At 32.9% G+C, this 71,461-nt stretch overlaps 7 protein-coding genes and 4 long non-coding RNA genes across 12 annotated transcripts in view; 6 read left to right on the top strand and 5 right to left on the bottom strand.

Annotated features, from left to right (window-relative positions):
• Nucleotides 1-1,101, bottom strand: part of LOC112698116 (uncharacterized) — a 2,980-nt gene extending 1,879 nt beyond the window's left edge. The window contains exons 1-2 of the long non-coding RNA XR_003151384.3: nt 934-1,101; nt 785-838 (exon numbers count right to left, since the gene is read on the bottom strand). This is a non-coding gene — a long non-coding RNA (uncharacterized lncRNA). The remainder of the gene's footprint in view (nt 1-784; nt 839-933) is intronic.
• A 1,508-nt stretch (nt 1,102-2,609) lies between these two features.
• On the top strand, nt 2,610-4,864 carry LOC112696209 (uncharacterized). The gene is made up of 3 exons (XR_003150681.2): nt 2,610-3,141; nt 4,165-4,243; nt 4,553-4,864. It is a non-coding gene; the product is annotated as an uncharacterized lncRNA (long non-coding RNA).
• Nucleotides 4,865-16,295: 11,431 nt separating this feature from the next.
• Nucleotides 16,296-19,365, top strand: LOC112698115 (uncharacterized). The gene is made up of 2 exons (XR_003151383.2): nt 16,296-16,513; nt 19,006-19,365. It is a non-coding gene; the product is annotated as an uncharacterized lncRNA (long non-coding RNA).
• A 1,200-nt stretch (nt 19,366-20,565) lies between these two features.
• LOC112696208 (ARM REPEAT PROTEIN INTERACTING WITH ABF2) lies at nt 20,566-25,513 on the top strand. Its single transcript, XM_025748840.3, has 18 exons — nt 20,566-20,897; nt 21,000-21,151; nt 21,255-21,551; nt 21,636-21,710; nt 21,813-21,907; nt 22,438-22,513; nt 22,607-22,714; nt 23,010-23,138; nt 23,234-23,302; nt 23,472-23,531; nt 23,615-23,738; nt 23,831-23,970; nt 24,133-24,196; nt 24,299-24,375; nt 24,567-24,631; nt 24,748-24,865; nt 24,947-25,071; nt 25,176-25,513. The coding sequence occupies exons 1-18, from the start codon at nt 20,660-20,662 to the stop codon at nt 25,261-25,263; spliced, it is 2,100 nt and encodes a 699-aa protein (XP_025604625.1). The 5' UTR covers nt 20,566-20,659; the 3' UTR covers nt 25,264-25,513.
• Nucleotides 25,514-26,356: 843 nt separating this feature from the next.
• On the top strand, nt 26,357-28,465 carry LOC112696207 (uncharacterized). Its single transcript, XR_003810960.2, has 4 exons — nt 26,357-27,159; nt 27,322-27,379; nt 27,669-27,809; nt 28,112-28,465. It is a non-coding gene; the product is annotated as an uncharacterized lncRNA (long non-coding RNA).
• Nucleotides 28,466-29,054: 589 nt separating this feature from the next.
• LOC112696206 (cyclin-P3-1) lies at nt 29,055-31,834 on the bottom strand. Its single transcript, XM_025748837.3, has 3 exons — nt 31,128-31,834; nt 29,874-30,278; nt 29,055-29,636 (listed from the first exon to the last, which is right to left on the bottom strand). Exons 2-3 carry the CDS (start codon nt 30,269-30,271, stop codon nt 29,384-29,386), a joined length of 651 nt encoding a protein of 216 aa, XP_025604622.1. The 5' UTR covers nt 30,272-30,278; nt 31,128-31,834; the 3' UTR covers nt 29,055-29,383.
• Nucleotides 31,835-34,693: 2,859 nt separating this feature from the next.
• Nucleotides 34,694-36,331, top strand: LOC112696204 (uncharacterized). Its single transcript, XM_025748834.2, has 5 exons — nt 34,694-34,948; nt 35,033-35,143; nt 35,286-35,504; nt 35,601-35,765; nt 35,867-36,331. The coding sequence occupies exons 1-5, from the start codon at nt 34,784-34,786 to the stop codon at nt 36,164-36,166; spliced, it is 960 nt and encodes a 319-aa protein (XP_025604619.1). The 5' UTR covers nt 34,694-34,783; the 3' UTR covers nt 36,167-36,331.
• Nucleotides 36,332-36,549: 218 nt separating this feature from the next.
• LOC112696205 (uncharacterized) lies at nt 36,550-39,210 on the bottom strand. 2 transcript variants are annotated; one of them, XM_025748835.3, is made up of 5 exons: nt 39,038-39,210; nt 37,918-38,442; nt 37,748-37,831; nt 37,606-37,656; nt 36,550-36,975 (listed from the first exon to the last, which is right to left on the bottom strand). In XM_025748835.3, exons 1-5 carry the CDS (start codon nt 39,095-39,097, stop codon nt 36,802-36,804), a joined length of 894 nt encoding a protein of 297 aa, XP_025604620.1. In that variant the 5' UTR covers nt 39,098-39,210; the 3' UTR covers nt 36,550-36,801. The 2 variants fall into 2 exon arrangements, with proteins under 2 accessions (XP_025604620.1, XP_025604621.1); XM_025748836.3 differs by having other exon boundaries at nt 37,918-38,430.
• A 1,535-nt stretch (nt 39,211-40,745) lies between these two features.
• Nucleotides 40,746-41,312, bottom strand: LOC140173617 (uncharacterized). The gene has a single exon (XM_072198109.1). It carries the CDS (start codon nt 41,310-41,312, stop codon nt 40,746-40,748), a length of 567 nt encoding a protein of 188 aa, XP_072054210.1.
• Nucleotides 41,313-61,078: 19,766 nt separating this feature from the next.
• Nucleotides 61,079-61,606, bottom strand: LOC140173616 (uncharacterized mitochondrial protein AtMg00310-like). The gene has a single exon (XM_072198108.1). It carries the CDS (start codon nt 61,604-61,606, stop codon nt 61,079-61,081), a length of 528 nt encoding a protein of 175 aa, XP_072054209.1.
• A 4,049-nt stretch (nt 61,607-65,655) lies between these two features.
• LOC112696203 (protein FANTASTIC FOUR 2-like) lies at nt 65,656-66,936 on the top strand. Its single transcript, XM_025748833.3, has one exon. The coding sequence runs from the start codon at nt 65,923-65,925 to the stop codon at nt 66,745-66,747; it is 825 nt and encodes a 274-aa protein (XP_025604618.1). The 5' UTR covers nt 65,656-65,922; the 3' UTR covers nt 66,748-66,936.
• Nucleotides 66,937-71,461: the final 4,525 nt, after the last annotated feature.

Raw genomic sequence — 71,461 nt, 5'->3', positions numbered from 1 at the left:
CTCTTAAAATTCTGAATTTTGATAGAAATAAATCAAGTTAACCAAATTTATAATAAAATTGGTTTCGCTCCAAAACTCAACTCGTAGAAGTCGCAGCAAGACAAACAAGTTGCTGCCCTGTTTGACCTTTTCTGCTGCTGGACAGATTTAACAACCTAACTTTAAAAAATTGCCATAAATTGTATATTTAACAAAAAGGTCCCAAATTTTTCAGTTTAGTTCCTTATATTCCCAAGTTTATCCCAAACTTGGTCTCATGCAATTACAATCATTACATAATTAGTTACAGCATATGCAATACCACCACAACACAACTCTACATCCTTATTAACAAACACCAATCCTAATCCATCTTAAATAAATATAAGAGCACACCATTAATAACTTCCACACCTCATAATTCCAATATATATCCACCAATAAATCTATTCCAACAATATTACAAGGATAATCATTAAATACAACAAACAATTCAACTTATCCTATGGTTCCTCTAACCTAAGTTTACACAACACCGTAAATATTAAACGTGCGAAACTTAAACCATACCTTGACCGATCACTTAATTCACCCAAGAAAGCCTCTCAACACAAAATTACAGCCCCTCCAAGCTCAAGTAAAATAACCACAAACTAAGCTTTGATCACCAACAAGCTTCCAAATATTCCCAATTAAATTCCAATGCATATATACCCACTTAGTCTACACCTAATACATATACATATTCTAATTTCAGTTTTTCCATAATAAATATAAGATTAAGCTAGGGTTAGGGTATCCTTACCATACCCATATCCTCAATAGCTTGAACCCATAAGTCCCGGAAGCTAACTTGAACCTAGAACACAAGAATTGAACAATTTTTAACTTAATTGTTCATGAATTTCCAAAATTAGGGGAAGCTGGCTGAGAAGGAAATAATGAGTTACCTACCAAATTGTTCCATGGGTTTCGTAGAGCTCGTCGCGGTGAACGTGTAGTCGTAAACGGTTCGTCAATCGGAACTCTGGATCAAAAGTTATTGAGAGGTGAAGTTTGAGTGAGGGTTAGGGAGCTTTCTTCCTCCCCCAACCTGTTTGGCGTGTTTGATGCAAAATGGGGAAGAAGAGTTTTTGTCCCCTTTTTAAGTATGGGTCCGGTTAGACCCATAGGTCCGATTTGGACTCCGGTTCAACTGGTTCAGTCTTTTCGGTCTGATTTTGGGCCAAATTTTTAAAATTGGTATAAAAAATTCTCGTTTCAACAAGCTCTATCCTATTTTGATATTAGTTTTGTATTTTTAACTTTCCTAATTAAAATGCAATTTATTAACTAATTATTTACTATTTTTAGCGGGGTTTACACATATATACACATATATAAATTGAAGTCATACAATCACTACAAGAAAATGGAGCATTTGTAACAAAATATTTGTATCAAATTTAAAATTATTACAAAAAAATAGTATTTTGTAATAATAATTTGTGATTGTTACAAAACATGATAATATTTTGTAACAACTTGTTTTATTTTGTTACAAATTATGTTAGTTTTTGTAACGAGATGGTGTTTTGTTATAAAATATTGTAATATTTTGTAACAAAAAAAAGTCGTTGCAAAAATTTAAAATATTTTGTAACAAAATATTTTTTTTGTTTCAAAACCTTCAATTGTTTTGTAACAAAAAATTAATTTGTCACAAAATTCAACATTGTTTGTAACAAGTTATTTAGTTTGTCACAAAATGTAAGTATATTTTATAATAAAAAATTATTTCAAAATGTTAAACACTTTGAGAGTAAAAAAAAATGTTTATATAATTCTTTTTAGAATAATTTTATTTTGTTTCAAAAATTAAAATATTTTACATATTGTTTATATTTATTAATTTTTAAAATTGTAAATATTAATTTTATATTCTTTTAAAAAATTAATATATAATTTTTATTAATAATCAAAATTTTAATGTTAACTAAAAATTAATTTGTGAAAGTTTAAACAATTTAATTAAACTATAAATATAAAATTAATAATTAAATATAAAAGAAAAAAAACTAAGATACACACATGTAATTTAAGTAATTAAGATTCTTGTGTAATTTTTTATAATTGGTTATTTCATATGATTTGAAATTAAAATTTAGTAATGAAAACATTATATAATTTAATCTAAATAATTTTTATTATAAATAAATTATAGTTTATTTTATTAAATTGAGCTCTGAGAGATTAATTTATTTGAAATGATTAAATTAATTTTTATAAATTCTTTAATTTTAAGTTAATTAATGTTTATGTATAATTTTTATTATAATTAGTTATTTTATATAAATTGAAATTAAAATTTTAATAATAAAAAAATAATAAAAATTATATCAATAATCTGAATAATTAATATTTTTGGATTTAAAATTATATTTTATAAAATGTGATTGATACATTTATTTTATAATTTAAATTTAAAATAATTATTTAAACTCATTGATATATTAATGAATAAAATTTTATGTATTTTAAAAATAATCTTTACAGTATTAAATTAAAATTTTAAATTATTATTTTATTTTAAATATTTTATATTATTATTATATTATTTATATATATTTTATCCTAAATTTAGAATTCCTAAATTAAAACCCAAGTTCTAACCTAATTTCATAAACGCATATCAGAAAAGAAAGAAGGCGGGAACTGAATCAGAAAATGAGGGGAGCCGCGAGGGAAGAAGGAGGGGGAAGAGGGAGACGGTGCAGTGGGCGTCACTGCCACCAGAGCCGCCGTCGAATCACCATGGGAGGGAAGGAGAGAGAAGTAGAACCGCGAAGAGAGAGAGAGATCGACGGAGACGTTCACGCCGTTCGTCCTCGTCGCTGCCATGCGTTGCCGCCGCCGCCGCTAGTTTCGCTACCGTTGAGCTCAAAGGAGAAAGGGAGAGTGACGCTGATAGAGAGATTGACGGAAGCCAGTGAAGCGCATGAGACAAGGGAAGATGATTATGTGACCGCCGCCACACCCAGTTGCCGTCGGTCGAGCTCGCTGTTGCTGGATGTGAACCGGTGTCACGTCTTTGCGGCCAGAGCCACCAGCGCCACTACTACTACAATAGAGATGGAAAAGCTAATTTGCTGAACTTATTGTTCACTGGTGGTTAATCACGAGGTATGATTTAAAAACTGTTACGATTGTCCTATATCTATAGCTTTATAATTATGGAAAGTGATATGCAAGTAATTATCCAACAAGAAATAAAAAAAAAGAACAAAAAATCCAAATAGTATTGTTCTACTCAATGAATAAATGTTCATGTGAGTGAAAACAATTTAGAGAAAAGGATTCCATTTTTATATTTTGATTTTGATTTGATATAAAATTTGGTACTTTTAATGTTGCTTGTGATTTTCAATTTTTTATTGATTCTTAATATGAGAGCTCATGCTTTATATCTTATTATGTGGTGGATTGTTTTATTAAAAGCTTTAAATTTTGTTTGCTTTAGAATTCATTTTTATTTTCCTAACACACAACCTGCTCAATGAAATGCTTCAACTAAATATAAAACAACTTGACAATATCAATCATTAAATTAACAAACATATTGGCTGTGAAAAATTTGAATGAGTTGTTTTTAAACTAATGTTAGCTTAGCTCAAGTGGTTCTGCATTGGTTAATTGGTATAATATGCCTATAAGTTGAAACTATTTAATTTGGTTAATGTCTAGTTCTAGTATGCCTAATTAATTGTTATTATTTAATTAGGAGTTTTGATGGACATTATCTTGACTGCATATTTAATTAAGGCATTCGAATGCAATCCCATGGATAAGACTTTGTTCATTATGTGGTGCTATGGCTCATGTATTTTGTATATCTGAGAGCTCATGCTTGTGATATTCAATTTTTCATTGATTCTTCATCTGAGAGCTCATGCTTTGTATCTTATTATGTAGTGGATTGTTTTTTGGAAGCTTTAAATTGTGTTTGTTTTAAAATTTATTTCGATTTTACTTGCACACAATGTGCTCGGTGAAATGTTTCAACTAGAATTATGGTTAATTTGATGCATTTCTAATTAGAATGATAAGATTTGTTGTCTTTTGCCTGCTGGCACACTGGCTTATCAACTTGTAACCGTTTCTTACCCTTCCATCTCTTTCCATTTTTTACTTTTAATTTTTAATCAGATCCGTCTGGTGTTTGAAGGGCATGGGACTATTGTTGAGGTTGTTCTTTTAAAAGATAAGAGAACTAGTGGACGACAAGGTATAAGTGATTTTTTATCATTAGTTTATGTAATTTGGTTTCCAATGGTTGCAAGGATTAATGACTTTCATTTGACATTGCCAGTAATTACATACCATATCTAAAAGAAATCACACTAAATTGTTGGTAATGGTCAATCAATTCCAGTTTATAGCTACAGTCACACTAAATTTTCTTCCCCGTGTCCTCCTTTACAATTACATTATGTCCTTCATGCCCCTCACCTTGTTAAAAATTTGGTGTCCGTAAAAAAATTTACAGCTGACAACTCTGTCTGTTGAATTTGATCCCTTTGGGTTTTCTGTGAAGGATCTTCAGACAGGGAGGCCGGTAGTGCGGTGTGAAAGTTGGGGTGAGCTTTATCCCATCACAAATCCAGTCCCTTCTCAATCCACTTTTGCTGCTTTAGCACTATCTCTTTGGCATGACCGTTTGGGTCACCCGAGAGCATATGTTTTGAGCTGTCTTCGGAAGAATAAATTTATTGAATGTCATCCAATTAAAGATACTCATATTTGTCATTCTTGTCCTCTTGGAAAACATATTAAGTTGCCATTTTATGCTTCAAATTCTAGCACTATTATGCCATTTGATATTATACATAGTGATATTTGGACGTCATAGATATTATGTCTTGTTTGTGGATGATTATTCAAAATTTTTGTGGACATTTCTTTTATTGCAAAAATCACAAACTTTTTCCACATTTTTGAATTTCAAAACTTTTATTCGAACCCAATTTTGAACGGGATATAAAGAATATACAATGTGATAATGGCACAGAATTTGATAATGGCCCCTTTTGGGACAAAGCAACTGGGCTTTTGTTTCGTCTTTCATATCCTCATACATCCCCTCAAAATGGAAAAGCCGAAAGACAAATTCATACAATTAACAATATTGTTCAAACCTTATTGGCCCATGCTTCCCTTCCTCCTTCCTTTTGGCATCATGCTTTGCAAATGGCAACTTATCTTCTCAATATTCTTTCTTATAAACTATTACACTATCAATCTCCTCTTCGCATTCTTTATCAAAAAGATCCGTCTTATTCCCATCTTCGGGTGTTTGGGTATTTATGTTATCCTCTTATTCCCTCTACAACCATAAATAAACTTCAACCCCGGTCAACTTCTTGTGTTTTTTTTGGGGTATCCTTCACATCGTCGTGGGTATTAATGCCTTGATTTGTCATCTAAAAAAATCATTATTAGCTGTCACCTCTTATTTGATGAGACGCAATTTTCCTTTTCAAAGGTACATACTCCTCAAAATCATACTTATTGATTTTTGAAAGATGGGCCATCTCCCTATGTGGTTTATCATCTCACTACTCCAACAAACTCCCTGGTCGCACACCTTTCTACCTCTCCTGAGCCCATCTTACCGAGCCCAACTTCTACTCTCCTACCTATCCTCTTCCTCGCCCAGTCACCCAACTCCAACTCTCAATCTAGTCTACCCACAGGACCTGTTACTAGGAGTCAACATGAAATTTCTAAGCCAAAGAAGTCTTTCAACTTTCTTGCATCAGTGTCTAAATCCCCTTTACCCCGTAACCCTGTGTCTGCTCTTCGTGACCCGAATTAAAAATTGGCTATGGATGATGAATATAATGCTCTTATTGAGAATAAGACATGGGAGTTAGTACCTCATCCTCCAAATGTTAATGTCATTCGGTCTATGTGAATTTTTGCTGATAAAGAAAAATCTTATGGTTCTTTTGAGAGACATAAAGCTCCTCTTGTAGGTAACGGTAAAACTCAACAGGTGAGCGTGGATTATGGTGAGACGTTTAATCCGGTAGTCAAACCTGCGGCTATTCGCACGGTTCTCAATTTGGCTCTTTCTAAGACTTAGCCGATTCATCAACTTGATGTCAAAAATGATTTCTTACATGGTGAACTCAAGGAGACAGTTTACATGTATCAACCTTTAGGGTATCGGGATCCTGATAAACCTGATCATGTGAGTTTACAAAAGAAATCTCTTTATGGGCTGAAACAGGCTCCGAGAGCTTGGTACAAGAGATTTGCTGACTATATCCATACTCTTGGGTTTTCTCACAGTACTTCAGATAATTCTTTGTTCATTTATCGCCGCGGTACTTCTCTGGCTTATCTTTTATTATATGTCGATGATATTATTTTGACTACTTCCTCGGATAAGCTCCATCAATCTATCATATCTCTTCTTAGCTCGAAATTTGCTATGAAAGACTTGGGCAAGTTGAGCTATTTCCTGGACATTGCAGTCACTCATCATACAAGTGGTTTTTTTTTTATCTCAAAAGAAATATGCTACTGAAATAATTGATCGAGCCGGCATGTTATCATGTAAGCTATCTCCTACTCCGGTTTATTAGGTCAGGCGAATCAAGGCCTTGGTGAAGGGCTAATTCTTTAAATTGCCAGTAACAACAATCTAAACTCATTCACATCCAATGACGGAAGTGACGCTTGTCTCGCTATCATATTAGAAGGCTAGGTTTAGAACCCTCTAGAAACTGAATCGCTAGAAAGATTTCTTTTTTGTTTAAACCAAATGGGCCCTAAAACAGCAAATCTTAAGAATTCTCGAACAAATGAAATGGAATTCTAGCCTTAAAGGTCGAGATTTCAGACTCGATCTGGAATTAGATCACCGTAAAATCGAAGCTCGGTGCTACTACGAGCGAACCTTTTGAGGATCCATCTCTTTATAGGAGTCTTGCAGGGGCACTTCAGTATCTTACATTCACAAGGCCTGATATTACTTATGCAGTGCAACAAATATGCTTATTCATGCATGACCCACGGGAGGAAAACATGCACGCTCTTAAGCGCATTTTGCACTACATTTAGGGTACTCTGAACTTTGGTCTTCATCTTTATCCATCTTTCACATCCACTCTTATTTCATATACCGATGCTGATTGGGGTGGGTGTCCCAATACACGACATTCAACATCGGGTTATTGTGTCTTTCTGGGTGATAACTTGATATCTTGATCCGCTAAACATCAAGCTACTTTATCCCGTTCTAGTGTAGATGCCGAATACTGAGGGGTTACCAATGTGTTTCTGGGTCATGTTGGTTGTGAAACTTGCTGTTACTTCATTGTCCTATTCAAAAGGTTACACCGGTGTATTGCGACAATGTTAGTGCCATATTCTTGCTGGTAATCCTGTTCAGCATCAACACACTAAGCATATTGAGATGGATATATATTTTATACAGGAAAAGGTGGCTTGTGGCCAGGTTCATGTGTTACATGTCCCCTCGCGCTATCAGATTGCAGATATATTCACCAAGGGTCTTCCGTTAGTGTTATTTGAAGATTTTCGGGACAATCTCAACATTCAGCAGCCTCTTGTTTCGACTGTGGAGGTGTGTTAGAATATATGATAAATATATTCTGACAAATTCTGTATATCATCTTTGTTAAGTGTATATTTAGTTTCCTGATTTATAGCCTAATTAGGTTCCCTAATTATAGCCTAATTATACTCTTCTATGTGGTGCATATAAATAAATTATTCTAATGAAATAGGCAAGGGATTAATCTCTTTTACTATAATTATGTTTTACTATATGTATTTATATTTTATGTATTATTTTATTAAAAACGGATTTTCAGTTGAACTACGGTCGAACTAATTGAACCATGAATCAGTATTTAGAGTGGTTCGATGACCAGTTCAGTTTCAGAACCTTGCTATAATGACACATGTATTGTAGGTACAACAGTTTTCAGTTTTTGTTTTTAATCAGGAAGTAGCTTTGTAGTGTGGAATTTATAACCCACAAACTAACTGGCAAGTGCACCGGGTCGTACCAAGTAATACCTCAGGTGAGTGAGGGTCGATCCCACAAAGATTGATGGACTAAGCAACAATGGTTGATTAATTTACTTAGTTAGGCAAGAAGAAAATGGTGTTTGAAGGTTCAAAAGCATTAAGAGTAATTCAGAATATCATAAAGCAAGCAGTAAATTGATGTGAATAATATATGGAGAAACAGTTAAGGCTTTAGAATTATCTATTTTCTAGATTGACTTTTTTTACTAACTATTTTAATCATGCAAGATTTAATTTATGACAAACTATATGTGACTAAACTCTAATTCCTAAGACCTTTTTTGTCTCCTCTAAAATTCATCAACCGCCAATTTCTTGGTCACTTAATTCCAATTAGAGGATGAAGTTTAATTCTAGTTTATATGCCACAGAAATCTTAATTACCCAAATATAAGAGGATTATATGTCACGTATCCCGTTAAGTCCAAATAATTAAAAATTTAGGAGAATATGTTTTCAAGCTGTTGTTCAAGTAAAGAACTTTTCCAAGTTATATAAGAACTCAATTAGAACAAGGATCATACTTCCCTTCCACCCAAATTCATAATATAAAGAACAAAAACAATTTTTGAAATATAAATTAGTACATGAATTAAAATAGAAAAATAATAGTATCAATCCATACAATAGACAGAGCTCCTAACCTTAACAGTGGAGGTTTAGTTTGTAAACCCCGCTGAAATCGGGAAATAATTAGTCAATAAATCAAATTTTAAATAAGAAAATTAAAAATACAAAACTAATATCAAAATAAGATAGAGCTCGTCAAAACGAGAATTTTAATACCAATTTCAAAAATTTGGTCCAAAATCGGGCCGAAAGGACCAAACCGGTTGAACCGGGCCCGTGGGTCCAACCAGACCCAAACACTTAAAGAAGACAGCAGCTCCTTCTTTCCCCATTTGCATGCAACGCAGCAAAATAGATTTGGGGAGGAAGAAGAGCCCCCAAACCCTTAACCTCCTTTAATCCGCCATAACTCTTCCGTCCGGGCTCCGATTGTCGCACCGTTTGCGGCCACCAGCGCGTCGAGCTCTACATTTATATCGGATCAATTTCACCGGTAAGCTTCATTTCTATTCCAGAATCTCTACCCCTCTTTCTGTTCTTGAAATTGAAATCCTATGGTGAGATTTTGCCAATTTTGATGTTCTTGGTTCGATTTAGCTTGCGGAGCTTACTGGGTTTGAGTTGCTACGCGTGTGGGAGCGGTAAGGTTTTCCTAAAATTTAATTTGGTTTTAATTCTATTAGGTAAAATCTGATTTGGAACATATATGTGTATTAGATGAGAGTTAAGTTCGTATATATATGCATTGGAAGTAAAAAGTGAGTATTTGGAGGTTTATTGGTGATTGAGGCTTGGTTTGTGGCTGTTTCTTTGAGCTTGGAGGGTTGTGTTCTTGCTTGTGAGGCTTCTTTGGGTTAAATAAAGTGATCGGCCAAGATATGGTTTAAGTTTCGCACGTTTAATATTTACGATATTGTGAAAACTTAGGTTAGAGGACCCATAGGATAAGTTGAATTATTTGTTGTATTTAATGATTAGCCTTGTAATGTTGTTGGAATAGATTTGTTGGTAGATATATATTGGAATTATGAGGTGTGGAAGTTATTAATGGTGTGCTCTTATATTTATTTATGATGGATTAGGATTGGTGTTTGTTAATAAAGATGTAGAGTTGTGTTGTGGTGGTATTGCATATGCTGTAACTAATTATGTAATGATCGGAATTACATGAGACCAAGTTTGGGCTAAACTTGGGAATATAATAAACTAAACTGGAAAATTTGGGACATTTTTGTTAAATATACAATTTATGGCAAATTTTTAAAGTTGGGTTGTTAAATCTGTCCAGCAGCAGAAAAGGTCAAATAGGGCAGCAACTTGTTTGTCTGGCTGTGACTTCTACGAGTTGAGTTTTGAAGCAAAACTAATTTTGTTATAAAATTTGATTAACTTGATTTATTGCTCTAAAACTTCAGAATTTTAAGAGTTGAGGATTGGGAGTTGTGAATTTTTTAATATTGGTGGTCAAAGCTGAAAAGAAACAGATTTCAGCAAGTTATGCACCAACTTTCAATGCTTGTAACTCTTATAATTGAATAGCAATTGGGTTGCAACTAAGACACACTTATTTTTGGATGAGCTAGGAGTTCCCAAACCAAAATTTAGCTTAATTGGATTTTTGTAATAAAAGTTATTCAAATTGAAAGGTACTAAGCTTGTTAGTTTCTAAAACAGATTTTGACTCATTTTTACTTAACTTTCATGTAATGTAACTTCTTCATTAAAAATGGCATTAACTCAAAACCAATTGAGAAAGAAACCTGGATGAGTAAAGTTTAACTACATTAATTTTTAAAGTCATTAGATTTAACTTGGATTTTATATTGAATTTTGAATATCACATGATGCTGCTGTTTTTCTGGTTTTATGCACTGCAGAGTAGTCACGATTTTTCCTTTATTCCTGAGGCTAGAGAAGTCAGAAAATTATGATCTTTAATTTATTAGAAATCTTATTTCAAGATGAACTCCTAGACATAAAGTTGGTGTAATTCCGAGTTCATTTATTATATTAAAAACAAAAAAGAAAATAGAGTGTCGAGGATGTCTTAGTGATAGTCATGGGTTCGAGAAGTTAAAGTTTAATCTTCGTGTGATGTGATTGATTTAATATTAGAGTTGAGTTGATTTTAAGATTATTCGATATTAAAGAGGTTGATAAATGGTTTGGTCGAGACCTGGAAAGGGTAAACGTGATGAATTATAAGAGAACGATGTGAAAGCTAAATGAATACATGTTGTTATGGCTATAAAGAGCAAATGTAAGGAAATGATAATGATAAATGATGAGATTTGGGAATGATTGTGTGTGGCCGAAATGGTCGATATGGCAAGTTGAGAATGGAAGTTCCCTCTCTTGTCGTGATGCAGATGTGTGGAAAGTGGAAAGGCACTCTCCTTCGTATTATTTTTCCCACATTTTTCTCTGGTTGCAAGGTGGAAAGGTACACTCCTTCAATGTGGAAATGCACTCTCCTTCGTATATCCTCCAGGAGAATGTGGAAAGGCACACTCCTTCGATGTGGAAAGGCACTCTCCTTCGTTTATGATCCTCCTGGAGATGCGCAGCCTAGAGACCAATGTCTGGGTTAGCTACCAGATGTGTCGGGTTCTGGCAAAATAACCGACATGTGAGCTCACGGCCAGTAGGATAGACATTCATCATATGCATATATGTGCTTTGTTTGCTATACCTAATTGATATATATCACCTGCTACTTGTATATTTGCTACTTGTATTATCTGTTCATTACTTGTGCTTGAACTTGTTTGGTTGTTTGTTCTTGTTGCATTATGGATGATGGAGGGATGGAAAAGATGGAAAAATAGTTTTGGTGATAGGTGTGGATTGAAATTGAGTAAGTTAAGTGGATTTAGAATATCTACCCCTGTTTATGGTTTTTGTTTAGTAATTAAGTTGGATAATTAAATAATGAAGTTTTAGGATTGACTATGGTATTCTCAGGACCTTATTTATTACAAGCATGACACTTTTACCATTCCATATTGTATTATTATTTTTCAGATGCCGGTTGAGAGGCTCCTCGCTAGGCGTCTGGATCCTGGAAAGCGAAGTAGTCCTTGGGTGTATTTTGGCTTCTGGCTGTATATATGTATATATATGTTTAGCTTACTCTCCAAGTAACTTATGTATGCTGCTCCTCTTAGAGGTTGAGGGAGAGATAGGAGTTATTTTGATATTATAGTGTATTTTGGGATATTTTGAGAACACTTATGTATGTTTATATATATATATATATGTTTATATATATATATATATATATATATATATATATATATATATATATATATATATATACCCTCTGGCCAGCCTTAGCTTCACAGGATGAGTCAGGGGCTAGTTATGCTGCTTCCTTGGTTGTGCTTTATTCTTTTGCTTATCTTTATCATGTACCTATTAGGTTTCTTAGCACGCAAGTAATCCTTTCCTGAGCGTTGCGCCTTTTTATTTTGCGATTCTGTTTACCCGTTTTTCAAGACTCATAATTAAATATCTTTTTCTTTATTATTATTATTATTATTATTATTATTATTATTATTATTATTATTATTATTATTCTTAGAGGTCGTAATACTTTACTATCTCAATCTTATGACTTAAGCATAATACTAAGTATGGTAGGGTGTCACATAGTTGCTCATGATTCAGAGAGAAAAACTAGGATTCTGAAAAATTGTAAATTACGGAATGAGGTCTAAGAGAGGAGAAGAGAAGAACCCTAAGGGCTGATTCTTTTCCCTTTTATATCTAATCCTAATTAATGTAAAATAAAATTTCTAAAACTAAATAATATATTTTTCTAATTATAAATAATATCAAAGTTTAAATCAAAATTATTTAGGATTGATCCGTGCAGCCTTTAGACAAATTGGGGACCACTTGGTTCATTAAGATCCACGCTGAACTTGGAAATTCCCAAATTCAGCGTGGAGGAGGCAGTGTTTCTTTTGGCATTCTTCTTGAGTCCACGCTGAACTTGAGAATTTCCAAGTTCAGCCTGGAGGAGGCAGAATCAAATGGAAGAAAAGTGTATAATATTATATATCGTTGGAAAGCTTTGGAAGTTAGCTTTTCAATGATTCTAGAGTCACGTCAATTGGATCTCTGTAGCTCAAGTTATTTCTGTTTGAGTGCAAGGAGGTCGAGGTTGACAACATCATTTGCTTTCTTCCTTTTCTGTTACAAAATTCTGTCAAATCCATCTGAATGCTACCTGAAATAAATAGAAATTTCAAACAACTCAAAGTAGCATTAATAGTGGTTAAAAGTAATTAAATCTTGATTAAACTCAACAATTTAAATGTAAATTCACTAGAAAAAGACAGAGAAGATACTCACGCATCACTTTGCATGAGTGATTATGGCTAATTGACTAACTTAGAGTGAATTGTGCAAATTTTTAGGAATAATTTTCATTATACCTTTATGCGATGAAAATGGACATTATTGAGTTTGTTTGAGATGCAATTGGGTTAAAATTCTTTTTTTTTTCTTAAGTAAAAAACATTTAGATGAATAAAATATAGTTTATCAAAAGGCATGAAAAAAAATTAATTTAAAACATAACTTCATTTTTTAAACTAAAAATATATAAATTTGTCTCTTAATCAACTATAAAAAATTTTGGATAATCAAAATATAGTATATAATATATTGCAAAAAATTATAAACAAATTAGTCTATCTAATAAAAGCAAACTATCTCACCAAGAAGTAGAAAAATAAAAAAATAAATTACTAAAAATATTTTTAAGAATCTAAGTGCCAACAAAAATAATTTTAAATGACAAAAATAATAAAAATATCACCAACAATTTTAAAGTCATGATGAAAATGATCAAATGTGAATAAATTTGTCCCTATTAAAAACATAATTTTGATAAAAAAAAAAATAACAAGACACATGTGTAACCTGTATGTGAAAATAGCATATTATTTGAATCTTTAGGTATAATTATACTTTAATTTTTCAAAAGGATTAAAGACTTTTTTTATATTATTAAAAGTTAGTACTCTAGAATCTTTAGGTATAATTATACTTTAATTTTTCAAAAGGATTAAAGACCTTTTTTTATATTATTAAAAGTTAGTACTCTAGAGTTAATATTAAACGGACTAAAATGCTTGTTTATGTTTAAGTTTGTTTACTATATTACAAATTAAAATTTGAATTTAATTGCAGGAAGACTAAATACCCACTAAATTCATTTAAAAAATAATTACTTTTTTATTATTAATTTCAAAAATACTGAAATATGCTTTTAAAATAAAATTTATTTAATTGTATAAGACATAGTAAATGTAAACTTTAAAAACTAAAATTTTCTCATAATAATTTTAAAAAGAATAAAGCAATTGTTCATACATACACCCATTAAATATGGGTCCAGTCTACACTCTGAGTAAAGAATGGATAAACCACAAAATAAACTACATCTAAGTCGACTCAATAACGACAAGTTTAATCTACATGGCGTCGCCTACATGGGTCGGAAATAACTACCGTCTCGACAAACAAGTTAGAACTCTTAATTTTAAGTGTTTTAACTTTACGTCCAGGTTTAAAATCCACCTTAATTTCAGATTACAACTCGGAATAACAAATTTTTACCGTTAATTTTTAAAAAATTAATCTAAAAATGATGTCATTATAAAATTAATTCATCTTGTTTGATTGTATTTGAAATTAAAAATTCAAATTTGATTTAAAAAAAATCTTAATTACACTTTTATTAGTTCATTTAAAAAAACTAAAATACCTTTTTTATAACACAAATAAAGTTAAACTTCAAGAAAAATTTAAAGTCCTTTTCGTAGATTCTATTTTAAAAGGCTAAAAAATCTTTGTAGGATTAGTTTAAAAACAAAAAATGCCCTTATAGTTCATATTTAAAGTATGAGTAAATGGTCAAATTAGACCCTAAAAGATCATTCGTTTTTTAAATTGGTCCTCAAAAATTTTTTATTAATCAAACTCGTTATTTAAAGATTTTAAATTATTCATGGTAGTTCTTTCGTCATTTTCTTTGTTGATAGGTCAAAATTTGCTAATGTGATATGTTAAGTGACACTACAACATACACCTAAGGGTGCATTTGTTTACAGCGATGAGGCACTGAGACAGAAACACAGATACACAAAATTGTGTTTGACAGATGAGACATGAACATAAATATTGTGTCAAGAGATACCGAATTAGTGTATTTTGTGTTCATCCAATCAGAAAAGACATAGAGATACTAATAAGAGGCACAACTTATTTTTTATTTCTTCTTTCATTATTCTTGTTAATTTTTAATAATTATAACTCTTATTATTATATTTTTCTTCCTACATTTTTTGAATGAGAAAATTGATAATAAATTAGACATTCATAATTTATTCTAGTTTATCACAAAAAAAAAACAAGAACATTAATTTGTGTGTTTCTGTCCTTTCTGTCTAGTTCTCAATGTCATGTCTTGTCCTGTTTTCAAAACCAAATACAACCTAAGAGTCTTAATTGACTATTAACATTATAAATTTATGAAATTTGATCAAATCAAAGTTTAATTGAGAGAAGAACTTGTGCTATTGGAATTCCTCAATTTGGGGTTCATTTGATCTAATTTCATTAACTAATAATGTTAATAGTCAATTAGAACTACTAGGTGTGTGTTGTTATGTTATTTAACGTACTACATCAACAAACTCTGACGCCGTTAACAATAGAAGTGGCGAAATGACTAATATGATTAATTTAAAATCTTTAAATAACGAATTTGATTAAAAAATATTTCAAAAACCAAATTAAAGAACGAATAATCTTTTAAGAATTAATTTGACTATTTACTCATTAAAATACAAAAATATATTTTACACATTAATTTTAAAATACTAAATTACACTTATAGAATTATTTGAAATTCTTTGATTGCATTAAAAATTTAAAATATTAATTTAATATTAAAATAGAATAAATTTTAAAAAAATTAAAATATCCTTTTAGAATAAAGATTAAAATACTCTTTGAGAATAAATATTTTTTAATTATATTAAAAATTATAAATTTAAACTTTAAACAAAAACTAAAATGCCCTTATAATTAATTTTTATAAGAACACAATACTAAAATAATTTTAAAAGAACCAATTCATATTATTTAATTGTATTAGGAATTAAAAAATTAAAATAATATTAAAAACATTAAAATACTCTTATGTTTAATTTTTAAGATATTAAAATAGTGTTTTAAGATTAATCTTGGAAATAATAAAATACTACTTTAAAAGTAAGGTTGTTTAATTATGTTTAAAATTTTATATTATAATTTTGAAATATTAAAATATCCTTTTAAAAAAAATATATTTAACTATTTTTTTTGTTTCAGTCTTTATATATATCTTAAATAAAAAAATATTGAAACATAACTTGTAAACTCCAAAAAATTAGCGAGTAATTAATTAATAAATTAATTTTTTATAAAAAAATTAACAATATTAACTTTATAGTAAATTAGGATAGAACTAATTAAAACAATAATTTTGACACTAATTTAAAAGAATTTGGTCCAAAATTAAGTCGAATAGACCGAATCGATTAGACCGGATCCATATTTGACCCAAGGCCCAACCCAAATCCACTAAATGAAAAGAGCTCCAGCTCTTGTCTCTTCTCTCAGAGAGAAACACGCTGCAATTGGCAAGAAAATGAGGGAAGGGTTAGGGTGAGAAGAAGAGAAGGAAACCTAATCACCTCCACCTTCAATTGCTTATATCTTTCAATCCGGAGCTCCGATTGACGAGCTGTTTGTGGCCACGCATTCGTCTTGGAGTCCTCTTCGTTTCTATTCAAACCAAGTGGTAAGAACCTTTGTGATTTGCGCCCATTTTCCTTTCCCCTTTCTGTTTCGTATTTTGTTGTGTATCTAGAGTGATTTGATGATTTTGGTAGTTTAAGTGCAATCTAACATTGGATAATTATTGAATTATACTTCAATCATCAATGGGTAAGTTAAGAAAATTCTAAGCCCTTGTGGGTTATCCAATTTTGTGTACCTAGTGCTAGTTTAGTGAATTGTGTAAATTAGATTGAAATTATGTTAGATTGAAGTTTGGATTTGTGAATTGGAGCTTTTGGAACAACTTTGGTGGCTGGATTTTTGGAAGTGGAACTCGTGAGCCTGCTTTGTGTGGGTTGTCTCGGGTAATACGTGAAAATCGGCCAAGGTATAGTCTAGGTTTCTCGTATTTAATATATAATGTTATGTGAAAACTTAGGCTAGATGACCATATGTTAGGAATTGAATTGTATTGTTGTTGATTGGTTATAGTAAATGGTATGAATTATGTTGCCATTGATTTTGAGGGTGAAATTGATGTCTTTGTTAATGAATCATGAAAGTTGCATGTGATGATATTGAATTATAATTATTGGTGATTAATGAGATTGAGTTATTCTATAGACAATTGGTTAGAAGTGGCGGATTGATGAATTGTGGATTAAATAAGAAAGTTGAGAATGCTTGGTACTGAATTGGTAAGTTTTGGATTGAGTATGTATTGATGATTAATGATTTGATGACACGAATGTATATGTTTAAGATGGGTGAATTATGATTTTGTTGATGTATTTGAGAGATTGATGCATGACATTGTTGATTTGAGATATGGTAAGATATGGTGGTTATTGTGGTGTCGAGGAAAATGTGTTGTGTTAGAAATTTATGGGTATGGTAAGTTAAATTGGAGTTGGGTTTTTAAGAAAGTAGAGGTTTTGAATTTTTGTGTAACTTTGGTTTTTGACTGAATTTCGGTGAGCCATAACTCAGTTTTCGGACCCTCAAATGATTTTAAATCTATTTTATATGAAAATTGGGTCCGTGAAGTTTACGCCGTTCAAAGAACAGAAGAAAAATGATTTAAAACGAAAAAGTTATGCGCGTCAGAAGTTTGGGTTTTAAAATTGAAATTCTGCAGCTTTTTAGACTTGGTTAAAATTTTTTGAGAAAACGTACGCCCATGCGTACGCGTGACCTGGGGTTTGTGTACGCGTCTAGCTGCTCGCGACGCGACCATCCCTTTCGGTTTGGGATTCACACGTACACGAGCAGCGGCTTGCGTACGCGAGCAAAGATTTTTCACGCTCATGCAAACGCGTATCCCTTGTTTTAGCGAATTTGGTTTTTGAATTTTAAACATGATTTTAAACTTCTAAACCTTTATTCTCATTCCCTTGGTTCTAGATTTTGTTAGTAGGCCTAGTGATGAGATGGAACTAGAAATGAGTGGTAACTTGGGAGTGAAGTAAAGTTGAAAAATGATGAATTATGTATAAAAAATGCAGAGAACTAAAGTATATGTGATGCCATGGTTGTAAAGGATGATTATGCATTGGTTATAAATGATTTTGAATGAATTATAATGATAATGAAATTGAAATTGATTGTGGTGTACCTCCGGGTAAGACGCAGTGGAGTTAACCACTTGCTCTGGGTAAGAGGTGAGATTGCCGGGTAAGATGTAGTGGTGTATCCACTTACTCCGGGTATGAATTGAGAATTAATGGATGAATAAATGAATGGTTATGATAATGAAAGTGTGTTTCTGTATGTGACTCTGGGTAAGATGCAGTGGGGTTATCCACTTACTCCGGGTAAGAGTCAATAAGCCGGGTAAGATGCAGTGGTGTTATCCACTTGTTCCGAAAAAAATTTAAGGCTTCGGGTAAGATGCAATGGCTGTGTTCTGTTGCCGCTTGCTCCGGGCCGAGAATGTAACAATGCCTAGGTAAGAGGCAGGATGAAGTTGTCCCCTGCTCCGGGTACGTGGGTACGATGCAAGGGTTGAGGCGTTGTTTCACTTGCTCCGTGTTTGGTGTTATGTCCACGGTTAGCTACCAGGACACGTCAGGCTGGCTAAGTAACCAACAGTTGATATCAACAGCCATAGGACAAGCATGCATCATAAGCATATTGCTTGAATTGCTTGTTCATGCTCTAATTGGGAATGCCTATGTGACTTTCATATACTTACTTGTATATGTGCTACTTGCATTACTTGTATCCTAATTGTGTTTGCTATTGTCTGCTTGCTTGTCTGTGTGATTATACTGGTGATGGAGGTTTTGGAGGAAAGAGGATGATGGAGGTTTATATTAAAGTATTTGGTTAAGTTTAGGAATCCTTAGTAAACCACCCTTGTTTATGGTTTCAGTTTTAATTCTCAAGTTTTATAATTTGAATGCCGGCGTTCTAAAATTGCCTCTGGCATTCCTAGGACCTTATATATGCGTGGCACCTTTACCATGCTGAGAACTTCCGATTCTCATTCCATACTGTGTTGTCGTTTTTCAGATGCAGAGCGAGAGGCACCTCGGTAGGCGTCTGGAGTTTTTGCGGCGAAGTGGTTTACTTTAGGATTTCTTTTTGTTATTTTGATATTATTATGTATAAAACTGCTTTGTTTATGTACCTCATAGAGATTTATGGAGAATTAGGGTCACTTTTATGTATCTTGGGGTTATGGATTATAAATATATATATATATATATATATATGTAACTATTCTCTGGCCAGTCTTAGCCTCGCAGGCTGAGTTCGGAGCTTGATAATTGTATCATGATCCTTTACACTTGCTTTCTATGTTTATATGTTTATGAACCATTAGTTTTCTTTGTACGCAAGTAATCACATCTTTTGAACATTGAGCTTTTATATTTTGCGTTACATTTTCTTCAATGTTCCTCGTATATTAAATCCTTTCAATTATTATACTATATATTTTATTTTAGAGGTCGTAGCGTCTTGCCACTTCTGTTTTACATCCTAGGTTTGGTAGGGTATTACATAACTAAATTTTATACACTTTACACTAAATACAATACAAAAAATTATATAATTTTTATGGTGTTTTAATTTTTATCTTTCAGTCTCTCTCTCAGTATTAATCTATCATCCAAACGCAGCTTAATAATTTTATTTATATTTGAGAAGCTACATTTAACTTTAGATAAATAACTAATGAGATTATTATTATTATTATTATTATTATTATTATTATTATTATTATTATTATTATTATTATGTTTGTTTGTTTGTTTGCGTTTTACCTAAGTATATATATATTTTTTTAATTAAATTTATATAATACAAAATCTGTTATTGTTGTGTTTATATTTAATATTATAATTTTATTTCACATAAAATAAAATTTTTATATATTGTTTATTTTTTACGTGAGTATATATGCTTTTCTTAATTAAATTTATATAATACAAAATCTTTTATTATTATGTTCATATTTAATATTATAATTTTATTTCACACAAAATAAAATTGTTATATATTGTTGGTTTTCTACGTAAGTATATATATATTTTTAATTAAATTTATATAACACAAATTTTTTTTATCATTATTGTGTTTATATTTAATATTATAATTTTATTTTACACAAAATAAAATATATTATAAATTTTATTATTATATACATAATATATATTTAGTATTATTTTTTCTAAGATTCTAATATATTTTTTTTTGGGTTTAGTGTATAAATTTTTAACTTATTTTTTATGTATTATTTATTTTAATTTTAAAGTCTAAATATATTTTTTGTACAAACATATTATTTTTAATATTTAAATACTATTTTTTTGTTTTAGATTTTAGTCTAATATCTAAAACTTATAAAAGAATTTAAAATTGATAAAAGAAAATAATTAACCTAATTAATAGATTATCTTTTTAAATTTAGACTATTTAAATAAAATATAATAAATAAAAAATTTAAATTTAATGAATTAACAAGGCAAATTTAAGAAGAAGCTTTTGAGGATGAGCCAAATTTTTTGGTACGAAAATTTAAAATTTTGGCACCAAAATTTTCTGCGTACTAAAATTTTTCCGCCAATACTCCCCACCTTCACACATCAACCATGTCCACAGACTCAAATAGTTCTCCTAATCTCACCTTTTCTCCCATCACTCTTCACTCATCTGTTCATCCATGGCTCCCAAACGCAAAAGTTTGAAGCGCAAACTCGAACATGATTTGGTTGCACTTGGATCAGATCGCGCCAAGTCTCCACAGCCGCTTCAAAATTCTCCTCCTCCTTCTTCTCGTGATTTCTCCGCTGTCATTCTTTCACATGTAGATCTCCTCAATTCCCCTTCATCCACATATGTGACTGACCGTGCTGCTCTTTTTAGATCGCTCCATGCTCTCTCGGATTTGGCCCAGAACGGTACTAATTTCTAAAACAACCATGGTTTCTTTACTGGATTCTCTCTTTTAATTTATTTATGCGTTGATTTTGCTCGTCGCACTAAGTTTTTGCTGCTCGCAGAGGAAATGGTTGATGATATGGTCAAGTGTGGTGTTGTACCCGCTGTGGTGAAGCATTTGGAGGTGCCGATTGACGATGATTGTGTTTGTGGACCGTATGGTTATGAGGTGGAGAAAAAGTGTGCAATAATTCTTGGCCTTCTTGCTAATAAGGTAATTAATTACGGCATTACGATATGTTGTAGTGTCTTTAATTTGCGTAATATTTATGTGTGTTTACGATCGTAAGTGTAATCTTTAATGCTGATTTTTACAGCCAGAACATCAACACCTGATTGTTGATGCTGGAGCCTTGCCGTATATTGTGGACTTGTTAAAGAGGCACAAAACTAGTAGCATTATTTCTCCTGGTCTCGTTGGTCTTCTTAGGAGATTAGCTGATGCAATAACTAATCTTGCACATGAAAATACCACCATAAAGAACCTTGTTAGGATGGAAGGTGGTATCCCTCCTCTTGTTGAACTGCTTGAATTCAATGATAGAAACGTACAGAAGGCGGCTGCTGGCGCTCTGCGAACTCTTGCCTTCAAGAATGATGAGAATAAAAATCAGGTAATTGACTTTGTGAGGGGGAAAAAATGATGTGAGAAAAAGAATAAAATTTCATGCTGGCTGACTTGAATAATCCAATTGCAGATTGTTGAATGCAAAGCATTACCAACTCTTGTGCTAATGCTCCGATCAGAGGATCCTACTGTACATTATGAGGCGGTTAGACACTGACTAAAATGAATTGCAACATCTGATACATATATACACACTCGTTTTGCTGTGCACATGCTACTAGAACTAACCGGATTATCTCTTTTGCAGGTTGGTGTAATAGGAAACCTTGTACACTCTTCGCCTAATATTAAGAAAGAAGTTATTCAAGCTGGGGCATTACAACCTGTGATTGGATTACTTAGGTAAAATTTTAAATCTTGGATTTTATATTTTCTATGAGCAATGTTCAAGATGTTAGGATTTGAGATAGTGAGAGTGACATGGAAGTGACAACAAAAAAGTTTGGCTTATTGCTTATGTCCATGGGTTTAGGACCACAAATAAATATCTTACTATGAAATATGACAAATATACGAAAAACAGGAGTTCTAAATACACCTAAAATACCTCATGGTCTAAACTAATTAGTGTATAACTAAACTTCACAAATGAGAGTAACTAAAATAACAAACTCTACCAACATTACAAGAGAAAATATACTAACGGGATGTTTCTTCTTGTTGTGTGTTTATGAGCTTAAACTAATTTCATACATACACATATACATACATATACACATGCCCTTATCTACCCATGTACCCCCAAACTTGAAAAAACCAAACCAGCTACTATAACACAAGAAAATGATGTGAATTATACTTCATAGCTGTTTGCTGCAATTGAGTTGCAACTTTCTTAATAATAGTTTAGCACCTTTAAAATTTAATTGCAGTTCTAGCTGTTTGGAGAGTCAAAGAGAAGCGGCTCTTTTACTTGGTCAATTTGCTTCAACGGATACAGATTGCAAGGTGGGAAATTTGTGCTATTGCAAGCATGCAATAATAAGTCTGTTATTTATGCTCATATTTTTCATAATGCAATTATTTTCTTTGTTCACATAGGTTCATATTGCCCAAAGAGGGGCAATTCAGCCATTAGTTGGCATGCTTAAGTCATCAGATTCACAGCTTAAGGAGATGTCAGCTTTTGCTCTTGGGAGGTTGGCGCAGGTAATCATTGCTAACAAAGAATATTTTTGCTGTACATGGAGTATGAAATTGATGTCAAAATACAGTTGGGTTTATATTTGAGCCATAAGAATGTTTGACTAAATATTTTTTGGCTTTTTATGGGAGTTGTTCTCAAACAAGTCTTATTTAGTGCTACTGACCTTTGTCTTGTATATAATTAGTAACAAAGGATGCTGAAATTACTCTACCTTATGTCTGTAATGCCAGTATTTTTGGATTCACTTCTCTTTTGTTCTCATTTTCTTCTTTTTGGCTGATGTAATTCACATTTTAGGATTCACACAATCAAGCTGGTATTGCTTATCATGGAGGTATTGAGCCTCTAATCGATCTTCTTAGCTCAAAGAATGCGTTCATCCAGCACAATGCAGCTTTTGCTCTATATGGCCTGGTGGATAATGAGGTGAAATTGGTTTTATTGTTCTTAACTTTGTCAAAATTTTTATGTTATTATTATGCTGTCCTTTATGAACTTATCAAATATCAACTGTGTGACAGGACATTATTGCAGACGTTATTAAGGCTGGTGGTTTTCACAACCTTCAGGATGGAAGTTTCAAAGCTCAAGTAAGCCTTTCTTTCGTTTACTCTGTAGTATCATATATTGACTTGTGTTTAATTTACTGGTATTTGTCTTTGATAATAATAAAATCGTTTATGTTCATAAGTACAACTTCTATAGTTCTATCCCTCTGTAATTCATAAGTTTAACTGGTGATTTTTGTTTGACTTGCAGCCAACTAGAGAGTGCGTAGCAAAAACCTTAACAAGATTTGAGGAGAAGATCCAGGGGCAAGTGAGTTTTCTAGCAAATTATTGATTCCTGTGATGGGTGTTGTATTGAATCTGATTCTTATATTGTTCCTTTCTCTTTGGCAGGTATTGAAACACTTGTCATATCTTATGCGCTTTGCGGAAAAGGGTGTTCAACGGCGTGTTGCTCTTGCTCTTGCTCATTTATGTCCTATTGATGATTGTAGAACTATCTTCATTGACAACAATGGTACAATAAGCTTTTATCTGCTTATTTTAATAATTTTTTCACCTAGTAGTGCTTTGAAGTATTTCCAATCAACTTGCTGCTATATCTTGCAGGATTAGAATTGCTGTTGGAGCTTCTTGGATCTACAAACCTTAAACAGACAGGTGTTGCTTCGCTGGCACTTCACAAGTTGGCTACCAGAGCCATTTCTGTCCCTCTTGGTGATGTTGCACCTTCATCGCCAACTCCCCAGGTACTTTTGCTATTCTTTTGTCACGGGTTCTGTTTATTTTATTTAAGTTTAGTTTTTTGGGTTTATACATCAAGGATATGAAAAATGAAAAAAAGAGTAAAAGTGATTACTTAAAACCTTTTGTTTACAACTTTGCATTAATATCTATTTATATTTTTGTAGGAATTTTTAGGCAAGCACTGTGTTAACAATCCAAAGCTCTCTGATGTCACATTCTTGGTTGAAGGTGGATAAGTTGCTGCTAAATTCTTCTTTATTTATTTTTTATTTTTAAAATTTATAGTTGATTTTTATTTATGTACTGATTTGCCCTGTTTTCCTTCTACAGGCAAAAGATTCTATGCTCATCGAGTTTGCTTAGTCAAGTCAGATATATTTCGAGCAATGTTTGATGGTGGTTACAGGGTAGGCCTTGAGTATCCTTGAAACTTTTTTTTAAGTCATTTTCTTTTTCATTTTAATTATGCATGAAGTTAGCAGATTAACTGTGATTAAGCTCTTTTTTTCTTGTAAATATTCAAATATAAACTTAATGTTGATTGCTGTTCCAATCTTGTATGGAGATTCTTAGTAACATCTTAAGATTTGCAATGCAGGAAAGGGAAGCCAAAGATATAGAGATTCCGAACATCAAATGGGATGTATTTGAATTGATGATGAGGTGCAATTTCCAGTCTATTTATATAATATAATTTTATTCTACAATGATGTGCATCTGTCTTTAGCAGATGTTAACATGCTCAAGCTCTAAATTGATCTTTTTATTGGCGCTTCTAGATATATATACACTGGAACAGCAGATGTTAGTCTGGATATCGCTCAGGATCTCCTCAAAGCTGCTGATCAGTATCTTCTTGAGGGTCTTAAGCGTCTCTGCGAAAATACCATTTCGCAGGTAAACCAAGAACTGAGCTTTGCCGTTACTTGTAGTTCATTGTTCTCGATCTGATGGCATGATTTATTGAATTATGTGCAGGATATTACTGCAGAAAATGTTGCACTAATGTACCAGATGTCAGATACTTTCAATGCAACTTCACTAAAACATGCATGCATAATGTTTGTGTTGGACCAATTTGATAAGCTGAGTTCCAAACCATGGTATGTCACATTCATTTCAAACTTGGTAACTCTTTCACTGCTGTTATGTGTACTCCGTTTTTTCAATCCAGAAATTTGAAGTTCTCCATAATGTAAAATTGCAGGTATGGCTACCTGGTTTGCAGCATTGTTCCAGACATACGCAAATTCTTCTCAACTTTACTTGGGAAGTCTAGTTCTGCTGATTCATGAGGATCAATAGGTTTTCTGGGAATGGCATGGACAATTTTGAAATGTATAACTAATGCTGTATGTGTTGTATATATATCTATATTATATTTATAGGCAGGATTTAGGAATATAACTATCATTTTTTGTTAGCTGGCTTAAGGGTGTGGTATGGTAAAAAGTGTGGTACACTTGTGTAGTATATTGACTCACGAATAGAAACCATGCTATGCTATTTTGACAATTATATATTATCTTCCACATTGGCTTTTTATCTGGCTGATTAGCAATATTTTAATTCAGTCGTCACTCTCTTCAGTGCTTAGAAATTGTTGCCGTTTTTCTTTCCAAAATTTTGCTGGGACAAACAAGTTGAGTTGTCTCAGTTCAGAGTTCAGACTTGGTTGTAGCATTGGTTAAACAAAAGAAACAAATTGTTGAATTGAATGCATAACCAACTTAGAATATATGTTTTAAGATTTAATCATCCTTGCTCTAATTTAATAAAGCGTATTGAAAGGAGTATATATATATTGGGGTAATCTTTTGTTACCATTGAATCTGATAACAATATGGTAAAATGATGCGTACATGTCTATAAATTATAAAATATGAGAAATATTGACTGAGCTGAGAAACGAGTAGAAGCATAGTCATGAGTGTTCAGCTTCAGGTTTATGGCTCCACAACTCTTCCCGGCGGCAGAGGCGGAGGAGGGAGGTCTTCCCTTTCAGTTCTCTTTGCCACACCCAACCTCTCTTCCCAATATCCCACCATTCAGGCAAGAAACCATTCGGTGAAGTTCCAATCTTTATCGCCAAACAAACACTACCGTATTCTTTTGGAATTATCTAGATTCTAGAACGTGTACTTGAATAATTTTAATTGCGATGTAAAATTTGCAGATTGTTGGTGTGAAAGGCCATGATGGATATGGCAATGTCAATGTGAAAAGCAACAATGTATTTGATAGCTTCCAAGGAGATAATGATTATTGGAGTGATCTTGACAATGATCTTTATTACTGGACAAAGGCATTGCATCCTGTGCATGTATTCATATTTTGAATTCATGTTGTCCTATGTATAAGCTTAGTTGCTGTAGCTAATTCTATGTGGGGGGTTAATTGGGCAGTGGTTTCCTGGTCATATTGCAAAAGCAGAGAAAGAACTCAAGGAGCAACTTAGGTTGATGGATGTTGTCATTGAGGTGCGAGATGGCAGAATTCCAATGTCCACAACTCATCCACAGGCAAATTTGTTTTTGTTTTGGTTGGGGGCGGGGGATTCTCTATTGTTGATCAATAGACCAGTTTCGGAGCAATGCTTGAGTTATCTCCATGTAACTTCAATGAACTTACTTAATTTAAGTGTTTTGAAAATTGAAAACAATTTCTTAATTGTTCATGAACTTGAATTCTGTTTAAGTTGAAACTAATGTCTTCTAACGTTGAGTACTTAAGTCTGAACTTTTATCAGTGTTCAACAGCTAGGGGATTTAGGGTTTAGGGTTTAAAACACATGACTGCGATTTAATTTATTCTAAATTTTCCAGTAATATAAGAACTAGTCCCATCCAGTGACTAAAATAAAACTCACCTAGAGGAAAATGGCAGTATGTTCTGTTCAAGTGCTAATAGTTTTAAAAACAAGATTACCCACGAATAATAGTATTACACAACTAATTTGTTCTGTCTAAATTTGAAGTTTTAGCTCAAAAAAGAAACGATAGTAGATATCTCAACAACAGTTAAGTTAATTTGACATAAACTTATTGTATTCCTTTCGGAATGCAAAAGGTGGGTTCGTTACGGAAAAGATCTATAAAACTCACCATATGTGATGACATTGGAGAGAGGTCCTATGATGTCACATATTGCTGCAATTCTTGTGCTGATGCTTACAAAGCTTCCGGCAGTAGGTACATATGACCCTGTTCCAGTTAATTGTTTTGTTATTTATTTATTAAACACAGGATAACAATTTCTGGATCTTTGAAAATGGATAGGCTTCTTTGTGACAACATCTTGATTCCCCCTTTCGCTTCTTCGAACTTTTGATTCTCAGCCTTTGCTCAATGCAGGTGGAGACGCTCTTCGAAAGCAAGACAAGATTGATGTAGATAGTCAATGCAGCAAAACGTATGTCCCTCATTTTTCTAAATCTATTTTTATTGCATCGATTTATCATTGGTAAAAATTCAAGTGCAATCAACTTCATGTGAAATTGATAGTTAAGAGTTGTCAAATAATTTAACTAATTTGATTAAATTTTTATCTAACCGCTCTCAGTTATCAACTTAACGTGAAATTGACTGTACTTGAATTTCTGCCTTTATCATTTATGTGGTAAAACATGTTGAACAGGCGTGTCTCTTCAGAATATACATAGTTTTGGTTTCATTTAGAACATGTTTTTATGACACTGCAGATTTGTAGAGAAGCTTGCACTCCAAGTATTTAATGGAAATGTTCAACAATTCGGTTGGACTGCACTGGAGAGGCCTCCTAGATGATGGATGTTGTGGTGTCCGCTTTCGAAATCAGAAGTCTTGTGAAGCTTGAATTGAAGGTAAGAATATCTCCAGGGCTAGAACTCAATCCTCCTTGGTGATTATGAATGACATGAATGGAGGACAAAGGTGGTGAATGTTCTGAAAAAGACGACACCATTAAAGAGTTTAAGTTACACCAAACAAAGAATGCTTCCTGCTGTTACCATGGAATTAGTTGGCTTACACTTCCCAAGCTTATACTCTAATTCTAAAGCCACACCACATATTTTGGGTTTGATCATTCTTTCTACTTAGTCCTCAAAATACGAATGGATGGTAATTCATTATAAGTAACTATTTTTTTTTGGCTCCATTTAAGGGTCTGCAATGGGTTGCTGCATACAGAAGACGGGATTCGAACCTCCGACACTTGTTTAAACGGAAGAATGAGCTGACCACTCAACCAACCCAAGTTGGTTTATAAGTAACTAATTTAATTGTATAATTTTGATGCTTTTGTTTTTTTTTCATAAGGCTCATAATTTATCTTTTTCATTTTCTGTCCGTAAAAAAAAAAAATTGTTGAATTCATTCAAGTATTGTACATTATTTACTCAAATATCTTTGTTTTGCTTTTAAGACGTGCTATATTTTGTCGTCTTGATAGGATTAGTAGATAGCTATATTATGTAATCAGCAATTAATAAAAAAATTATCATATATTAAACTAAAATATGTATTGTTATAATTTATTCAATTAATTTTTTTACCTCACCATGTTTAAAATTTTATGTTGTGGTGATTTTGTTTGAATAAAGACAATAAGAAAACCAAAAATGATATATTTATATATAAATATATATAATTTAATTTATTTTAAATATATTTTTTGATATGTATTTTACACTAATGATTTATTTTAGTGTATATTTAATATGGTTCTAACGAAACATAAAACCTATAATTGTCCGAACCCCTTTGAGCCTTTGACATTCCTTTCTATTTTGAAGGAATAAATGCTGTTATTTATTCGTCTCTTTTAAAAAATTTGATCACCTAGTGCCATAGGAAATTTTGTCAATAAAATTGTAATAATAAAAAAAACTAGTTGAATAGTGTGCTATAAAAATTGCTAGTGAAAGAGTGAGACATTTGACCATTGAATGGCCACCCAAGTTGAGGTGGAGATGCTCCTAGAGGAACCAAGAACCATACACCACACAATATAAGAATATCTCCCAAGGAATTTAGCATCAAATATTACAATCCTAATCAAATAGATGAGATGTTGCTTTCATGCAGGTCACAACCACCATAAGCACTAGTGGAAACTCTTACCAAATGGTAAGGGATAATAAACTTTAATCACAATCTCCATCAAATACAACCTTTCAATTACAATCAAATGCAACACCAATTAAAAAAATAAAATAAAAAAGGAAGACACAGAAAATGATGCATTACCAACCACAACAGTGTCTATTAAAGAATTGGATGAAATACTAATGACACATTATATACCAATCATTTCTTTAGCTTTGGGAAAATACTTCAAATTTCATTTTGCCACAGCTAATTGTGGAAGTACAATGATTAATTCATTATAATTTATAATACACTGATCTGATACCCTTTTTTTAAATATCTTTTTTCATCTTGCAATTGTGGAAGCACAAGTAGCATCATCTTTGTTTGACTTTGACCAGTTTTCTTTGATTCTACAAGCCTGCATAGGCCTTTCAATTTGGATTGCTTCTTTCTCCAATTGCCAACAATATTTTCCAAAAGTTCCTATACTAACCTGAAGCCTAAAATCTATCCCAAACAGAAAGCTCATCTCCAACCTGTTCAATTCAGATGTGCTTACTCCTCCAACTCTTGCATAGTATGCATTGTTGAAGAATCTGCAGAAACAGCAGAGAGCTTAATTAAAACACTACTTGGTGTCATTTTCAACCTACTAGATGAGTTACATTGAGTTATAAACAGTCAATAATATTCTCTCCATTTCCATTTATATGTTATTTATGATCAATGATGTACCAAAAAGCAACAGTGACAGCTAAAAAGAATCAGAGGGAATAAAATTTTAGACAAAGTTTCAAAATACTAAGCATTCCTGCAATTTCAAACTCACTTACGCATCATCCATAAACTTTGCTGCAACCATAATGCTTGTTATCAAAAGCCGGTGCACGTTTAGTGAAGTCAATTTGACCTCTGTGTGCTGAAGAAATCTATCAACATATATGTGGGCAACAACAAAGCAAGACGGGCTACATCCTGCGTACTTGAAAATCCGATCGATATATTTTTGAACACTCAAAGTAGGTGCTCTTAAACCATGAAAAACAGTAACAACATCTTTCACATGCTTTGCCTCAATTAGTGTTTCATTCCTCTGAACCGATCTCTCAAGAAGTGAAGAAAGAAGTGATAAAACCCTCGGAAATCCTACTCCTTTATCCACTCCTTTAAGTCCCAACCAAAGGTAGATATCTGAGCTTACATCCTCGGTTTCCAGCGCCAGAGTCTCCATATCGAATCTGCAACGAAACAAAATAACCATTAAAGGGTAATCCTATTAACATGCATTTTTTCCAATTCTTGGTACAAATCAACAACCTCAACAAAAACAGCAAATTATTAGAACTTAGAACAAATGTGACTAAAGGATAATAATATTTATTGGGCTGAGTTTGTGATATGTTAAAAATAGTTATGTTCAGCATCCGGTTTATAATATCAGCAAAGTGATGAAATTCAGAAAATCCCAAGTTCTCTCAACATCTTCTTCTCCATTCATGAACCCTAACCCTCAATTTCACAATATCAAATAAATCATATCATAGCTATTAGCAACCACTCATTCTGCCATTTTCAATCACCATACTTCAAACTTCACATAGTCTCAATCATGCCATGGGAACTTCATGTTTGTTTAGATCTAAGCAAACCCCATTGATTGGAAATCTAGCATTAGCAACATAAGAGCATAGATACCCCTAGATCTCCGGAATCTTGTCTTAAATTACAACTACAACTACAACAAATCCAATCTAATTCAACGAGTTTTCCTATCTCCCTGGCAACACAATACAAACTCTCCACAACAGTTAACAACAAAAAAGGATATAGCTCTCAAAATTTGCCTAGCTGGGAAGGAACCAGCCCCAGATCTCACAAAGCTACCTTCTTTTACTTCCACTTAACAACCCCAGAAACTAAACTAAACTACTCCAAAGATACCCATCACAACCCTGTAATAAAGATAGAAACTTTGAGCTATGTTCTTTAATTCCCATCAAAACTCATTATAGGAATGGTCAATACTCTCAAGACTCCCCATAAAAGAAAAACAGAAAAGTAGAGAGAGAAGAAATCAAGAAACTCACAAACTGTGAAGGGAAGACTCCAGCTTTGGTGATGGTGGCAGATTTTCCTTACATTAAGGGTGAAGCACCAAGACAATAATAGTAGCAGCAGTAACCTTGTGAAGACACAACTCAACCACCCTAAACCTTCACCATTTCCCTGTGCCCTTCTTGAAATGTTAGTAATAATATCTTCTCCTCCTTCTTCTATCTATCCATACACACTATGCTGCTTTTCTTTTTTTCTTTTGTGCTCACACATAAAGGATTTGCCTTTGTTTTTTCTTTGGTTTTATCTTATCCCAAAAGTACCACAACACAACACAAATACTCTACCTTCTCTCTCTCTCTCAATTTTTTAAAGCTTAGTGTGTCGGTAATGCAATCCAGCACAACCATACCATACCAATAGCACCTAAGTTCATTGATCAAAGTAGCTGCTACGAATCTTAAAGTGTCGTATATTTTTTGAGTTGTGTTCTTTGGATCATTATTTTGGTACACTCTTAATATGATGTTTTTTTTTTTTAAATAAATAAGATGTATATTTCAAGATATATCAAAAAGTAATTATTATATTTTTTATTTACTTGCCTTCTCAACCAGGCATACTACTGGTGGGCCCACAAGTGTTCTTGCAAAATAGAAAATACCCTTTTTTGGCTTCTAATCTAAATAAATAATATCCACACACAAAAAGAAAATTTTGTGTATGCCTTGTTGGGGTTTGTGGGTGGCCACTGTGACTGAAGGATTATTGTGGTATAGGCTAATCTACTCACATAAAATGATATATATTTTTCCCATTATTTTTTCCCTTTTTTTAACAAAAGAGTTTGTGTATAAATATTGTCTAACACAAGAGTATCACTAGTTAAATGGATCAGACTTATAGAAAATTATCTTTTTAACTACTACCTATTTAATATTTATTTTTTTAAATTTACTTTTTCTCTCTTTTATTGTCTATTTATTACTTTGTTAGTTAATTATTAATTGAAAAAAAATGTTAATTCCTAGTAAAATCATGGGTTCAAGCTATTTCAAAATAAGAAAACTAATAAAGTGAAAATGTAATATTTTAGTCCATTTTAAATCAAGAAGTGAACTTTATAAATAATACAAGTTATAAATTTAATAATTATTAAACTCTTACTTTTTAATTTTATCAAATTTTTTAAAAATTCAATTATTTTTTCGGTTTCTATAATTTTATTAAAATTTTAATTAATTCTTTATATTTTTTTCAATTAAATTCTCATTCTATATCAAATTTTATAACAAAATGCCTATGGTAATAAAAACATTGAAATTAATAGAATATTCTATTAAACTATACAGAATATTCAGTCAAATAATAAATATATTCATTTTAATAGAATATTCTGTTAATTCTAATATTTTTATCATAATAAAAATTTAATTACAAAATTTAATATAATATATAAAATTCATCATAATAAAACTTTTTTAAAATAATCCCCAAGTCATAATATGATGCCTCATAGTAATTTATTGGAAAAGGAATTTTTTTTTCTCTCTGATTCTTTTGTGTTGGAATCATTATCTATAAGATAAATTATATTTGCGAAAATAAACAATACTATAGTAAACTTTAAAAAATGATTTGTGATTCCCACCCCATAAGTTATAGGAACATTAACATAACCCTTCCCTTATAGTAATAAATTGCGCCGCAAGATAGGCCATAGTTAATGGGACATTGCTTAAAGTCATTTGCAATAACGATAAAGGAGGCCTTAACTGTAACCCTATACAAATATACTATACTTTATTTATTTAACACATCACATAGATTGTAAAAAGGTTGTGTGAAGATTGAAGAAGCATTTATTAAAAATGAGAAATCATGTGCGTGACTCGTTATTATTGTGCTTAATTTTAAGAACCTTGACCTACCGTTATAATCATAGTTTGTCACGATATATATAATTATAATACATATGATCCATGGCCATGAGGACATGTATCATTCTGGACGTAACACCTCACCGACATTTTTAATTTAAAATTAATTATGGAAAAAAAAATCTTGCTAGAAGGTGAACCAAACATCTCCCTTTGATGACCATAACTGTTTTATTAACTTGTTTAATAATTGAAACTCATGTCATCTATCTTTATAAAACATTCAAATCTTTTAATATTTACTATCTTTATCGCATAGGTTCAGGTTCATTTATACGGAGTTTAGTAATTTAGTCTAATATATATATAGTAAACATAACATCACGTACTATATAATACTTGTTTTCATTTGAGATGTGCAAGTTAGGGTTAACTATTCTTTGATAGGATTTTGTTAAAAATCCAATTAATGGGCCTTCGAATACATAATGATTTTAATTAGCTGCAAATTTTATTGGTGGAGAAATGCTGGTCAACGCATCAAATAAGTGCACACAGCACTCATCTCTTCAATGCTCGAAGAGGTGTAAGGTGTTACTACTTACTATCTATATAACGTGCATCTATAGCATAATAAGGTTCTTTTTTTATTTTATGATATTAATTTTATCTTAAACTTTGGTATGTAGGGATGTGGGTCCCTTGAGGCATGATTTTATTCCATTCTCATAAAATTATAATATATAAATGATAATTCTCATCAACCTAACTATGACTATGATCACAGTGATTAAGTATTTAGCAATTTTTTTTTTTGGGAAAAAAAGTAGTTAGGTAGATTAGATATATCTATCAGCCTATTAAAAAACGAAAATAAAAGGAGAAAAGAAAGATTCAAATTAAACTTGCATTTTTATAAAACATATTTAAAATATTTACCAATGTACCATTCCATATAGCAACTAGATAGTAGTACTTATTTTATAAGATGCTTTTATTTTTATTTTATTTTCACATAATCTTTTGACATGTTTAATACATAATTATATATTTTATGCATGGAAAGAAAGAAAGAAAGAGAGAGAAGGGACAGACTGGCAAGTGGCAACGCGTCGGTGTTGTATATTCTCAATTTTTAATAATTCATTCACATTTTTTTTATTAAAAAATAGAAAATAAAAAACGTTTATTGCATTTTATGGCATAGCATTGATCGGTTAGGGGGTTAACTTAAATTACATATTTTTTATTGCCGGTTGTTCTACGTAAGCTAATTGAATAAATAATTTATGTGATTATTATGTACATGTTAATTAATATTATTAATTAAAATTTTTTATATAAAACATTAAAATTTAAATTTTAATATATTAATATAATTACTAGTAATTTATTATTTTTACTGAGATGAATTCTCTTGATTTTTCTTTCACACGTATAAATCTAATAAGAAGCATTTTTAATAAATTATAAGATTTTCAAAAGATATTTTGTTTTTTCCAAGGATCTTCTGCCTTTACTTTTTGGTCATGGGGGATCTTCTAGCTTAAGCATAACTCCATAAGTCCAAAAGCATATTTTCATTGAGGCCCAAGAAAACAATAAGGCCCACAAAAAATCTATGGCCTGGTTCAGTTGGCCAAAAATCAAAGAAAAGTAAAGAAAATCACATTTTCTGAACGTTGCCAAACTCATCCATTGTTTAAATTTCTACGCCCCACCTTTGAAAACTAGCCGTTAACTTTTCCTTAACTTCACTTATCTCAGTTCCATTCTTTCTTTCACTTCACTTTCCTCATTCTTCAACAATGGCTACCTCCTTGGACACACCTTCGCCTTCTCCTTCACCAGTGTTTAGCCCTTCATCTGATAAACGCTTCTGGAGCACTCTCCAGAGCAGGATTGACACACTCCTCGGCGGCGATTCTCACAGGAAATTCTCAAAGGCTGAGGAAGAGGAACAAACCCTTATGGTTAGAATTTGGATTTGATTTGATTCCAGTTGTTAATGTTATTGGGTATCTTTTGTTTTTCTTAGTTTTTGATTCTTAATTTAGAATGAAGGAGCCAAGAGGATGAAGGAAGATTCCATGTTACTAATGAGAGGGTTTGACTCAGTTGCCCACACTCTCTCTCAGTTGTCTAACAATTTGGACAATGCCTTGCAGGTAGTTTATCTTATCTTATCTATTAATTTTCCTCAGATATAGTATTTTCACAAGAATTCAGTGTTTAAAAATCACAACTTTTATGTGTTGAATTGAAGAACCAACTCATATTTAAGCTTCCAGCTGTTTGAATTTTCAACAGGGTGCTAGAGAATTGGCAAACCCACCAACCTTAACTGATATATTCCATAGCAAGTTTGACAAAGTAAGGAACAAAGAAGAGAGTTCAGGGGAGGAAGAGAAAGAGATAGATGAGTCAAAGCAAGGAACAAAAAGGAAATTTGATCACAATGATGTCTCAGAAGAAAATGCTGGCGATGGGAAACAACTGAAAGATGGGATGATTAAGAGGGCCAAAAATGTTGGTATTTTCTGTTACTAATTTAGATAAATTAGTAAAGTTGGTTTAACAAATTAGTTCCAAGCTAATAATAACTATTCATTTGTCCCTATGCAGATTGCTTTGTCAATGGCAACCAAAGCAGCTTCCCTTGCAAGAGAGTTGAAGTCTATTAAGTCAGATCTAAGCTTCATGCAAGAAAGATGTGTTCTGCTTGAAGAGGAGAACAGGAGATTGCGAGACGGATTCGCAAAAGGTGTAAGGCCAGAAGAAGATGATCTTGTAAGTAATTAATCCATGTAATAACATATATGTTCATAATAATTTGTAAGAACATGCATAAAACAAAACTAATATTGTGGAGAATGTGCCCTTTTTTACAGGTGAGGCTTCAGCTGGAAGCACTACTTGCAGAGAAGTCAAGGCTTGCAAATGAGAATGCAAACCTTGTGAGGGAGAATCAGTGCCTACACCAGCTTGTGGAGTACCACCAACTAGCTTCTCAAGACATTTCGGAATCATATGAGAATGTTATTCAGGGAATGTGCCTGGACTTCTCATCACCACCACCAATTGAGACAAGAAGTGATGATGATGACAAAAGCAGAGAACCAACAACACCCAAAAGTGATGATCTCTTTCAGTTCTCTACTAAACTTGATGAGTTCTACCATGAAGTGTAGACCAAAACTTTTAAGCACTGAAGGCAAATTTTGGAACCAAGAATTACTGTTGAACCAATATAAATATTTATTTGATCCTCTTAATAATACTTTTCTACCCACCACCTTTTGTTGCAAATATTCCTGTACTTCCACATAAATAAAAATTATTATTATTATTTTTAACCGGAGAATATTGGGGCCAAGCTATGGGCCTTTCCTTCTGTTTCATATTCAAACCTTGTTGAGAATTAGCTGCATATGCTGAACAAACACACACTAATATCATAAAGCGTGGGAATGCAAGAATCAACCATAAATGTCTAAACTCTAAACGCCCACAGACATAAACTCCAATTCCACAATGCCAAAACCTTGCAAATCTCACTCTCTTAAATTGATGGTGCATGTTAACATGTGATGATTGTAATATGATCTGTTTCTCTAGATTCAACAAGCACTTTGCAATTTTGTTAATACTAATATTGTTCATAAAAGCTAAAAGGACAGTAGACATTACACAGTCATCAAACTAGGCAATAGAAATTCAAGCAGTACTTGACAATAATTTCCAGGTTAAAACGCTAGTCTATTTCTAGGGTTATAGGATGTACAAGCAAATGTACTGCTGCAGTAGCAATAATTGTGAGGTCCCTTCAAGTTTCTTGAGCATCTCTCTTTCTTTTAGCTGAACATGCAGTGCGGATTGCTTGGGATGATGCATTCACAGCCGCTTCAGTAGCTTTTGACAGATTTGAAACCATAGAAGCATTAATGGCATCCTTCATCTTATCCAAAACATCAGTCAAAACCTGATTCTCTTTCTCATACTACAAAAACATAGATTCACCAATATTATACATCAGAGGCACATCAACATTCAACAAAACTACAAGTTATATTAAATAGGTGAAAAATAGTTTTAAGAATTTTATTGTAACTTCTATGATGATTGATACTCTTGGTACCAAATGTTCAGAAACTAATGACAGAAGAGGACCATCATTAAGAGCTAAGCATTGCAGGAAGTAATCACAAGAACAAGAACAAAACTCATAATGCATTTTTCTTTTTCCTTAGGTGGGGTTAGCAAGATGAAGCAATCACAAGAACAATTCTTTTGAAAAATGTTTTATCCATCTCAGGTAATGTTCCTCAAACCTAAACTAGAAGCTTAGTAAAAACAGAAACAAGCATTCCTTTAAAGCTTTCGTGCCTTGATGTGACATAAGAGTTTTTGATAAATGCTCATAAAGAAGACAGGTCTTCAAAACATTATATTCTTCATAAAAGGGGTTAAATAACCAGCAACAGTAAGAACTGAAATGTGTCGCACTGTACGAATAGGGAAGAAGATTCTACAAGCAAAGAGATTAGGATAATAATGCATTCTGTAGTAAAAACACTAAAGATACAACTGGACTAAAATGATAATGTAGCAGAGCAATGTTACATCATACCACTTCAACTTTTCCAAGAGCATTTTCCAACTTTGCAGTTAAAGATTCAACCTGTGTATATTATGTATAACAAGAACAGAAAAATCAGTCCAAAACCAATGGGGGATCTTAGTGGTTGCATTAAGAATAATTAAGTATAGACCTTCTTCTGTGATTCAATATACAAGCTCAGATAATCATTAGCTGTAGCAGATGGAGCTTCATATGGGCCAGCATTTCCATCAACCTGCATGTTTAGTATATAAGCTAGAGAGACAACAAACAGGTGGATGAAAAATGTAATACATGCCCGAGTTCAGCATTTAAAAATACCTTGAATTTTAAATTTTCAAGAGCTTCTATTCTCCGCAAGATACTTTCAACTTTTTCATCCAAACTCTTCAAGTATGAATTTTCTGCAGCAGGCTCGGGATCGGGCTCGGGCTCATGCTCAGGTTCTGGTTCTGGTTGTACTTGTGGCCCTAGCTCAGACAATACTTGTTCCATTTGAGCATCTGGTTCATCTTTTTCACTATCTCCATCTTCAATATATTGAATTCCACGAATTTTTTTATCAGTATGAACAACTGCACTTTTAATGCGCTCAGAACGCCTCACATATGAACTATGGGATTTAGATTTTTTCTTAGTATATGAAAGCCAAGGTTGGTTCACTTGCTGTTGCACCGGGGTTCTTGCATTATGCATTACAGCTCCATCCACCGGGGGATTCGGACACCTCAGTGGAGAACGCATGCAGTTTGAGTTTGGGTCTACTGGCCCTGGTGATGTAATGTTCCCAGTGAAAGGTTGTGGTACCACCCTCTCCAGAGAAGGGTTTCCATGCTTCAAAGAGAACTAAAGGTACGTCAGTAATAAGAGTAAAATGTCTCAAAACACGAAGATCAATTAGCTCACTTAATTTGATCATAGAATTCCATAGTTGTTAGTAACATGGATTAAAGAAAAAAAAGCATATTTTGCATTACTATACTATATATACGTTTAGACATGTTTCCCACAAGCTTGTGAAACCGCCTAAATGGCACGAAAAAGGGGTAAAAAAGCAAACTTTTCTCAGTCAAACTGCACAGTGCCGTATGAAGTGGGGACAACAAACTAAGAAAGCATGAAAACCCAAACTGAAAGGTCTCACATTTTCAATCCTCGTCCTAAAAATTCCTCCTTTGCTCACTAGCGCTTTCTAAGTCGATAAACCCTAACCAAATCGAAACCCTAAGTTACGTGCAGACAACACAATGAGGTGGAAAAAGAAGAACCTTCCCATGATCACAAAGAAATTAACAAACTAATGATCACAAGAAGTTGTACATGCAAACGGAAACTACTGAACTAGACCAAAAAAAACCATAAAATAAACTAAAGATAATAATAATAAATAAGAAGAAGAAAAGACAAAAGCAGAAAAATAAAGCATAAGATTGGAGGGTACCATGGCAATGGGAACCTTGTCGATGGAAGAGTTCTTGGAAGCACTGGGTTTTCTCCCCATTTTTCTTCGGTGAAGTGTCACGGAAACAGAAGAACAACGAGGGAATGAACAAGTAAATAAAACCGAAAAAGAAATGAAATTTATGAGACACAGTAACGAGCAGAAAAGAGTAGTGTATGTGTATTGGATTTTAAGGGGCAAAAACCTTTGGGTTTAAAACTCAAAATGGCGAAAACGAGGCGCATGGCATCGTTGCTGATTCATAACGTCAAGCCTCACGACACGTGTGGGTATTGCCTTGGGTATTTGTCTATTTGTTCTATTCATTTTTTTTAAATTTAGCTAAGTCTAAAAATAAATATATTCATGAGTCGAGTAAAATTTAATTTAGTTTAAATTTGGCCATAAATATTGATCCGTTATATTTTGAAATTTTTATCCAATTCTCTGCCTGTCAATTTTTTTAAAAAAAGTTAGCTAAGATGTGTTTTAAAAATATATATGTTTATAGATGGAGTAAAATTGGGTTCAATTTAATTTAAATCTGGTTATAAATATTAATCTGACGTATTTTGAGATTTTTATCCGACTCTAGGCTCGTAAAAATTTTATTATTTTTGAGTTAAAATAAAATTGGATAAAAACTTAGTCCATATAAACCTAAACAAAAATAAATAAATAAAAACAACTTGTTACCAATGGAACTAAAGTAGAGTTGAAGATTGGCACAAATTTTTTTAATATAAATTCTAATTTGGTATTTTATCTCGATATTTGTTTTTTTTTTTGGACAAGGGCCATTAAGGCCCGAGCTACCCAAAAGAACAACACAGCCAATCCCAACCCAACCTAAATATCCTAATTCATTCAATCTGCCCAATTCCAACCCAACCTAAAAATCCTAATTCATTCAATCTATTTTGAAGCGCACACACATCTTCCTATCTTTTTCCTTCAAATGATGCAGCACCAACTATGAGGATTCATTGGATTGTGAAGCTGATTGATGTCCTTCTTTTGTACCCCTGAAAGTTGCTAGAAGCAATGAGAAGCTCTTGCAAAATCTCGACGCCCCGCGCTTCAAACTGGATCCCTCCTATGTCTATGAAGTTAAGCCCTGCAGAGTTGTGATTCCTCCTCGATGATTTTTATTATAGCCTGAGGAGGGTTGGAGAGTTGAAGCTCCAATTAGTTTGTAGGTTGCATGTGTAAGTCATTTTTACTACTTCATGAGCCAGTGAATTTTCTTGTCTTGGGATCCATGTAAAACCATTGCCTGTGTATCAATGTTGCATTTTATCCAATCCTTGGGTGGTGGATGCCAGACTGCATTGAATTTGAGCTCTGGCGAGGTGGACGGCAACCTCTTCGAACTCGAATTCCCTGAATCAACGGACACAGTGCTCGACCGCCATCTTCTGTACTTGACCGCCACCTAAGCTGCTTGATCGATCGTTTACATGGCTCCTGCACCTTTCATGGGATCCTTGCTGCTCGGCGATACCCGACTCACTTCTGAAATCCTGTTTTCACGCCAAAACCTGGGCCATCCTCTTTTTGGACTGAGTCACTCTGGGTAACACTTAGAGCTTTTGCCTCAGATCACAAATGCTCTGGCTAAGAGACGTTTCTTTTTTTGTATTATCAATGAAATATGAGAACAGGTGATGTTTCTATATAGCTCGTCTCTTCACATATCTTGCTCATTCTATTGCTTCTTACTTTCATTGTGCATAATACGCAGAATTTCTAATGGTGGTTGCATGCTCCAATTTGAATGAAGGTTCCCTAATTCTGCTTCTCTGGCCACTTTATGTGCAAGAAGATTTCCTTCTTTGGGAGTCCAAGTTATGCCCCTACCAGGTAATTGTTCCAATAACAGCTGAATGTTCTGAATAATTGCCCATGCTTCACCAATTGGACTCTTGAATTTAATTGCTTGTATGATTTTTAGATTATCTGATTCAATGAGAACTTTTCCCATGAACAAATTATTTGCAATGATTAGAGCTTGTCTGATTGCTAAAGCTTCTGCTACTGTGACTGAGTTTGCTTGAATTAATCCTATGAAACCTAATAAAATCTTTCCTCTATTATCTCTGTACACCACTGCTATAGCTCCTTTGCCTGTATTCTTTTTGAAAGAAGCATCCACATTTGCCTTGATCCAATCCGCAGGGGGTGGCCTCCAACGAACCTCTCTCGTTCCTTTTTGAACCTGTCTTTCTTTTAAATTTATCTTCTTTTCCGCTATTCTCCAAAACAGATTTTTCATTAGTTTAGCCCTCTTTATAGTCCAGCTAGGATTAATTTCTTGCTGCTGGTACACTTTCTGATTTCTAGTCTTCCATATCTCCCACACCAGAAATCCTATTTTACTGATTCTTCTATTTTCCTCCTCCCCCCTACTGATTTGATTTTTTGTATGATAGTCATAAACCAGTCTCCAAACTCAGTAACTGTTTCTATTGTTGGAATACACTGACAATCAGCTCCGAATAATGCAGCCCTTGTCCACTCACATAGCAATAATGCATGCTCTGTTGTCTCCACCTCTTTATTACAAATCTGGCATATAGGACTCCCAGCAATTCTCTTCTTGAACAAATTTGAATTTACAGGCACGATATCATGGGCTGCCTTCCACAAAAATGATTTGATTTTAGCGGGAATTTCCATTTTCCAAATTTCTTTCCATAACTCCCTCCTAGCATCACTTGTGGATGGGTTTCCATGATCTCGAGATTGAAATTCTCCTTTTGCTGCGAAATAACCTGTCTTTATAGTATATATACCATCCTCTCTTGCAGGCCAGTATAAATTATCCTCCTTATTCACAAAACTAATTGGGGTTCTAATAATAGCATCACAAATTTCTGGCGAAAACATGCTTCTGATTTTGCTCTCATTCCAACCCCTTCCCTCTTCAATGAGCTCTTCAACTTTCTGACTATCTTGTCTACCATTCCCCAACACCTTACCTACTTCAGCTATCTAATTATCCCTCCATATATTAATTTTTGACCCATTTCCAACACCCCACTTTCCTTTACTCCTTAGCAATTCTCGTCCATGCAGAATACTTTTCCATATCCACGAAGAATTCTTCCCAACTTGCGCCTCCCAGAAACTGCCCTTTGGGTAATAGACAGCTTGTAGAATTTTTATCCAAATTGCATCTGGATTCTCCAAAGCTCTCCATGCTTGTTTTGCAAGATGCGTTATATTCTGCATTTCTAAGTCTTTGAAGCCCAATCCCCCTTCGATCTTGCTCTTTGTTATTATATTCCAATTCTTCCAATGAATACCTCTCTCCTTTCCGGATGTCGCCCACCAAAATCGCGCTACTCTTGAATTAATTCTCTTGCAGAACTGCTTGGGAAATTTTATCACATTCATAGCGTAAGATGGTATGGCTTGCACAACTGCTTTAATCAGAATTTCCTTGCTAGCTTGGTTCAGTAACCTCTCTTTCCATCCTTCAAGCTTGTTCAAAATTCTCTCTTCTATCCACGACAAAGCCCGATTTAGAGATCTTCCCCAAATTGCAGGTAGTCCTAAGTATTTTCCTGGGGATTCCCACGATGACATATTTAGTATTTCTTCAATGCATACTCTTGTTTGTATTGAGACTTGATGTCCAAAGGTAATACTAGATTTATCTAAATTTATTCTTTGCCCCGAGGCCTCTGTATATTCGTTAAGGACTGTTATTATCTGATAAGCCTCTTCTTCTTTTGCTTTGGCAAAAATAATGCAATCATCTGCAAATAAAAGATGTGTAATTGTTGGGGCTGTAGGGGCAATTCTTAGGCCTGAAATTCTATCTTCTTTTTGTGCTTCCTCCATTAATATAGGGAACACTTCCGCTACAAGAATAAAAAGATAGGGCGAAAGCGGATCTCCCTGTCGTAATCCTCTTTGTGGTTTCACTTTCCTTGATAGGTCCCCATTGATTTTGAACTGGTAGTTGGCACTTTTAACACACTCCATCACTAATCTTACCCACCGTTCATGAAACCCGAAAGCTGTGATGACCCGTTCCAAGAAGTCCCACTCCACCCTATCATATGCTTTGTTCATATCTAATTTAACCGCCATATCTTGAGATCCATTTCTACCTTTTTTGTTGAGGCTATGATATATTTCCTGCACAATGACTAAATTATCTTGAATGAGACGCCCTCCCACGAATGCACTCTGTATCGGTGATATTATTTTCTCCATTATTCCCTTAAGTCTTAACACTATGACCCTTGCCAATATTTTGTAAATAAAATTACAACAGCTAATGGGTCTTAGTTGGTTAAGACTTTCAGGGTTCTTGGTTTTGGGTATTAATACAACTATAGTTTCCCCAATACACTCCGGTATGTATCCATTTTTGAAGAAACTTCTCACTGCTTCACACACTTCCTTGCTAATGACATCCCAATACTTATGATAAAACAATCCATTCAAACCATCAGGTCCAGGTGCTTTGAGACTTCCCATACTGAATACTGCCTTTTTAACTTCTTCATCTGAAACTTCCATCAGCAGCTCGTTATTCATCTCTTCTGTAACCCTCTTAGGGATTTTTCTAATGGTGCTATCAAAATTCTGTCTTCTTGTTGAAGTGAACAAATTCATGAAATGATTAACAATGTGTTCCATTATTTCTTCCTTGCTATTCAACCATTGTCCTGAAGCATCCTTCAATTTTTGAATACTATTTCTATCTCTTCTCTGAATGGTGGTTGCATGGAAGAAAGAGGTGTTTTTGTCCCCTAGCCTCAGCCATTTTACCCTTGCTCTTTGTCCCCAATACTTCTCTTCTTGGCTCCACAAATTAACCAATTTCTCCTTTATATTCTGCATCTGCTCTTGTTTTTCTTCTGAAAAATCAGAGGCTTGTAATTTTTTAAGTTCCTCCTTCAAACAATGAATTTCTTTGTCTGCCCGTTTGAAGGTAGTTTTACTCCATTTTCTTAACTCATCCTTACAACTCTTGATTTTATTAATTAATCTCCCCCATTCACAGCCATTAGGTTCTCGTTTACTCCATCCCCTTCTCACTACATTCTCACAATCTTTGTGGTCTGCCCAAAAAGCTTCAAACTTAAAACTCCTTCTAACATTATGCACAGGGTTCAAATCTAAAATTAGAGGACTATGATCTGAACTAGTAGCAGGCATTGACGAAAGATAGGCATGTGGATACATCATCCTCCACTGCCAATTGCCCAAAGCCCTATCTATTCTTTCCCTTGTCACAAATTCATTTCTTGGATTGCTAAACCATGTGAACCCTCCTCCTTTCAATTCCAAATCTATGAGAGCATTTGAATCTACAAAATTTCTGAATTCTCTGACCTGGTTTTGCGGCTTCGGATGCAGTCCCACCTTCTCCTCTTGACTCAAAACGTCGTTAAAGTCTCCTATGAAGAGCTGAGGTTCGCCTTCACTTCTGCAACTGACCGTGATCTCCCTCCATTGCTGTTGTCTTTTTTTAAAATTAGGATTACCATATACAAAATTGCATAACCACATATTTCTTTTTTTATCCACAATTCGAGCTTTAATATAGTTATCACACCAAAAATAAATATCAACCTTATATATTGCATTCCAAAACAAACATAGACCGCCGGACAGACCCCGGGGTTCTACACAAAAGGCATTTTCAAAATGAAGTCTCTTCTTAATTCTACTTACAGTCTTTTCTTTTGCTCTTGTTTCAATTAAAAAGATTATTGTCGGCTTAATCTGTTTACATAGACTATGTAGTTCCGAAACTGTCGCAGGAGCTGCTAACCCGCGACAGTTCCAACTTATGATGCTCATGGTTGAGTTGGGGGCATGATTAGGCCCGCCTCCTCGGCCTTCGTATCTTCTGTTGCTTCTTCATTGCCATGCTCTTCTCGCATTCGTTGCCCTTTCCATGAAATTGTTTGGACCATTTTGCTCTTCTTACTTGTTCCCCGAATCTGTGTCAAGTATTTCGCTTCTTCAGTAATGTCCTCTAATTGTACCTGTGCCTCTTCCTCTCTTTTTCTCTTCAGTCTTAAGCTATGAACAATCCTCTGAATCAAGTCAATCTCATACTCATATGTTACTGTCGTTGCATGGTTGCTGTACTTTTCTTCCTCCTCTTCTTCATCTGCTAGTTCAACAATGTAACTCCGTCCATCTTCAGTTATGTGAATTTGCTTTTCCTTTTTTCTGGCATTTTTTCTTGGCTCCATTGTGCTCGGATCTTCTCAAATTGGTGTCCCTCCTGATTGCCTCCAATTTCTCCTCTGTCTAAATCCAATTCCTGCTCATTCTCTCTCTTTTTTGTTTTCCTGATTGCCCTTTTCTCATTACTTAATTGAAAATTGTTCTTGGTTGAATTTTGGTGCACATCAGCCCTCTTGAATACTAATGCTTCATCATTTCTCCCAGGCCCATCTGTACTTTGTTGGTTCTTGTGAAAGATCTCCTCAACTTGTTCATTTCTGTCTATGTGATCCGTCTCCTGCATTATTGAAGTCTTTTGCTTATGGATTCCTTGTATGGGCTTTACTCCATCCCTTTTCTGTTGCAAAATGTTAAGTAGGCCATTCAAAGCTGGCCCAATTTCTATATCACTAGGCCCTTTCTCCACATTTAAAAGGTTCCTACTCCCATCCATCTCTTCTCCTACAATCCCATCATATCTATCATTATCTTTTTTCGTTTCTTCTTCCAAGTGCTGAGTATCACCATTTTCGAGAAATTGGGTATCTTTTTTCTCACTCATTCCTTCTACTTCCATCTGCTGCTCTTGCTGATAAAATGGGGCCTCCTCCACTTGTACAAATCCTATTTGTTGTGAGAACCTTCTAGTAGCATGTAGTCCTGTCCCTATACCCTTAGCTCTGGCTCTATCTACCTTCTCCTGACCTGCCTCTCTTTCTCTTCTATCTCTTTCCCATACCCACTCGCTATTCTCTGTGTCTTCACCACGCGCCACCGATGAACTCCCTTTTGAACTGTTATTACCACCACCCTTTTTTCTGATTCCCACCTTTTCAGCCACTGCAGTAATAGACCTAAGCCCCGGAACTGAAAGGTCTGGCCCATATTTTGGTAAACCTGAATTCTCACTATCCATTGCTATCACCTCTCTGCATCCTCTTTTATCATGCCCAATCCTTCCACAATTATAACAGTAATCACATAACCTTTCATATTTAAAGGATGCCCTTGAATAGCTACCATCACTTCTCCTAAACCAAAATCCTGTCTTCAATGGCTCCAAAGCATTCACCGCTACTCTAACCCTCAAAAACTTCCTAAGCAAATTTCCATCAACATATGGATCTTCTACTTCCAACACTCTGCCCAATGAAGCCCCAATCTTCTCTGCAATATTCTTGTTTAGCTTCTCCAAAGACAAAGCATGAACTTGAATCCAAATAGCAAGGGAATTATAACTTATCTCTTCAAAGGAGAGCTCTAGCCTCCACTACTGCAAGCTGAGCATATGCCCGTCCACCCTCCATGGACCTTCTTCATAACACTTCATAGCATCCTCTTCATTTTTAAAATTGAACAAATATGAGTTTGTGCCCATATTTGAGATGATCAATTCTTGAGGCTCACCCCACATCCTCTTTATTGTTTTTTCAACAGTAATCTTGTTTACATTTTTCTCTGTCATAAGTCTTTCAACTAGCTTCTTTGTTATTTGAAACTCACGGGCATGATGGTCTTCATCTAGGTGAAGAACTTCTCCTCTTAAAATAGCCATGAACTTGAAGTACTTCCTAGCAAAGAGGAGACTTGGCCTCGTACACTTCTGATAGTTTTGGTTAGTATTTCTATTTTTTTTTCTTTGCGAAAGCTCCACTGCCGGAGATGAACCAGCTTCCTGCTGAAGTAGTCGCTCTAGCTATCTAGAGAATATGCTCTCCTTGCGAGAGAAAAGAAGGACCTTTAATTAATTGCACCATGGCATCTCGATATTTGTTTAAGCAATTAGTAAACTAATCAGTAGATCAACTACTTGGTTGAGAGATTAATTTTAATATTTTACTATTTGTGATCGTCAGCCCAAAAGGCTTGTGTATAAGGCCCATTAAGCCCAACCCAAGGGCAATGAAGTGTGGATTATATTTGTGTAATGATCCCAAAAAAAAAAAAAAGAGAAGAAGAGTGTCCTGGCTTAATTAAGAAGCTTTAAGAGAAATGTTTTTGTAGCACACTAGCACTGACTTAATTAAGTCAAAACTCAACAAATTAAAAAAACGAAGGCACACATTTATATAATGCGCCTTGTTAAATAATAATTTTTAGATAAATCCTTCTAAGAAGTCAATAGAGTATTTGTATAATGTGTACAATGAATTATTTATTTGGCTTAATATGAGTTAAAAAATAAATATCCAGAATAAAATATTATTAATTTCTCAAACATAATACACTCGTACTATCTAGAATAACCATTCAAATACCAAGAATAATAAACATCTGATATTCTACTGAATCAAATATCTATGTACCTCCATTATACATATTGTATAAATATTTCATTGGCTCTCTATATATTATCTGATTTTTAAATAAAAATGTCTTTTCAAGCATTTGTTTGCACAGGTTAGCATTGATTAGCCAATTTAGAACAACCGCAAATGAATGCAAAGGGTGGAATATTGGGCAAACGCATTATAGTGGATATGGTTAGGGCATTGACACAGCCTTTAATTTCAAAGGAAGTGTGCATGTTCTTGAATGGCGCATATATTCTTATCCCCCTCCTTTTTTATTTGCCTTCCCATCATATTCCTTTCCCAATTTTAATTTCTTGTGTTAGGTGCATAACATATAGGTATATATTATTATAGCTACTAATAATAAGGACTATATATGTGAGTGTATATGATGTAACAAAACTAGGAAGGAGTGCTAGGCCCCCTCTCCTATTGGCTTCACCGGTTTCATCATTTATACACATAAGCCTCTTTTATTGGAATAAGATTCCTTCACACAATTCATTTTTGTTTGTCTCAAAACTTAGCTTGGTATCGTATAATTGGTTTTTACGTCATTCCTTGTCTCATGAAAATTTGTATAATTACTACAACGTTAAGGGGGACCAACACATCTCACACGTGTCACTCCACTAATCCATGTTAATTAAGCTTGGACGCCGAAATGTATATCTTTAGAAAAGAAAAAAAAAAAGATTGCGCTATTTTCTTCATCGTCATCATGGTACTAAGGTTGATGATGTGTGACCACTAGTTATAGGTATATAATAATAATAGTCTATGATTTTGGCATATAATTGTTCTTTCAAGCATGCCTATGGTAAATTGGTAGGGATATTACTCAATATCTTCTTTAATTATTTCATTATGGATTTATGGTCACATATTAAGAAGTTTAATAATAAATAATACACAGAATCGAAGAGATATAAATATGGGGATGTATGGGAGATCGACACGTCTGACCAAATCAATAATATTACTTGATTAAGAAACGAAAATATCAGCATGGTGCCTAATTGGTAATTTAGGACGTTCTTTGCAGTACAATGCATGGGACATGTCAGATTCATCCATGGACTTGTACTTCATTCTCAATTTAGTTTTTAAAGTAGCTTTAATAAGTTCTATTTAATTCATAAATTTTATTAACGGACTCATGTTAATTTTTAAAGTAATTTTCAATTAACAAAATTAATAAAATATTAACGTGAACAATCGAATATCAGGTTTAATTCTATAAAATTATATTATTTTAGATTTTGATATTTAAATATCTAAAAATAATATCGTAAGTAACGTTAATTAAAATTTTTTATTCTAAAATAAATAATACAGTATTATTTTTGGACTATTTAAACATCAAAATTAATACTATCATAAATTTTGTTGTAATATTTGATTGCTTATATTAGTGTTCTATTAATGTTTGTGATTTAAAAATCATTTTAAAAATTAAATAGAAGCGAAGACTAAATTTTTCAATTTCTTTATAATTTATTATTTTTTTTAAACTATCAATGCTTTTCAGAAGGTTCCAATTAAAATTTTAGTTCTTTTCAGCCAGATTTTTATTACGTGCATATGGAGCAGAGGCCTCATGCGTGCACATAAAAAAGAAGAAGCATGCAATTATGAACAAAGAGAAAAAAAAAAAAAGCACACACATGGTGCATATTTTGCAGACCTTCTCCAACAAAGAATGTATTTGTTCAAAGTAAATATCCCATTTTAGAAACTAGGAAAGAATTTTCTTTTATGTATGAAAATTTCTATAAAAATGTAGCATGCGTCTTTTATGCTAAATAGTGTATATATATAAGCTACTTAGTACAAGAACTGAAGTGCGTAAAGCATGGTCTATGTCTAAGTCTCCATGTGGGTGCAAGTGGACAATTTTTTCCTAACTCCATGATACACATGTATTATTAATTCTTTTTCATTTTTTTTAACTGCATGATATATATTAATGTTGCTCAAGAGTTGTTGAGTAACAAGACACAAATAGGATTTTGAACCTGCTGGTTTCACTCCCTATAGCAATCTATTATTGATCATTAAGCAAAGAAGGAAAAAAAACGTGTAGAGTAAATAGTGGAATGGACTCTAGATATTTCAGGACCAAAGTTTATTTATAAATTGCATTGCACGTTTAATTTGTGTGCATCATGAAACATAGCTTCTCAACTGGGCCATAGAAAATTTTGGCACACAGCTTGAAGAGTTTGCTATATATTTTTCATATTTCTTCTTCGTGTGTTCTTAAAAAAAGTTTAAAGCTAACATGAGAACTAATGCTAAATTATATGCCTAAAATATCAAGTAGGAGAGATGAAGTTTTACATCGATAGATAATAAATTAATTAATAAGAAATATATAGCATAAAGGTATTACATATATAATGCTTTTGCATAATATCTTGGATATGTGATTGAGGGTAAGGGAATATATTATGCGTTAGTTTGATTAGTTTTTTTTTAAGGTTTAATTATTCTATTGGTCTTTATAGTTTTGTAAAATTTTTAATTGAATTTTTATATTTTTTTTGTTAGAAATTTTTTTTGTTAGAAATAAGAGATTAAATTGGAGAAAAGATTTGTGTATTATTGAGTGTAATCAAATTGTCTATTCAGGTTATCTGAAATGATACAATATAAAATGGTATTTATAGGTATTAAGAGAATCGTAATAATAAAGACGTAATCTCTTATAATGAATATTCAGATATACTAAATAATATCCTAATTGATCCTAAACACTTTTAATTGAGTCTTTGCACCAATTTTTTTTAATTGAGTTTCTACACTTTTTCTTTTCTTTTATTTGAGTCCCTACATCATTTTTTTTAGTTAGATCCCTATACAATTAAGCCAATTACTATCAACAGGGACCTAATTAAAAAAAATTGTGCAAGGACCCGATTAAAAGAAAAAAAAGTAGAGTTAATACTCAAAATGGCCCCTGAAATTTAAAGACAGACTCAATTTGATCTCCAAAATTTTAATTGACTCAATTTGAACCCCCAAATTTGAATAAGTGACTCACGTTAGCCTTTCTGTTATTCTCCGTTAACGGGACACTTACCTGGAATGTTAAGTGACACGTGGGCTTGACAGGTGGGCTTATTAAACAACGTCGTTTTCTCCTTGGCGGGTAATCTCTTTTCAAACGACAGCGTTTCCCATTCTGAGGTTAAAATTCATCAACACCAATGATCAAACAACTCAAAACAGGGAAACTCTTCTTCTTCTTTTTCATTCTCTTGCATGCACCATACTGTGGAAGATCAATGTTGCTGCTAGTGTAGGGCGCTAGTAAATCTTGTCGCACGCGTTCTCATTTGCTAGCATGAGAAAGAAGAAGCTGCGCACCACTGTTTCTCCAAAAAAGGTTAGTAATGCAAGCATTCTATGTTTGGGTTCAATGTTATGTTTTCTGTCTTCTCTTGGTTGGGGTTTACAGGCCATTAATTTGTGCTCTATTTGATACTCAAATGGATTGGGTCCATTGTGAAAGAAGATAGTTTTAGTTATTGATCCTCTTCTGTTAGGATTTTTTTTTCAAAAGACTAATTATGATTAACGTTAACTGTATTACAAAGAATGATATGGCAGTGTAGTTTACGAAACGGACAATACGGATGAATTAACTGGACTAGATGAATATAGATTGGATATATTTTTACGGAGGGATTACTACAAGGAGCTCGGTTATGCTGACATTGTTAAATGTTGGTTGCTTATTCTGAGACAGCGTCAAAGTTGACTGAATTTATGAAAGAAAAGCAACTCCCGGTGTGGAACCAATGCAAGGAGTTAGTTCTGGGACAACGTCAAAGTTTATTGAATTTATGAAATTTGTCCCCACTCCGGACTTCAAAACACCAAGGAAGAAATAGACTTTAAATTATGTTGTCTTTTGTGGATGAATTGATAAATGTAATCCAAAGTGTGTGTTTTGAGGTTATTTTGTGGCTGTTTTATAACTAAAATTTGCATCAGTGGTTGTTTATGCCTTTTATCATATCTTGTATAGGGCTTTCTTTTGGAACCTTTTAAATAGTCCTTTTGTTTTGTGACTGTAATGATGACATTTTAGACATCACTCTTAGTTTATCATGTGTTACAATGGTCATTGGCATGACTATGATTGACCTATGAAATCAGATTCTAGGTTTATTATTACAACTTATTTTGTAATTTAGAGATTTGGTAGATAAATTACAAGTTAGTTTATTATTGATATTTGCAGATTTGTAATCAATCTCTTGTTTATTCTTACCATTTTATTTTTACAGGTTTAGTCACAACTTTTAATTTACAGAATCATATCCTTACTGAATTTGTAGGTTTAGTCAAAACTTACAATTTACAAAACAGATTTGTATTGAAAAAAATATAATTGTAGTGACATTAATTCAATTTTATTCATCACTTTCCTACACCTAAGGTATAGCCAATGGCTACAACTACAAACAAAACAAGAAAAAAACTCAAAATACTATTCCATACTTTTAAAATCCTAATTTCAGCTTCTATTGCACTAATCTTCCAACCAACGTTCATCTTCCAATACTCAATGCTATTTGCAGTTTCATGTTTGCCAGTCATGTCTTCTTCTTCCACGCCATTTGTCCACACAAAAAGTCCACACTATTTATTTCCAAAGGTCTATCACAACAAGAACCACAAAATAAATTATGCATGTATTACAAAAAGAAGATGTAAATTCAAGAAGGAAGCAATTCAAGAACTCACATTATAATTTGGACATCCAAAAAACGGTCTTTCTGGATTTACTTCTGCTCCAGACCAACGAAGAACGGGACGCATTCCACAATTACACCAGTGTGGAACCTTTCCAGATCTAACTCGATTTGGATTCCTATCCAAACTTCCATGTGAATGAGATCTGTTGCAGCTTCCGGAACCTTAGCTGGTGCTCCTCATCATCTTCTCCAACACCCAAACAACGATATCAATTTAGGAATTTGGCACTTGTTAGGATTTTATATTCATTAAAAGGGGGCTAAATTAAGTCTAAAAAATTTTTTGCTATGTCATCAACGTTTAATAAGGCCACCTATCAACTTCACGTGTCATTTAATATTCCAGATAAGCATGCCATTAACGGAGATTAACAGAAGGGCTAACGTGAGTCACTTATTTAAATTCGGGGGATCAAATTGAGTCAATTGAAATTTTAGAGATCAAATTGAGTCTGTCTTCAAATTTCAGGACCATTTTGAATATTAACTCGAGACCTAATTAAAAATTTCGTAAAACTATAGGAACCAATAGAGTAATTAAATCTTTTTAAAAAATAAAGTATTTTTATTTAATTTAAAATTTATTCAAATATGTCTTTTAAAAAGGTAAATTATTTTTTTTCTAAAAATTAACCATATTTTACTTTTTAAAAAACAAAAATAAAAAATATTTTTAATATTTAAAATTTTTTTAAAAAAATTATCTAAATATAAAATAATTTTTGTTTGTTAAAAAATATTTAAAAAAATAATAAAAATAAATATTTTTTTAAAAAACCAATCAAACTTATTATAAACATTTTTCGTAAAGTTTTAAAATTTTGGCCAATAGAATTTGTAGAAAGGAGCAGGGATAATAGCAGGAAAAAAGCGATGAAAATGATGCTATCTATCTTTTTTCTCTGACCCGAAAAAATATACAATGGCCATAGAATTTGAAAAATGATGAGTGTGTTTGTTGTAAACTCCATGACTGATTGAAAAAAAGTCAAGGAAAGTTGGGGAACCTCTTAGCTTATTAAAAGACATATATCAAAGTGATGAGGAATTATTCAAACATTAGTATCCATTCCTTCAGTCTCTCTTGTTTGGTCGGTTGACTATAAATAGTTACATACTATCTACTACTATGTATTAAATAACTTGTTATTAAAATGAAGAGCTCTCTGCTTATTTTCCTCTAAAAATAACACACATTATGCGACGTACAATACCTAATTACCTATTGTTCCTTCACTCAAAATGTCTCAGGTATTATTGTTTATCATGTCCAAATAGCATCTACTTTGACTTTATGATATATTTTAGAGTTATAACAATTAAATGGAATCAGGTATTATTAATTTGTCGTTATGTATATGCCAATTAAAATTTATCTGCTTGATTTCAAATGAGAATTTGTTATCTCCAAAATTCGGAATGGTTTGAAGAAAGGATTGGTTTGAGAAGAAACATGAGTGAAATTATATCTACTATTATATGTATGTGTCTATTTTTTTCCGGTACAATTAGATATCTATTAAAATTTACCATTTAATCGATGATTATTTATAAAAAGGAAAATTATAAGGAATCAAGTGTGTAATCAATCAAGAATTGAACAACTCAATTAATTATAATTATTAATAATTAATTTTAAATTTTTTAAATTTAAAATTTAAATAATTAGAAACTGATTAATTAAATCTAATTAAAAACTATAAAAACCTTCTCCTTCTCTTCCATATTAATCTACACACCCCAACAACAATACACACATATTCTCTCTCTTGTCGGCGTCCCTACCTCCAAACGCTGTTGTTAAACTCGAGAATGGAGAGTGCTTCAAGATAACAAAAACTTTCAAAAGGTTCAATCTTTTACTCAGACAAGGATATCAATTCTAATCTTGTATATGCTCTCAGGGTGAAAGATAAGAACCATTGATTAACCTACTACGAGAATCCAATAACCTACTTCTTGAATTTAATTTTTTCAATTTCGAAGATATAATAAACTGTTTTGTTGTGGTTGTGGTGTAGTATTCTGTAAAAGATAGGAACAATTGATCCAGAGAAGGCGAAGAAAAAAAATACTAGTTTGTAATAGAGGCAAGACCGCGAGAGGGGAGAAGAGCCTTGTGGCTGTGGAGATTGGTGCAGTGGTAATGATTCTTTGCAACGATAAGTTCAGTGGTGCAGTTTTGCGGAGCTTCAGGAGTCGTTCAAATAAAATGAGTGGTGAAGCACGGACTGTTTTTGAACAATTACAAAAATATAAAAAAATATCTATTTAATATAAAAAATATCATAATACTTAACAAAAAAAATGTCCAGCAATAGGATTAAAAACAAAACCATATAATTCTTAAAAAAATAGAAATATCCACATTTGCAATACAAAAAATTTGAAAAATACATTAAAGACTAAACCACCAAAAGTAACCATGAAAAATTAATTCGCTGACAAAAATAACCATGAAAGATGAAAACTCCTCAGATACCCACAATTGATTTGCTCCGTTTGTCAAAAGTAGCCAAGTCTGATGTAGCCTTAGCAGAGTGGCATACGTGGACTGTTTACGTTGACGATTACATGTGTTGGTAGGCATACGTATACTCAGTATCATTTAGGGTCAATTTGAACCCTAATTCTTTGTTCTTCTTAGTTGGAACCTAATTCTTGCAGGGTAACCCGAGCACAGGCATCCAAGGTAACTATAAGCGAAGAACCCTAATTCTTGAGTTAATTTATGCTAATAGAATTTGAGCAATGTCAAGGAGAGAGGTAACTACAAGCGAAGGAAGCAGATTTTCAGGAGCTTCACATTCAAAGATGAAGAAGAAAAAAATTATGGATGAAAGATGTCACTGTGGTGAGTATGTTGTCTTGTTAAAATCTTTGACGGTTAATAATCATGGAAGATGGTCATCTGTTGCCCCCTTTTCGAAGGTATGAAACATTATTTATGATAATTAGATAAGTATAGGGTTCTTCTGCATCTTTGATATTTTGATTTTTTGGCTTCTATAGAGTCGAGATTGCCATTATTTTGTTTGGGTTGATGAAATTGATGGGGGATGGCAAAGTTTCGCAAGGTGTTTGATTAGAAGACTCAATGAGCATGAATGTGGTGTTGCTAATCAAGATGTGACAATTGCTCCAACAGACCACATGACTATGAAGGTTGAGAAGAAGATTGAAGGTGAAATCAAAGCTATGAGAGTATGGCTTGTGTCCGTGTCTTTAGGATTGTTTGTGCAGTTTACGCTTTTTTTGTTTGTAATGGTCATATACAAGTGATTGGTAAATTTGAGTCCTAAATTTATGCATAAGTTTAGAACTAGTTTCGGTACAGGGTTGTTTTCTATCACTGAAGAACAATTTAATTCATATTTGAATGGGATGATATATTTGCTATTTATTGCATTTTTATTCTATCACTATTCTCAATAATTGTTATTCTTTTCTAACATTGTTTAAGCATTCTGAACTGAAAAATTAGTTAATCATAATAACATCAATATCAGAATATAATATGTATTAGCATAATCATAAGCACTCATAATCATTCATAAGGTTCTAAAAAGGTACATCAATAACTATTTAAGTAGTGTATAATATGTATTAGCATAATCATAAGCATAATCATAATATGTATTAGCATAATCATAAGCATACGAACATGACATGATAATCTAAAATAAAAATAGTAAACATACCTGATCCTTAGCAGTAAAGTATTAAGGTAAATTACATAAATATAGATTCCCAAAAAGATAAAAACTGTCAATTTTTTTTAATTTGGTGTTGAGTTACTGCTTCATGTGCCTTGCATAGTAGTAGATGGTCTGGGTGGTCTGAATCCAAAAACTAGCTATGTTGGTGTAAGGTGTGATCTTGGTGTTGGCATAAACTGTGCAAATCTGGAAGTTGTGCTTGCACTGACTCCTTGCATTGTATGTGGGAACACAGTGGATGACCTAACAGATACATTGGATGGCTGCTGAAGAGTGTTCAAAGTTGGAGCCTGAGGCACAGAGGTCTGAACTTGTGATGGAGGAGGTCTCTTGGTGAATCTCTTTGTTCTCTTTATTTTCGTGGTTGGTGGCCTAATTGGTGGTAGCACTTGTGGTGTATGCGGCATATTAGGAGATGGATTCAATGTGGTAGTGGCCTATAAGGTAAATTAGGCATGAATGTAAATAAACTTAATAGTTGAAAAAATATTTAAGCAATTAACAAATTTATATTTTACCCGTGGTTGGGTTTCGGCACCTAAAGATGCCTCAAATTCAGCTGCTGCAGCATCCTGCCTCTGTCTCTGCATCCTCTAAGGTTTTCTCCCAATACATTTCAGCCAGTCTTTCATCATCCTCATCCTGTGCTACATTAGCAGGTGGTACATGTGGTACATGTGCAGTTGTTGCTGCAGAAGAGTTTTGACCATTTGCTGTAGCATTTGCAGAAGTAGCAGCTGCTGCCATGGCTTCTTTTTTAGCATTGCAACTTCTAGAATTGTGCCCTTCCTGTATAATAATTGAGATTTTATAATAGTTTACAATACAAATATTCACAGATAAATATTTCTAACAATTGTTATGGTGAACAATATTTCACAAACCTTCAAACAATATTTACATTTTATTTGACCGTATTTTCTCTTTGTCCTGTAAGGGTCTTTCATCATCCCTAACTTCACTATCAATTTGGTTTCAAGAACAACAATTACTACAATATTCGAATCATAAAAAATTATACAATTTAAATAGAGGAACAAGAATACAGTGAAGTTACCACAAATCTAAACCCTATCAGAAATAACCACAACAACAAAACTAATTTTTTCATATAGAACGAACAACTCTTATAACTTAGAGGTTACAATCATCGCATTACTTAGTTCATAAAAGTATTACCTCATAGAGCCTTCAAGAATGACAGAGTTTGCCTGTAAACATTGGGTGTTGGAGAAGCAGCAAACTCCTTCTCCAATGTCGTTGCAGGAATGTAATCAGAGCACAATGGGATTACGTTAGAGAAGAAGAAGATGAAAAACTCCTATGTTAGGACATGATTGATTTCGCGCTCAAAAGGGAGTGGTAACACCTCTTTTTGTTCTTCTATTTGCAATACTTGAAGGAGTAACGCTTTTTTAATAAACTAAATATATGCAATTTTAATTTTAACAAAAAAAATTAATCCACTTAAGGCATCTTTTTGCCACGTTGCAATGGATGTGGACATATTATATAATTTAACAACATTTTATTAACGTTTGGTCACATTTGACAAATGGAGTAAATTAATTGTGGGTATCTAAGGAGTTTTTATCTTCCATAATTACTTTTGTCAGCAAATCAATCTTTTATGGTTATTTTTTGTGGTTAAGTCTACATTAAAAAACATCTATTTAGTATAAAAAAACATCATAATGCTTAATAGAAGAAACATCCATATATATCAATTTATCTTTATTAAGACGGACTTCGAAATCCAATCCATTAGAAAGTTAACAGAAGTTAGCTGAACCTAATTAGTTTCCTAGTAGAGCTCAAAAAATAATTTAAAAAATAATTGTAATAACTATTTCTAGATATTATGCCACAAATCTATTCTCATATATATATATATATATATATATATATATATATATATATATATATATATATATATATATATATATATATATATATATATTCAAACTTTAAAATCATATATCCTTAAATTTACAATATTTAAATTTAAATTTAAATCTAATAAAACAAAAATAATAAACTAAAATAAAATTCTAACCAAATTAAAATTAAAATAATACTATTTAAATCAATTTTGTTCGATTTTAAGTGTATTCTACAATTATTTAACAAGAGTAATGAATATAATTATTTTTGGATGAGTTTCGAATGTAATTTATTTAGTAAGTAATCTTGTAATTTTAGATATATTAAAAAATTATTTATGTTAGAAAAATATAAGCATGAATTTAAAGGAATTTTAGATGTGTAAAAAAATGTTGTATAATATCTTATTATTTTAGATGTATTAAGCATAAATTTAAACAAATTTTGAAAGACAGGTTGAGAGGCGACACAAAGAAGCAGGGACAGTGCAGCGGAAAGGGAGGACTAAACTGAAGTGTGGGAGAGGATATAGGAAGAGTGGAGGCTGAGATTAGATAGTGTGGGTGGTAGGGTGGGGTGGCGGCTGGTATTTTTGAGAAAAAAAGTGAGTGAGCTTTTTCAGGATTAATAAATTGTTAGTTTTGAATTTGGATTGCTTTAGACTAATAATGATTTAAGAAAAAGAAGAGTAAAGTGATAATTTTAAAATTTTGATTTTGGATTAATTAGTCTTTAAAAAAAATATCAATTTAATGTGTCTATTTAAAAAATATAGTCATGTAGATAATTTTTAGAGTAAAATTTTGTTTATTTGGATAGAATTTGTGATAAATAGAAAACACTTGATAAAGAATATATGAAAACTCAAAAGATATTATTCAAAACTACATCATTTTCTTACTCAAGTGACAGTAACAAGATATGCACCACTCTAAATAATAAAATACATAGATAATTTTCTTTTATTTCGTACTATTTATTAACAGAAGAACATATATATTCATCGTTTGTTATCTTAAAAAATCTAATTAATACTTTTTTTTCAATGATTAATTAATTCAAGGTCAACATCTTCAATAATCTAATGGTCATTTTACTCGAAAGAAAAAAAAGAAAGATAAACAGCATGCATTTAGTCCAACTCGTCTCACCAATGTTTGCAGTTTTTTTTTTTTTGGTCAGGTTCTAGGCCACAGATAAGCCCAAACCAAAGAAAATCGGAACCCCCAACCCTATGACCCAATCCGGTGCTAGATTTATTCTCCTTCCCCAAGCTGCAGTTGCTGCTCCCTTACCGGCGGCACTGTTACTCCGTCCTTTGCTCCCCTACGCTCTCGCCTTGATTGAAACTCCAAGCCAGAATCGTCGAAGATGGAAGCTGCGCCTTCACTTCGGGCTTCGTCAGATGTCGGCCTCTCCAGATAAGGTGGCGCCGCCCAAGTCATAGTTGGTTTCCTAGTTGTGTCGTCCTGATGGCTGGTGCGTTGTAGCTCCGCTGTGGCCGTCTATTTTCTTCCGCCTTGATTAGCGACACTAGGGGAGGCATAGCAGGATCTCCGTCCTCTTTAGCCGTTTAAAACACCCCCAGCCGGTAGTAAGAATCTTATCCTCCATTATAGCGCCTTCATCGCACCAAGACAGCAAGCCCAAGATTTCACGACAGGTTTATTTTCTTTTCTTTCCTGGAGAAACCCACTGTTCTACTCCACCTTCTCCCGCAAGCCTAATTATGTTGAAAGTGTTGCTGCTCGGTCATGGTCTATTTGAAAGTACTCTGTGCTTCTCTTCTTGCAATCTCTCTAATTTCCACTGGTTGATCCCAGGTCCAATTACGATTCAGTCTACCGTTTATCGCAAGGCTTGCCACTTGGTGTGCTAGTTGATTGTCCTCCCTGTGTGTCCACGTAAAACCGCTATTCGATATACCCTCCACCAGGACATAGATATCCCTTAGAATCAGATTATCTCACCGATAGTTTCCTTCGCTTTCACTGCTTGGATGAAAGGTAAACTATCCGATTCAAATAGGATATTTTCCAATTGTAAATTTTTTGCTAGAATAAGAGCATTCCTTAATGCCATTGATTCCACTGATAAATTCGATGTTGCTCTGACTGTTTCAGCTGATCCTGCTACCACTTTTTCTTCATTATCTCTGATTACCACATCTATTGCACCCTCTCTGGTTTTCTTCCTGAAAGCTCCATCAACATTCGCTTTGAGCATGTCTCCTATTGGCGGCCTCCAGGTAATCCTTCTTGTGTACAGATTTCTATTCTCAATACTATTTCTTTTGTCTGTGATTGGCTACTTCTGTTCATCTATTTTATTTGCCTCTGCAAATTCTATTTCTGAGATTCTTGCCCTTATGATCGTTGCCATTGGTTCTGTGTTGCTATTTCGAAAAAATTGCATAGTTTCTAGATTTCAAAATTTCCCAGCTTAAGTATCCCAATTTGCTTATTATAGTTTCTTTCAATTCTTTGCCTTCCCTGTTAATTTGCCTCATGCTCTCTAATAGCCATACTCCATATGAAGTAACATTTTTCGGTGTTGGGATGCATTGACTTTGAGCTCCAAACCACACAGCCCTCGTCCGGGGACATAGTAATAGTGCATGCTCCGTTGTTTCTACTTCAGCTCCACAGATTTGATATATCGGACTTTTTATGATTCTCTTCTTGTATAGGTTATAGTTTACTGGAATTATATCATGTGCAGCCTTCCAAGCAAACATTTTGATTTTTTAGGGACTCGCATTCCCCAGATTCCCCTCCAAAGTTCCTTCAAATTTGTACTTGATGACGTTAAACCTGTTTCATGTTCTCTTTTCTCCATCTTTGCCGCATAATAGCCTGTCTTCACTGTGTATGTTCCGTCATATCTGTAAGGTCATATTATCTGATCTTCTTTATCAATAAATCTTATAGGTGTTTGCATAATCATATCTCCTATGTTCTGTGGAAAAACTTGTCTGATCTTGTTTTCATTCCATCCTCCACCTTTCTCCATTAAATCACTCACTATGTCCACTGTTGTGTTCCCGGTTGCTTGAATTCTACTCGTTCCCATAATCCAGTTATCCTCCCTTACTTTAATTGATTTTTCTTATCCAATACTCCATCTTCCTTTCCTTCTTAGAAATTCTCTTCCTTGTATTATGCTTTTCCAAGTCTAAGATGCTCCTTTTCCCTCCTTCGCTTCCCAAAAATATGTTTCTGGAAAGTATATACCCTTCAGTATTTTAACCCAAATGGCATTAGGATTCCTCGTTACTCTCCAAGCTTGTTTCGCTAGGTATGCCAGGTTCTGACTTTGCATGTCCCTGAAACCCAAGCCTCCCTCTTCTTTGCTCACGCTTATTTTTGTCCAACTCCTCCAATGCACCCCTTTATCTTTTCCTGAGCTTGCCCACCAAAATTTTGCTATTCTTGCGCAAATCCTCTGACAGAAGTTCTTCGGCAACATCACAACGTTCATAACATATGCTGGAATCGCTTGTATCACAGACTTAATCAAAATTTCTTTACCTGTCTGATTTAGTAATTTTTCTTTCCAGCCTTCTAACTTGTTCATCACCTTCTCCTCTATCCATGTTAGTGCCTTATTTTTGGATTTTTTCCACTGTGCCGGTAGCCCAAGATATTTCCCTGGTTCCTCCCAAGTAGGCATTCCTAATATCTCTTCAATATTTACCCTCATTTGGATAGGAACTTAGCTTCCAAAAATAATCCCCGATTTCTCCAAGTTTATCATCTGTCCCGATGCTTTCGTGTACTGATTCAAAATTTGTATGATTTGATAAAGTTCATCTTCCCTTGCTTCGGCCAAAACTATACAATCATCTGCGAACAAAAGGTGTGTAATGGTTGGTGCGGTAGGTGCTGCCTTGAAACCTGTGATCTCTCCCTTGCTATATGCCTCTTCCATGAGAATGGTAAAAACTTCAGCTGCTAATATAAAAAGATAGGGAGACAGTGGGTCGCCCTGCCTGAGGCCTCTCTGTGGATTGATAACCTTGCTGAGGTTTCCATTTACTTTAATCCTGTAAGAAGCGCTTTTAACACATTCCATAACAATCTTGACCCATCTCTGATCAAAGCCCAAAGCTTGCAACACCTTTTCCAAAAAGTCTTACTTTAGTCTATCATACGCCTTATTCATGTCTAACTTAACTGCTAGACTTTGTGATCCTTCTTTCTCCTTTTTTCCCAGGCTGTGGAACACTTCTTGTACGATCATAATATTATCTTGAATATATCTTCCACCGACAAACGCACTTTGTATTGGAGAAATTATCTTGTCTAGTATCTTCCTCAACCTAATTACAATTACCTTCGTTATGATCTTGTAAACAAAGTTGCAGCAACTTATTGGTCTCAGCTGGCTCAAATTCTCAGGCTGTTTGATTTTCGGTATAAGCACAACTGTAGTTTCTCCCATTTCCTTTGGCACTGTTCCAGATGCAAAAACATCTTTCACCACCGCGTTGACTTCTTTATGAACTAGATCCCAATGCTTTTGAAAAAAGAGTCCATTTAAACCATCTGGACCGGGAGCTTTTAGGCTCCCCATTGAAAATGCCGCTTCTTTAATTTCTGCATCAGTAATGCCCCATATTAGCTCCTCATTCATTTGTTGAGTTACTCTCCTCGGAATCTTCCTTATGATGTCCTCGAAGTTCTTTCCACCTGTTGTTGTGAAGAGCTTTGTGAAATGTTCTTCAGTTAAAGACATTATCTTCTTATTTCCACAAATCCACAGTCCCTCTTGATTTTTTAATCTTTCAATTCTATTACGATTCCTTCTTTGTATTGTTGAAGCATGAAAGAAAGAGGTATTTTTATCACCCCACCTCAACCATTTTATTCTGGATCGTTGGCCCCAGTACTTTTCCTCCCTCTTCCATAAGTCTTCAATTTTTTTCTTCAGAATTGTAATACGATGCTGAACTGCCTCAGTTAGGTCTCTTTCCTGAAGCTGCTTTAGCTCTTCCTTCAGCCCATTAATCTTCTTATCTGTTCTCCTAAATGTTTTTTTGCTCCATTTGGTCAATTCAATTTTGTAGTTCTTTATTTTGCCTGAGAGATCTTTCCATTTGTCTCCTTGATTTTTACTATTATTCCATCATCTTTTGATAATTTCCTTGCATTTTTCATGGTCCTCCCAATGAGCCTCATACCTGAACTGCTTGGTGCTTCTTCCTTTCGGCTTTAGCTGTAGAAGTATCGGACAGTGGTCTGAACTAATTGTCGGTAGAGCAGTTAATGTAGCATTCTGATATATCATGCGCCAAGCCCAATTTGCCAAGACTCTGTCTAACCTCTCTCTAGTGACAAATCCATTCCTCGGATTGCCGAACCAAGTGAATCTACCACCCTTTAAGTCTATATCCATCAGTTCGTTATAATTAATAAACTTCCTAAATTCTTCTATTTGACTTCGAGGCTGTGGGTGCAATCCTATTTTTTCTTCTTGTTCTAAAATATCATTAAAATCTCCTATGTATATTTGTGGATCATTCGTTGACCTATTCTGTGCTGACAACTCCTTCCATTGAGCCTTTCTATGTTGAAATTTTGGGTTCCCGTACAAAAAACAGCAGCTCGAGTCATCGTTATTATCTTCCTTTATTTTAGCTTTTATATAATAATTAGACAATGCATAAACATCAACATCAATATTTTTATTCCACAAAAGGTATAGACCACCGGACAAGTCCCAGGGTTCGACGCAAAAGTGTTTTTCAAAATATAACTTCCTTTTAAGTTTCATAATTCTATCTTCCTTGGCCCTTGTTTCTATCAAGAACAAAATATTTGGTTTAAATTTTCTACAGAGGTCCTGAGCCTCTGAGATTGTCGCAGGGGTTGCAACCCCGCGACAATTCCAACTTATAACACTCATGGCTCTAGGTGGGGCATGTGTTAGCCTGCCTCCTCAACCATATCAAAAGAAAAGTTGATGTGATCACCTCTGATAGTCAGTTTCCCTTTGCTTCTCCCTTCGGTCTTGTACTCAACTCTGCCCCTTTTGCTCCTCGTTGTCATGATCTGTTGTTCCCTCTCTATCTCATTTGCATCTAGAATTGTGAGTCTCTCTATCGAATCCCTTTTTCTTTTAATGTTTAATTTGTATTGCATCTTATTTGCCAATTCAATTTCCCATTTTTCTAGACTTTTTCTACCGAGTTGCTGCTCTTGCTCCTCATCATCTTCACTAGCCAACTCCACCAAGTAAAAACTTCCCGTACTTAAGCTTTTTTTTTTTCAATCCCAAATTCTATGCATGCTTCATCTTTTTTACAAGTTAAACGAATCGGTCTAGTAGAACTTCGTTTTATTTGTCACTCCTAAACAAAGATAAATAAAAAAAAAAACATGAAACATCCCTGATATAATGATATGTATACAACTGATTTAATTCATATATACATTTAAAAGTTTGTTTCTAAGAATTTAGTTAATTTTATACAATATTAGTGTAAATATATAAATTATATATGCTGTTATGTCGTTGACTCTATCATTTATAAAGTAAAGATAGATATTTCGTTTACTTTATTACACCTTTGAGTTAAAGCGATGATGATAACACGAAAGTTAACTTAGGAAGCTAGAACAGATGAGGTCTAAGTCTTACATTTGAATAAGAATAAAATAATAACAATATATATAAATGAAGAGTCAAATTAAAGAGATGAATTATAGTAATTTGTATCTGTATATAATAATTGCAGGTTGCTTTCTCTCTTATTCCTTCGTTCTATAGATGGTGATGCAATAACCTATGGTCACAATAAATGGAAGGTAGTAAATAAGGGAAATTCAGTTGACAGACAAAGGAAAACATCTGTCAAGCCAGTCCTCTCACTCCTCTCTGGCCTCTGGTCATAGATATTTCAAAAATAGACAATGGAGAATGAGATAACCCACTATTCTATGTGCTCTATATATGTACATAGAGAGAAAACCATGTCATGTGAAATTTCATAGTGGATGTGCATTTCTTTTTACTATTGAATATTGACCGAGACAAATGAGAGAGAATGAGCACAATTTTTTTTTAAATTAGAAATGAGGCTTAAATTCGTAATTTTTTAAATGAATATAAAAAAATTATGTCATTTATGTTATAATTTGTCGAGAGTGAGAACCATTTGTCATATTGTTTGTTTATTACTTTATTCTAAATCTTTTCTTCAAAAATTTTTGATATAATATTATTAAAATTTTTTAAAATATATCCAGAATATGAGTGTCCTAATAATCTTAACAATTGATTTTAATTATAATATATATATATATATCTTTTATAATTAAAATTAATAGTTAAAATTATTAGAATACTAATGTACATAGTGCACTTAAAATTCTTCCAATATTATTATTGATCTAAAAAATTTAAATTAATAAAAACATATATAAATTAATTATATCTCTAACTATTCTTTATATGGTTTAATTTTTCAATTTTCTTCAAACTTTTGAAAATTTATTGAAGCCGTTCAATTTTGTGAAGGTACTGAGTTAGTAGACATTATCTAAGACTCAAACAACTAACTTTAACAGTGACTTAATTTAAAAGTTCACCCATGAGCAATTATGCAACCAAGTCTCATTGCTTTATTGCTTTTGTTATCTTTATAATAAGATGGGAGTATGATAGTAAATTACATACGAGCAACGTTACATATAATTTTTTCATTTTTAATACATTTATTATGTATTTATTAAAATAAAAGATTTAAAAACTTCAACAAATAATAATTTAAAAATTAAAGTATGGAAAACAAATTGCTTGTTATGATTCACTATCTAGTTGTTGGGGACCCTCTATCTTTCTACTATCCACAACCACAAGGTAGGTTCACCGTTGCTGAACTATATATATATATACCATCCACTTTTCACTACTCAATCCTCATTCATCTTTCTTCACTTCACTGAAACTCATACAACTTCCTCTGTTTTCCCCTGTTCTTTTTTTCACCATTATTTAAAAAAAAAAGAAAAAGAATGTCATCGTTAAGCGTGTGTCAAGGGTTACAATCATGTCTTGAACCCCGTGTGATTGAGCCACGTGTCATTAGGCTGAAATTGGCTCCACCAGGTTCCAAAATTGCTCCTCCACCCTCGGAATCCGAGTCCCACCAACAAGAACAACCTGATGAGAAAAAGGACATGGCTGCCGGCAGTGGTGACTGGAGTTTCCTTCAAGCACTCTCACACCACCCTTCTTCTCAATGTAATGATCATAATAACGATGACAAAGTTTATGTTCATCCAACAGTTAAACGCTCCTCTTCAATGCTCAGTGCTAAGAGCTTAGAAATGTGCACTGAAAGCCTCGGAAGCGAAACAGGTAGCGATCAAAATTCTCTCTTCATCTCTGAGACTCATGAGACTCATCAGAGTAGTAACACAACTTTGATAAAGCATAGAAAGAGATCGCCTCACGGGGCTCGAAGCTTTCCACCGCCTCTTACTTCCATCACTCATCTAATGCCTCACCGCCATGACGGCAGGCTCGTCTTGAAAGCCGTCGCCGTTGCTTCTCCTCCTCCGGAGAGTGGCGCTTACTTTCACGCTGAACGCAGCCATGGTAGGCTAAGGCTTGGGTTTTGCCTCCCCGAGGAGAGTGAAAGCGAAGATGAAAAAGATAAAGACGACGAAGATGAAGAAGAAGATGAAGAAGAGTTTGTGGAGAATAGTGTGGAGGAGGGAGTAGTGAGAAAGTTTGGAAGAGGCATGAGTAATGGCGGCAGGTGCAAGGAAGGCGGGAATCCACACTTTTTTGGTGCTGATTCCTTCTTTGATCTCATCAGGACAAGTATCGTATAGTATAGTACAATCAATATTATTTCTATTCTCTCATCTGTCTTAGGATTGGTTAGCTCCTTCATTTTTTTCTGAATCTTCTAATTGGTAGTTATTATAGTTATTAGTTACTGTTCCTGTTGCTCACTATCATCCTATGTATTATAAATTGCTTCCTTTCATAACTATAAAACTTTGATTTGCTAATGCCAACACATACACTAGACATTAAAACAAGGATATTTCGAATAAATAAATAAAAATTAAAGTTTTAGTTGTTCAAAATAGTAGTAGACAGCTAGCTAGCACTAAAACGCAATTATAACTAACTAACTAACTACCTTGAAGAATGAATTGAAGGAAATTAAATGAGTAGTTGTGTATATAGTATCAGCAATAACATGAAAGATAAGTGATGAATCATCACTACTCACGCGTTTGATGTTTGGAACCAATGAAATGAAATGATGTATTCCTTCCTTCCTTCCTTGCTTCCCCTACATCAATGTCAGTTAACAACATGGGTGGTGGTGGGCTTGGAATCTAGCAAGCTAGCTCATCATGGGGATCTTCTAGCTATCAAAGTGCATGGCTACTTAATGTGGTAATAAATCAAAACGGGGGTCACTTGAAAAAAGTAGAATTGTTACACGTACACTCATGCATCATCCAATAGAAATCAAGCCTAAAAGTCTAAAACCCCAAGTTGTGGTGTTTGTGTACGGACACAGTACCAAGCAATGCCCAGTAACTATCAAAAAGGAGAATAGGGTCCCCAAAAAACACTGTAACATGGACTCATTTCATCACCTAGGTATCACCCATGTGCTTCCCCTTATCCACCAATCATGTTACCAACACACACATCGCAAATTGGAAAAAAATATTATCTATCATGACCCTACTACTCCCTTCCCTTTATTAAAGAATGGTATATTCTTCTATCACATCCTATGGTGTCACCTTTTATAATTTGAATTTAATTTTCAATCAAAAGTTCTCTTCAACTACATGATTGGTAATTAAGAAGTTGGGTGTGGGATTCTTGAGAGGGAGGAATCAAAGGCAGTGACAAATCGTGGAGTGTGGCCAACCAGAAGTTAACTAAATTTGTTGAGAGGGAAGAAACTACTATATAAGCAATGACAGTGAAACGAAACTTTCAACCATTCACATGCATGCAAGAGGTTTTTGGTCCCTAACATCATGTGCTTTTTGGAACCTTAGTTGTAAGGTATATGGCCTCTTTATTAGGCACATATTCTCTCACCATATCATTTCACAGTAAGAAAAATCTTCCCGAGCAAATCAGCATGTCCCTTAATTTTAATGTCACATGGAGGGGGTAGTAGTGTAGTATAGCACTAATGTTAATATCTTCAAATCCTGGTTCAAAGCTGAAAGAGATGTTTTTCTTCTTTTTTTTTGGTTGGTTTTTTAATTTCTCTTGTTTTTTATTCGATAAGAGGGATATGGATATATGGTATTTTCCACGAAAATGCTGCTTAAGTAATACTATATTGAAAAAAATTATATATATTATGTGAATACAATAACTACTAAATCAATTATTATTATTATAATAGAATTAATATTAAAATATAAAACATATATTAAAAATATATAAAATAATACATATATTTACATACAAATATAAATTAATTTTTAATGCATCTTGATATTTTTGTTTAAATATTCATCAATTAAAATATTTTTCATGATTTTAATTAAACTAATTACATTTTTAAAATTAGTTTAGAGTAGGTGGCCAAATCTCCCAAATTCACCCTACAGCTTAACTTATAAATTGTATTCTATGCATGTGAGAATTTTTTGAAATCATTATTAAACAACAGAGTACTTTTTTAGATTCTCAAAATAGATAAAAATATGAATGACGTACAGACCCATTAAATTATACGGATAAAATAGATACAGATTTGATTGATGGAATAACAGTTACAGATTTTATTGCGAATACACTATTCTGATCGTACACTACTTCCTGTTAAATTATAAATTCATTAATATTTTATGAATAGTATAAGTTAGAGATTATCTATCAATCAATGTAATACACACTATATAGAAGAACTAAATTCAAATTTTTGTGAAAATTATTACATGAGTTTTTAGTTATAGACAGTGATTATTGAATAATAAAGGAAAAATATTTATAATTAGTTTTATATATTAAAATAAAGCAAAACTTAAAATAATACATATATTTACACACAAATTTAATGTATTTTGATATTTTTGTTTTAAATTATATTCACCAATTAAAATATTTTTCATAATTTCAATTAAATTAATTATATTTTAAAAATTATCTTAGAGTACATAGTCAATCTAAAAGATCTATTTTAGAGTTTAACTTATAAATTATATTTTATGTATCTAAGAATTTTTTGAAATTATTATTAAATAAAATAGTATTTTTTTAAGATTCTCTAAAGAAATAAAAAAGATGGTTGACTCTACAAATTTTGAATTATACTAAATATTGATGGAAAGGTTATAAAATCAAATACTATTTTAGATCCTCGAAATAGATAAAAATATAGCTGATCGTACAAATTTTAAATTATACTAAATATTGATAGAACAATTAGTCAAATATCCACTTCAAAACTTATGTTTTTTGAAATCATTGTTAAATAAAAGAGTATTTTTATTATATTCTTAAAATGAATAAAAATATGACTGAGTTTATATTCTGATTGTATATTCTAAATATAGATAAAAATATCGCTGAATTCAGACCTTAAATTATACCGACAAAACAGTTACAGAATTCATTGGTCAAACACTATTTTACACACTGTTTAATATTAAACCCTAAATTCATTAATACTCTATGAGTAGTATAACTTAAGGATCATCAATCAATGCAATACACACTGACTGGAGAAACTAAATTCAAATTTTGGTGAAAATTATTGTATTGAACTTTTATTTATAGATAACAATGATTATTGAATAATAAAATAAAATATTATAATTAGTTTTATATATTAAAATAAAAAAGATCTTGAATAATTTTTATAGAAAAAAATTTACCTAAAAAATTATTTTGAATGGAATACTTAGAAATTTTGGTGAATGTAAAGGTTGATATTGAAATTGGAGAGATAAGATATAATTGCATTAACTTCAATACTTTTAGTATGGACATACTTGGTCACGACCTTGTTTATTGTAATTATGTCAAACGTTTTATCCATACTTTTTTTTCGATAAAAAATGTTTTGGATTCTTAACTTTTAGAATCATTGCCCCATAATTATGAATGTTTACTTGATTAATTAATACGAATATTGCAACAGATTTGTCCAAAGACAATATTTTAAGGATACTATAAAATAATAATTTATTGAAAATTATTAAAAAGATGAATATTTTTATATTTTTAATATATTAAATACATTAATAATTTAAAAAATTATAGTATTATTTTCTTAAAGTGTACTCTTAAAACACAAAATAACTAAATCTATCACTTTATATTTACTTTCAATATATTTTTAATCAACCAATATCAAATCTTAAAATTTGTTAATTAATTTTATTTATATATATTCTTTTTATTAATCACCCCTCTTTTATTTTATTATTGTTCCTTCACATCTTGTTAGTATCTTTTCACTCTCAATTCCTTTTTTTTATTCACAGTATATTATCATCAATTTTCATTTTAAAATCGCCTTTACATGCATACAATTTTTTTGTACCATGGTTACATTCTTCTTTCTCTTTTCTACATCACCAGTATTCTAGAAGCATTTCTAAACACATTCAAGAGTCCTTCTATATCTAAAAATGACCCAAAGACATACAAAACTTTTTTTCATATACAAAATTACTCGTATAAACAAATAAAAATATTATATATATACTAAATATTAGTCATTATATATTTATATATTAATACATATATAGTTTATTTTATTTTTAACATATATTTTATATTTTAATATATATTTTATATTAATAATTAATTTTTAAAAACAATCCAAGCACATCTGAAATTAGTTGTACCCAATTAAAAAATGTCAAATTCAGACCCAAAATTAAACACATCCACAAAAAATTTTTCGCACATTCGAAATGTAATCACAAAAATATAATTAAATCTAATTACTTACTAGAAAAAAAAATGGAACGCTTTTGGATGCCATGTGCGCACAATAGTAGTAAATTGCGATACAATTATCCAAAACAAAAAAGACACTTTTTTTTCCCTTTTAATTTTAAATAGCACAATAAATTTAGATAAGGGTCGTCTCTACTCTCAATAAGAAAAAGTCTAGGGAGCCAACAATTTTAATGAATTTTGGCCATGTAACTAACAAAGAAAGGTGAGTCATTAAATCTTACACCAATCTCACACCATCAAATTATCATTGATAGCTAATTAATGGCTAACAATCACAAAAATTGCTGGCTAACAATCACAAAAATTGCTGACCCCTAACATTGCTCCTCTCTACAATCATGTTATTGAGACTCATTAGGTATTGGCTAAACAAGGACTAATTAGCGTTAGTTACCTAACAATTCTGTTTGCAAAATATATTCCTCTCCTCATTTTAGAAGGTCGTGCATGTATATATATAAGCTTAAAAATATTATTTCAACGTAATAATTCATAACTTGCCATAACAATTTTTAATTTTTAATTTTTTTAATAAACAACAGAGCATAAAATCCAAAAAAAAAATAGATAGAAAATATC

The sequence above is a fragment of the Arachis hypogaea genome, chromosome 6 (assembly GCF_003086295.3).
Source record: "Arachis hypogaea cultivar Tifrunner chromosome 6, arahy.Tifrunner.gnm2.J5K5, whole genome shotgun sequence".
Lineage (NCBI taxonomy): Eukaryota > Viridiplantae > Streptophyta > Magnoliopsida > Fabales > Fabaceae > Arachis > Arachis hypogaea.
The sequence above is the reverse complement of the archived record's forward strand: the minus strand, read 5'-3'. Positions and strand labels throughout refer to the sequence as shown.

Coding starts and splice junctions, on each gene's coding strand:
- LOC112696204 (XM_025748834.2), top strand. CDS start 34,784: ATGGCTACCTCCTTGGACACACCTTCGCCTTCTCCTTCACCAGTGTTT. Junction 34,949..35,032: donor AAGAGGAACAAACCCTTATG/GTTAGAATTTGG, acceptor TTCTTAATTTAG/AATGAAGGAGCCAAGAGGAT. Junction 35,144..35,285: donor ATTTGGACAATGCCTTGCAG/GTAGTTTATCTT, acceptor AATTTTCAACAG/GGTGCTAGAGAATTGGCAAA.
- LOC112696205 (XM_025748835.3), bottom strand. CDS start 39,097: ATGGGGAGAAAACCCAGTGCTTCCAAGAACTCTTCCATCGACAAGGTT. Junction 38,443..39,037: donor ACAAGGTTCCCATTGCCATG/GTACCCTCCAAT, acceptor ACGTACCTTTAG/TTCTCTTTGAAGCATGGAAA. Junction 37,657..37,747: donor ATATTGAATCACAGAAGAAG/GTCTATACTTAA, acceptor TAATATACACAG/GTTGAATCTTTAACTGCAAA.
- LOC112696208 (XM_025748840.3), top strand. CDS start 20,660: ATGGCTCCCAAACGCAAAAGTTTGAAGCGCAAACTCGAACATGATTTG. Junction 21,552..21,635: donor ATGATGAGAATAAAAATCAG/GTAATTGACTTT, acceptor ATCCAATTGCAG/ATTGTTGAATGCAAAGCATT. Junction 23,739..23,830: donor TATCTTCATTGACAACAATG/GTACAATAAGCT, acceptor TATATCTTGCAG/GATTAGAATTGCTGTTGGAG.
- LOC140173616 (XM_072198108.1), bottom strand. CDS start 61,606: ATGAGGGTAAATATTGAAGAGATATTAGGAATGCCTACTTGGGAGGAA.
- LOC112696203 (XM_025748833.3), top strand. CDS start 65,923: ATGTCATCGTTAAGCGTGTGTCAAGGGTTACAATCATGTCTTGAACCC.
- LOC140173617 (XM_072198109.1), bottom strand. CDS start 41,312: ATGAAAAATCTGTTTTGGAGAATAGCGGAAAAGAAGATAAATTTAAAA.
- LOC112696206 (XM_025748837.3), bottom strand. CDS start 30,271: ATGGAGACTCTGGCGCTGGAAACCGAGGATGTAAGCTCAGATATCTAC. Junction 29,637..29,873: donor GCAAAGTTTATGGATGATGC/GTAAGTGAGTTT, acceptor CTGTTTCTGCAG/ATTCTTCAACAATGCATACT.